The sequence below is a fragment of the Schistocerca serialis genome, chromosome 4, assembly GCF_023864345.2.
Source record: "Schistocerca serialis cubense isolate TAMUIC-IGC-003099 chromosome 4, iqSchSeri2.2, whole genome shotgun sequence".
Classification (NCBI taxonomy): domain Eukaryota; kingdom Metazoa; phylum Arthropoda; class Insecta; order Orthoptera; family Acrididae; genus Schistocerca; species Schistocerca serialis.
This window is the reverse complement of record NC_064641.1, coordinates 541,850,724-541,922,812: the sequence shown is the minus strand read 5'-3', so window position 1 is coordinate 541,922,812 and position 72,089 is coordinate 541,850,724. Positions and strand designations below refer to the sequence as shown.

The window sequence follows — 72,089 nt, the reverse complement described above, 5'->3', positions numbered from 1 at the left end:
CAACGGCCGTTCAGACCCTGGTTGAGAGAGACCTACATTCAGCGACAGCAGCAATTTCTGTCATGTTTGAAACTAACTGTTGTCTCAGATAGTAAGTAAGACTCCTTTCCGGTCACTATATAGGGCTTATTGTGTCCAGAGATTCAGCAACTGTTTAGATAATTAAGATAATTCTCATTTACTGATCCATCACACTCGCACATGTTTACTTAGACGAAATATTTCGATCATTCTGAATCGTCTTCAGATGTAAGTAGTTGGGTCAGCAACCCCTCTTGTCTACTCTGAGCCAAATATCAAAGTACTCTCCTCCGATACCTGCCGCTTACGCCGTTTTACATGACAGCGAGTGGTATACCACTCTTTGAAGTCACGTACACCACTGGCCATTAAAATTGCTACACCAAGAAGAAATGCTGATGATAAACGGGTATTCATTGGACAAATATATTATACTAGAACTGACATGTGATTACATTTTCACGCAGTTTGGGAGCATAGATCCTGAGAAATCAGTACCCAGAACAACCACCTCAGTCCGTAATAACGGCCATCATACGCCTGGGCATTGACTCGAACAGGGCTTGGATGGCGTGTACACGTACAGCTGCCCATGCAGCTTCAACACGATACCACAGTTCATCAAGAGTAGTGACTGGCGTATTGTGACGACCCAGTTGCTCGGCCACCATTGACCAGACGTTTTCATTTGGTGAGAGATCTGGAGAATGTGCTGGCCAGGGCAGCAGTCGAACATTTTCTGTATCCTGAAAGGCCCGTACAGGACCTGCAACATGCGGTCGGGCATTGTCCTGCTGAAATGTAGGGTTTCGCAGGGATCGAATGACGGTAGAGCCACGGGTCGTAACACATCTGAAATGTAACGTCCACTGTTCAAAGTGACGCCAATGCGAACAAGAGTTGACCAACACGTGTAACCAACGGCACCCCTTACCCTCGCGCCGGGTGATACGCCAGTATGGCGATGACGGATACACGCTTTCAATGTGCGTTCATCGCGATATCGCCAAACACGGAAGCGACCATCATGATGCCGTAAACAGAACCTGGATTCATGCGAAGAAATGGAGTTTTGTCATTCGTGCACCCTGGTTCGTCGGTGAGTACACCATCGCAGGCGCTCCTGTCTGTGATGCAGCGTCGAGGGTAGCCGCAACCATAGTCTCCGAGCTGATAACTCATGCTGCTGCAAACGTTGTCGAACTGTTCGTGCAGGTGGTTGTTGTCTTGCAAACGTTCCCATCTGTTGACTCAGCGATCTAGACGTGGCTGCACGAGCCGTTATAGCCATGCGGATAAAATGCCTGTCGTCTTGACTGCTAGTGATACGAGGCCGTTGGGATCCAGCACGGCGATCTGTATTACCCTCCTGAACCCACCGAACCCATATTCTGCTAACAGTCATTGGATCTCGACCAACGCGAGCAGCAATGTCGCGATACGATAAACCGCAATCGCGATAGGCTACAATCCGACCTTTATGAAAGTCGGAAACGTGATGGTACGCATTTCTCCTCCTTACACGAGGAATCACTACAACGTTTCATCAGGCATCGCCGGTCAACCACTGCTTGTGTATTAGAAACCGGTTGGAATATTTCCTCATGTAAACACGTTTTATGTGTCGCCACCGGCGCCAACCTTGTGTGAATGCTCTGAAAAGCTAATCATATCACACGTTCTTCTTCGTGTCGGTTAAATTTCGCATCTGTAGCACATCATCTCCATGTTGTACCAATTTTAATGGCCAGCAGTGTACTACAGTCACCACTCTAACACAGCTTGTATTAGTGGTTGTGGAGTTAGCTATGACTATTTAGTAATGAAAATAATCATAACATTCTCATTCTTACGGTATTCTGCTCCTATAAACATTGGTACAACGAGACAGATTTAAAAAAATCTTGCAGTAATTGTAACCAGAGGTTGTCAGTGTAATCCTTTAGCGACGTCCTGTATGTGCATACTGTTTATATGTGTTATAATGGAGTTCCACATCAGCAGCAGTAGACGAGGAGAGTGACTTGCAAATCTGGGGGTAGCATGCGTAAGATTCTACCATCCTAATACCAATGGAGCTGAGTGCAACGGAGTGATCAAAGAAGTTAGCTCCGTTCTGTCAGAGTGTCACGCCTCCGGGTCAATCCAATTTACTGTAGTGATTCAGTGCTACCGACTGACTCGTACACACAATTTCACTTTAGTTACTTACGTCAGCGGTGGAGAGTCACATTACCGTGTGAACCGCATTAAAGCGACATCTGCTTTTGCAATACTCTGTTACCTCATCATGCAGACTTCTGGTTTAATTGAAAACAGTGCGTAACGTTTATACACTCCTGGAAATGGAAAAAAGAACACATTGACACCGGTGTGTCAGACCCACCATACTTGCTCCCGACACTGCGAGAGGGCTGTACAAGCAATGATCACACGCACGGCACAGCGGACACACCAGGAACCGCGGTGTTGGCCGTCGAATGGCGCTAGCTGCGCAGCATTTGTGCACCGCCGCCGATAGTGTCAGCCAGTTTGCCGTGGCATACGCAGCTCCATCGCAGTCTTTAACCCTGGTAGCATGCCGCGACAGCGTGGACGTGAACCGTATGTGCAGTTGACGGACTTTGAGCGAGGGCGTATAGTGGGCATGCGGGAGGCCGGGTGGACGTACCGCCGAATTGCTCAACACGTGGGGCGTGAGGTCTCCACAGTACATCGATGTTGTCGCCAGTGGTCGGCGGAAGGTGCACGTGCCCGTCGACCTGGGATCGGACCGCAGCGACGCACGGATGCACGCCAAGACCGTAGGATCCTACGCAGTGCCGTAGGGGACCGCACCGCCACTTCCCAGCAAATTAGGGACACTGTTGCTCCTGGGGTATCGGCGAGGACCATTCGCAACCGTCTCCTTGAAGCTGGGCTACGGTCCCGCACACCGTTAGGCCGTCTTCCGCTCACGCCCCAACATCGTGCAGCCCGCCTCCAGTGGTGTCGCGACAGGCGTGAATGGAGGGACGAATGGAGACGTGTCGTCTTCAGCGATGAGAGTCGCTTCTGCCTTGGTGCCAATGATGGTCGTATGCGTGTTTGGCGCCGTGCAGGTGAGCGCCACAATCAGGACTGCGTACGACCGAGGCACACAGGGCCAACACTCGGCATCATGGTGTGGGGAGCGATCTCCTACACTGGCCGTACACCACTGGTGATCGTCGAGGGGACACTGAATAGTGCACGGTACATCCAAACCGTCATCGAACCCATCGTTCTACCATTCCTAGACCGGCAAGGGAACTTGCTGTTCCAACAGGACAATGCACGTCCGCATGTATCCCGTGCCACCCAACGTGCTCTAGAAGGTGTAAGTCAACTACCCTGGCCAGCAAGATCTCCGGATCTGTCCCCCATTGAGCATGTTTGGGACTGGATGAAGCGTCGTCTCACGCGGTCTGCACGTCCAGCACGAACGCTGGTCCAACTGAGGCGCCAGGTGGAAATGGCATGGCAAGCCGTTCCACAGGACTACATCCAGCATCTCTACGATCGTCTCCATGGGAGAATAGCAGCCTGCATTGCTGCGAAAGGTGGATATACACTGTACTAGTGCCGACATTGTGCATGCTCTGTTCCCTGTGTCTATGTGCCTGTGGTTCTGTCGGTGTGATCAGTGTGATCATGTGATGTATCTGACCCCAGGAATGTGTCAATAAAGTTTCCCCTTCCTGGGACAATGAATTCACGGTGTTCTTATTTCAATTTCCAGGAGTGTATTTCTCTTAACAAATTCATTTAAAAATTCCATACTGCAGTGATTTGATGGTTTTCTTTTCCGCTTCCTTGGGAGCGTTAGCTCACGTTCTGTAACGAGAGACGATGACACGGCAGAGCCAGCCGAGGCGTGCTAACTCATCTGTCGAGAAGCCGCCTGTTGCGGAGAAAGTCTCCAGGGCGCCTTTGATGGATGGCCCGGTCTGGCTGTTCTCCCAGAAGGCGTGGCCGCCGCTGCTGCCAGCAGGAACGCGACTGCCAGGTCACCGACCTCGCGCCATGTGCACGCCGATACCTCCAGTTCTCCAAGTTACACGGCGAATAGTTCGAGCTCTTTAGTATTAAGGGGGGGACGTTCATGAAAAGCACACACTATTTAAAACATGCACCAAATCCACAGTTTTGAAGGCACGGCAAGTGAAATTTTGTACCATGCTTTACATGAAGTTAATACATTCACTATAAAGTTCCTTAAATTAAATATATAACTTGTTTTCAGGGAATTTAACAGTTTTATTTAAAAAATATATTTACCTTTTCTTAGTAACAATTCAAGAGAGTCTGCAACATTTCCTTTGTTTAATCTCTTTGCATATGGTAAGCTTCTCTAATGAAGTTTTTTGAATATATTGAATATGATAATTTAAAAAAAAAAATTAGTTATGATTTTGTAATTTCAAATTCATCACTCCAAAATTTGTTCTTGAGAAAACAGGTATTGGGTTTATAGAAATAAGTGCACAAAATTTCATTTAAAAAACCATGATTTTCAGGAAATGCAGTTTAATGTTGTAATCAACGTTTTCTCTTATGGCACCCCTTCAAAAGTGCCCAGATTCGTACTCATGGTCCTCTTTCAGTTCACGACTTCCGGCTTCTTGTTTTCTGCCTTTTTTTCCTTTACCAGTCTTCAACTAACTATTCAGCTGCAGAGAGGCGCTGTAATTTTACTTTCTTCAAGATGTCTTGAGTGAAATTTTCTATCTTAAATTCAAGTGGTTAAAATGGCTCTAAGCACTATTTGACTAAACATTTGAGGTCATCAGTCCCCTACTTAGAACTACTTACACCTAACTAACCCAAGGACATCAAACATATCCATGCCCGAGGCAGGTTTCGAACCTGCGACCGTAGCAGCAGCGCGGTTCCGGACTGAATTATCTTAAATCACGTTGTGTCTAATACCTTCACTCTCCTTACCCTTCGCATAATTAAATACAACGATTGCATCATAAGTTGCAGTTCTGACAACTGCAGCAGATTACACATATATATTCTGGGTTTTACCATGAACATACTTTCTTAGACGTTTAGGATGGATCAGAAAACTATAAGAGGGCTTGACAACAACCAGTATAAAATATCGAAGCCTCTCATTGTGAATGTAGGGCTTGATATCCCTCTGAGCCTGTAGAAACTTACACCAGCCAATGGCACAGATTACGAATGGTATGTTCATTTGTTGACACCACGTGGAAATACGTAGCTAGTACTACACTATTCCTGTCGCACTGTATAGGCTCTGTCTGATAGCCTTGACATAATACACTTGAAGAATGTCTGCCGCCTTCTCTGTGGGTCTGTTGTGTCTACCAGTGGTTCAAATGGTTCAAATGGCTCTGAGCACTATAGGACTTAACATCTGACGTCATCAGTCCCCTAGAACTTACAACTACTTAAACCTAACTAACCTACGGACATCACGCACATCCATGCCCGAAGCAGGATTCGAACCTGAAGCGCCCAGAACCGCTCTTCCACGCCGGCAGGCTGTCTACCAGTGCCTTTTCCATCTTCCAGCTAAGTTACCTCAGTATATAGCCCACTCTGTTCTGGATGTGTCCAATACAGCATTCTAGGCGCGGTCCGTGCACGATTGTTTGAAAGTAATTCATGGAATCGATGTCCACCGAGCTGGTATTCAAGTGTTGCTTCAAAAAATAGACGTGGCAGGAAGATAGCGTCACACATTTAATTATTTTTCAGGCACTTTAGAGGCAATTTCATCATTGAAACTTAGGGAACTTATTGTCCTTGAATTCTACCAACGAATTTAAAAAAAATTAACGTTTTCGGTTAATTTCTTGATCGACCTTCCTAAAAGGTAAGAGATTTTCACAAATGCGAACAGGAACACCGACGGACACAAATGGAAATTGTGCATGTTTGTAAGTTTATACCACTCTCACACATGTACTAGTAAGCCTTCTCGGAAAACGATAAAAAAAAGACTGTATTACGATGTGCTGCAGGTTGCTCGTAAGGAGTACTGATATGTTTGAGTCCTTAAAGTATCGGTATTAGGCCTATATTATTATTTATCACTGGCTTCTGGAATTTTCGAAACCGTTAGCGCCTTTTCATGAGGGAGTATTTTCTTGCTGTATGATGACAACAGCGCTCCAGCTGTAGTAGTCATGCGCCATCTTGCCGTGGGCAGGAAAATCGGTGTTGAGCTTCCGTACGGAGCCGCCTTGCACTGCCGCGTCGCGGATAAGTAATGTGCAGAATTTGGTAAAAGGGGAATTAATTGTTAAAAGTGTTACTTCGGTTTGTAGAAGAAAAGTATTTCAATAATTCAGTTTTTTCGCGGAAGGGCGAGCGGGATTAGTAAAAGATTTATGGTTTATACAGTAATTATAGGAGAGAGACATAGAGAGAGTAGAATATCAAAGAAAAGCTTTTTAAAATATTTTTCATTTATTATTGAGTCTCAGTTGCACGTTTTTAATCGCATGCCATGTTTCGATCGCTCTGGATCATCTTCGGATCGAAGTAGTTGCGTCAACAACCCGTCTTGACCATTCAGAATCTCACATCAAAGTATATGTTGTTCTGAATGGACAAGACGGTAGCTGTGTTGGGAAAGAACCAGAGCTCCAAGGGCTAACAGAAAGCACTGAAGCTGAAATCCTTATAGGTACAAAGCTGGCTAAAGCAGGAAATAAGTTCAGCCGAAATTTGTTACAAAGGATCTAATTGTGTTTAGAAGGAACAGATAAAGAACAGTTGGTGGCGGCATGTTTGTTGTTGTTAGAAGTAGTTCATCTTGTAGTGAAACTGAATTAGTATTGGTGGAGCTTATAATTGATAACAGGAATAAATTAATAACAAAATCCTTTAAACTATCCCCTGACTGAGATGATTCAGTTTCTGAACTGTTCAAGGAAAACTTGATTATCTTCTTAAATAGGCAGCCCACTTATACAATTATAGTTGCTGGTGGCTTCAAGATCCACTCAATATGTTGGCGGAAATAAATGTTCAAAGGCGGTGGTAGGTACAAAATATTGTCGGAAATTGTACTAAATGCTTTCTGCGAAAATTGTTTTGAGCTATTAGTTCAGGAGCCAAACGAAGTGTAAATGGTTGCGTAAACGTAATTGACCTCTTAGGCACAAATAATCCTGAGCAATAGGGACCGCCGTGGTTAATACAGGAATTTGTGACCATAACCTCGTTGTAGGTAGACTGACCATCACAGTATCCAAATCCAACCAAGTAAACACAAAATTTTTATATTTAAAAATACGCTTGATGCTTTCCTAAGAGATTTTCTCCAGTCCTTTTCTACTAACAACGTAAGTGTAGACCAGATGTGCCTTAAATACAAAGAAATATTATCTGCATCAACTGAGACATCTATGAAGAATACATTAATAAGAGATACTACTGCTACCCAATGGTACACAAAAAAGATCACGGCAGTTTCGAGAAGGAAAGTAGAAGCATGCCAAATTTGAAATAAAACTTAGTCTCGAAGAATGGCTACAAAAGGTTCTTGTTACGGGCAGCCGCAATGTACAAGTCCATTTTGAGAAATGAAGAAACCACGGGGTAGTTAAGCTTAATCCACAATTTTTTATTGTGTAAGAATGATGCAACTCTAACTGTTCCGGTTTCGTAACATTTACAGTTGCAGCATCTGGTGTAGACTATAATAACAGAAATATTCCGTTACACGCGAATGAGAGCGTATCCTCAAGTCTGAAATATCAAATAAGTTACTACGGGCCTAAAATTTGTAAATTAAAACAAATTAAAAATGAGAACAGGACGTTACTTAAAAATAAAGCTTAAAGAACATAAGTCATCTTCACTCCAACATTGTCATGGAACCAAATGTTCCGTGTCAAAATGATAAAAGGGACCTCAGACTTCCGAAACAATGGACATCACGACCGAACACCAAAAGTTACCAGAATAATGAAACATGTAAAATGCAACAAAAATGGCGTGGGGGCGTTGAGAAATCGGATATTACGTGGAATTACTTACAAAAATTCCATAGCAACCGTTTCTATGTACTGCGCGACAGAAACAGAAAAAATATGTGATAGTAAATACAAGCAGTGAGTACGGAAGTCGCACATACGAACGGTGTGAAACAGACATGAGAGTGATGAATTGCTTAAATTGGTTCCATGATAGCACAGGAGTGAGGATGTCATTCGTTCTTTAAGTGATTTTATTTGTAAATAACGTCCAGTTCTCTCCTCTAATTTGTTATAATTTACAAATCGTAGTCGCATAGTTCCTTACCTGGTATTTCAGACTCGAGGAATCCCTCCTATTAGTATGTAACGGAATATTTATATTATTACAGTTTACACCAGATTACGGAAGTCTAACCGTTTCGAAACAGTTTGTGTGTACACAATAAAAGATTGTAAATCAAGCAACTGCCCAGCGGTTTCTTCAGTTTTCAAAAAAAGGTTACCATGTTTTACTGAACGTCGAAACTTAGCGCGGACTTCAGTGCGAGGTACTTTTGATAGCTTCTAAAACGAAACTCTCTCGAAGTTGTACACAAAATACAAAAAAATTCAGATTTTATGTAAAGTACACCGTCGGTGAGGCACTATCAATACTTTCACTGCGCGATACCAAATGTAATATTACCCATGACAGAGCTGCTAAAGAGGGGTCATTATATAGACCTATAATTTTCCGAAATTCCTCCACCAAAGAAGACGGTGTAACTATGTTTATGTTAGGTTGAACAACTGCCAACATAAGTAACTTAGAAGCAGATATCCTCGACGTAGCGAAGCAGCCTAAATCACAAGTCTAGTCCAGACAATATTATAGTAATGTTACTTTCAGAGTATGCTGATACAATAGCTCCATACTTAGCAATCATACCCAACCGCTCGCTAGACGAAAGATCTGTATCAAAAGACTGGAAAGTTGCACAGATCACACCAATACACAAGAAAGAAAATAAAAATAATGCGATGAATTACAGACTCATATAACTGACGTCGGCTTGCAATAGGAACTTGGAACATATGGTCTGTTCGAACGTCGTGAATTGCCTCGAAGCCGACTGTCTATTGACACATAGATAGCACGGATTCAGAAAATATTGTTCTTGTTGAGTACAACTAGCCCTTTATTCCCATGAAGTAATGAGTGCTATCAACACAGGCTCTCAAATTGTTTCCATAATTCTAGATTTATAGATGATTTTGACACCTTTCCTCACTACAGACATCTAAGTAAATTGTGTGTCTATGGCGTTTCGCTTCAGTTGTGTGACTGGACTCTTGATCTACTGTCAGAAAGGTGACAGTTGTTGTAATCGACGGGAAATAGAGAATAAAACAGAAGTGATATCCGGCGCTCGCTAAGGAAGTGTTATGGGACCTGTGCGGTTCCTAAACTATATAAATGATTTAAGAGATAATCTGAGCAGCGCTCATAGATTGTTTTCGGATGATGCTGCCATTTACCTTTCAGTTAAGTTACCAGAAGATAAAAACAGTTGCAAAATCATTTACACAGATTATCTATATGGTACGAAAAGTGGCAATTGGCTCTGAATAAGGAAAAGTGTGAGGTCATCCAATGAGAACGAAAAGATATTTCGATTACATGATAACAATATTTAAACGTTGTCAGCTGAACTAAACATCTAGGAATTACAATAACGAACCACTGAAATTGGAACAATCGGACAGATAATATGGAGACGACTACGTTTAATCGGCAAAACACTTAGAAGGCTGCTACTAAAGATACGGCCTACATCACCCTTATTCGTCCTCTGTCAGAGTGTTGCTGTGCGAAATGGGATCGTTACCAGATAGGATTGACGGAGGACATCGAATAAGTCCAAATAAGGGCAGGTCGCTTCGTATGTTCTCTAAACAGGGGAGAGATTGTCACGGATATGATAAGCGTCTGTCGGTGCGGCGAGAATTTTGACTAAATTTCGATCACCAACTTTCTGCACTGAATGTGAAAATATCTTATTGCCAGCACCCTACGTAACAATAAATGGTCATCGTAATAAAACAGAAAACGTTAGAGCTCGTACAGAAAGGACAAAGCGTTCATTTTTCTCACGCACTGTTAGAGACGTGAACGGTAGCAAAAATTGTATGAAGGTGGTGCGAAGAATCATCTGTCAGGCACTTACGTGTGAATTGCAGAGTATTCCTGTGTATACAGATGGAATAACGCTAGATCAGCTCTGGTCTGACCCCCTTATGCTGCCCCTAGCATTAGCCGAGGCAGGTGTCTTAATTTTTACTCAGCTACACGCAGTTAAATATTTGGGGCATAAAATAGGCTGACAGAAAAAAAATTTATTAATGTAGAGTCATGAAACATTGGAAATATTGTTGTCTACATAAAATATATATGTGATTAACATTTGCAAGACCACAAGTTAATGTAAGCGTGAGATAACTACTACTACTGCTACGTGATCACGCCCAGTGGACCGCACCCATCTACAAGTTTCCTCCTCCACTGTATTCTGTCCATTACTGCTATCCGCCATTCGTCCACATCTATTGACACTTGGTTTAAATCTTCATGGAGTCCATCCCTCCAACGCTTCTTGGGTCTCACTGGCAGTCTCTTTCCTGTAGGTGTGTAATCCAGGAGCTTCCGAGGCCATCTGTGATCCTCCATCCGGGCCACATGGCCGGCCCACTGCGTTCGATTGGCTTGGACAGTTCCTGCTATGTTGGGCTGCTGGTATAGTTCCTCAAGCTCTTGGTTGTATCTGAACCTGCATTCCCCTGTATCTGCATCCAGAACCGGACCGAAGATCTTCCGAAGCACTTTTCTCTCAAAAACAAGGAGCTTATGGAAGTCCTGTTTCCGGATACTCCATGTCTCACAGCCATATAGAACAACAGGCTGGATCAGGGTTTTGTACAGTCGAATCTTGAACTGTCTCGAGAGAGATTAGGACCGAAGCAGGCTGTGGTAAGATCGGTTTCCTGCTTGTATTCTGATATTGATCTCTGCTTCACATGACGAGTTCTCAGTGAAAAGTGCCCCTAGGTATTTGAATTCTTGCACTCTCTTGTAGGAATGGTCCCCAACCTGCAGTGATTGTAGATGCTCAGCAGTCTGACAATGACCACGCGTCATAACGAGGTACTCTGTCTTGGCTTCGTTTATGTTTAGCCCAAATTTGCTGGCAGCCTCCTTTAGTGCTTTGGTCATTTGCTCCAACTCCTCTTCCGACCTAGAGAGTAAACAGATGTCATCTGCATAGGCTAAGTATGCCAGTCTCTTTCCTACGATTTCATCCCTTCGTTCTCTTGGAAGGCCTCGCGCACGATCTTCTCAAAGGCAAAGTTGAACAGGATAGGGGACAACCCATCTCCTTGCCTGCGTCTGTCACAACTCCTCAGTTACGCGATTTCCCATCTTCACCTTTGCACGTGTTTCATTCAGACAGATCTTTATCAGATTGATGAGTTTCTCTGCCATGCCAAACTCCCTTAAACAGTTGAGCAGGCTCTTGCGATGTATACAATCATAGGGCTTCTTAAAATCGACGAATAAAATATGCAAATCTTTACCATATTCACCCAGTTTCTCAGTGAGCTGCCGGAGACTGAAGATGTGATCTACTGTTAACTGTCCTGGCCGGAAACCTCCCTGGTACTCCCCAATCACCGATTCTGCCACTGGCTGAATTCTATGTATGAGGCAATTCGACAGGATCTTACAGCAGACGTTAAGCAGGGCGATTCCTCGATAGTTGTCACATTTCAGTTTGTCGCCCTTCTTATGTATTGGACAAATCAGAGCTGTTTTCCATTCTCCTGGTAGTTCTTCTTTGGTCCATATTGCCTGTATCAGTGGGTGTATTTTTTCTGAAGGTTTCTCTCCTCCTGCCAGGATCATTTCAGCCTGTATTCCATCTTCACCTGGACTCTTATTCTGTTTAAGGTGTCTGATTCTGGTTTTTATCTCATCTAGGGTAGGTGGGGGATAGTCTGCATCGGCTGTATCTGGGCACTGGAAATAAAACTGCAGTTCGGGGTTCATCACAATTTAGCAGCTGTCGAAAGTACTCTTTCCATCTCTCAGCTATGTCCCTATCGTCCGTCAGGATCTTATCACGGGAATCTTTGACAAATTTCTGCTTGGCCTGGTGACCTTTGCAGAGGTACTTCACCCTCAGAAATATTTCCCCAGTCTTTTGTCCTCTGAAGTCTGTTTCTGCTTCAGTGATGATATTCCTTGTGTATTTCCTCTTTGCTCTTCTCAGAATTGCTTGTGTAGTCTTTCGGACCTCCTCAAATTGTGCTTTGGCCTGTGCCAGATTTGTCCCCTTCAGCCATTTGTTCCTGGCTTCCTTTCTCCTTTCCAGGGCATCTGCACATTCCTTTCCGAACCAGATCTTCTTGCCCACTGGGTTTCCCATGAGTGTTTTCTTTGCTGTATCCCTAACTGAGCTCTGGATGTTTCCCCACATTAGTTCGAGGTCCTGATTCGCGTCCATTTCACTGAGTGCTTCAAAGCGGTTACTAAGTTGCAACTGGTATCTGGTCTTCGTTGCCTCATCTTTCAATTTCTCCACATGGTACCTTTCTACTCTTTTTAACTTAGGCCCAGTTCTTCCTTTACACTGTATTTTTGAACGGCCTCTGACCAGGAAATGATCACTCCCACCCCTGGCACCCCGCGCTGTCTTAACGTCTAACACCCATCCCTTGGCTCTGAGATCAATGGCAACATGGTCTATTTGATTTACAGTTCTCCCATCTGGTGATACCCAGGTTCCTTTATGTGTGTTTTTCCGCCGGAAGTTTGTGCTGGAGATGAACAGCCCTAATGATGTAGTGAAGCTGATGAACCTAACTCCATCGTCATTGCTTAGGTTGTGTAGACTGTGCCTACCTGTTGTGTCTTGGAATATTTGTTCTTTCCCAGCCTTGGCATTCATATCACAAAGGAGGATCCTCAGGTGTCCATTTGGTATAGCGTCCATCACTGCCTCTAGCTGTGCATAGAACTCGTCTTTCACTTCACATTCGCTCTCCTCCGTGGGAGCATGACAGTTCACGACAGTCGCCTTAATATGCTTTACGTCCAATGTAAGAACAGATGTTCTTGGGTTGACTGAAACGAATTCTGAAACATTAGTGGCCAACATTTTACTAACGCAGAAACCAGTGCCTAACAGATGACCTCGTTCACAGGCTCCATACAGAATTGTACAGTTTTCAACATCAATGATCCCAGCATCGTCCCACCGGATTTCTTGCAGTGCAACTAGGTCTAGTTCGTACCTCTGAATTTCCTTGACCGCACTGATTGCAGCTTGTACAGGCTTGTACAGGCTCCTTACATTCCACGTTCCAAATCGTATACCGTTTCTTTGCCATTGACGTCGTCTATTTTTGTCAGTAATGTTCCGAGGCTTACTTGTGGTCTTGAAAGCATGTTTAATTTTTTACGAAGAGAGGGTGCTGGCCTCCCGTCCAACCTGCGGTGTTATCCTCACAGCTTACAGGAGTGCTGGCTTTTCTTAAGCGGTGGGCTCCCCTCAGGGGTTGGGTTATAAGTAGGAATAAGAAAATTGGAAAGACGCCCTCGGGCCTCGAAACGTAATACCGTTGGGGTCGAAAAAGCAAGAGTTGGCCAAGGGAGGCTGACAGAGAAGGAGAAAGAAGAGTCTGACACAAGCAAGTGGAAGCAATGTCAGACTCAGCTCGGGTCCCCGCGGTCGCCACCCGCGTACTTCTAGCTGAAGTCCCCTGGGGACTCCAGAGCCAAGCGTGATATAAGCCATTGCAAATGTGGGTTAATGGTCCTTTAATAACGGTATACGCCCCAGAATGTTAAATGGAAGCGTGCAGCTGTGCATGCATTTTGTTGTACAGGTGCCGGATTTCAACTTGTGAGATGGAGTTACAAACCTTTTGCACTTAGTGGGTCAATACAGAGACCGTTAATGCTCGTTGACGCTGGATTTGTCGTCCGATGACGTCCCGTATGTCCTCGACTGGAGACAGGTTTGGTGATCGAATAGGCCTAGATAACATGTCGACACTCCGTAGAGCATGTTGGGTTACAAGAGTTGTATGTGGGAGAACCTTATCCTGTTCGTGAACAGGCCCCGGAATGCTGTTCATTAATGGCAGCACAACAGGTCTAATGAGCAGATTAACGTACAGACATGCAGTCGGGGTGCGTAGGATAACCACAAGTGTGCTCCGGATGTCATACGAAATCGCACCCCAGACCGTAACTCCAGATGCAGGCCTGGTGTGTCTAGCACAGACCCTCAGCTGGCCTCTTTCTAACCAACACACGACCATCACTGGCTCAGGTGCTGCACGAGCTTTCATCAGAAAACACAACATGCCTATACCATGCCCTCCAATGAGCTCTTGCTCAACACCACTGAAGTCGCAAACAGCGGTGGTTCGGAGGCAGTAAGTATGCACGCTACAGGGCGTTTGGTTAGGAGCTGTCCTTGAACTAACCCATTTGTAATAGTTCGTTGTGTCACTGTGGTGCCAACAGCTGCTTAGATTGCTGTTGAAAATGCAGTACGATGCTCCAGAGCCATATACCCAACACGATGGTCTGTCCTTTGGGTAGCGCTACGTCGCCGTCAGGAGTCCAGTCTTCTTGTGACCGTACATTCTCGTGACCACCTCTGCCGACTATCAGGTCCAGTGGCTACATTCCAGCAAGTCAATCTGTAGTATCACAGAATGAACTTCCAACTTCTCGTAACCCTATTACACGATCTCATTGAAACTCAGTGAGATGCTAATAAAGGCGTCTTTTTCACATCAACTAACCTTGTCCAAACTCAAAGGTAACTATGGCTGCCACGTCCGCTACAGCGTTTATTCAAAGCAAACGTGATATTCACCCTACTAGTTGTATTACTAGCGCCATTATCATGCAACTGGCACGAAACTGAATAGACATCATCCTTCAGATACAAAAATCTATCATTTATGTCGAACAACTGCTTCCAGGGGTTGCAAATTTTTCCATCATTGTATATGACAATTATATGAAAAGAGGCCCTCTTTCAATCGGAAGGACTGACTCGACATATTGAAAAGTCAAAACAACCTCCGCTGAATTTAAAAGCAAGGGCGTCAAGACTTCAACAGGAATTCCACTGTTTAAGTTTAAGTGCATACGTGGAAAGACTACATTGAAGGCCTCTGCTAGTGGGAATACTTGTCTGATGTCTTTAGAGGACATGAAATTCGAGTCGGAATTGAAGACATAGTTGATCCAGGACTAGAGTCAGAGTTAACGAGAGGTTCTGGAAGCTTGCGATCAAATAAGAAAGAATGGATACGTAACACTCTTTAGAATTTCTAAATTCATTGTGACCAATCGGTAAGTTGGTGTGTAGAATTTATGATAAACATACCTTCAGACTTTCGGAAAAATATGCACAATCCTGAAATATTAAGGGCAGATAAGTGCGAAATAGGTCGCAAAATGAACTTAACACGTCATGCATCCAAGTAGCTAACAGTAATTTACTGAAGAATGGAAAAGAAAGTGAATTGAGTATCTGTTCGATGACAATGCATTTGTTGTCGGGAAGATAAAGGCACCAGAGAATCAGCTCCGATGTTACATTTAAGTACAGAAGCAATCGTTGAGAAATGTTAATGCACATACGATTTTTCAATCTACAAAAGGCGTTCCACAATGTCAGTAGGTGCTAAACCTTCGACAATGGGAGAGAAATATCAGGAAGCAATAGGGAAGGAACAAATATCAAGAGGGAAGACCAAGAACGAAGTGCTCGTACTTAAAAGGGGGATCAGACTGAGACTGTTGTTCTGAATTGCACCAGTGACTCTTGGACCACGGGAAAATTGAAAAGAAGAGAATCGTAACATTTGAGATGTGCTATAGAAGGATGTGGAGAATTAGGTGGACTGATAAGGAATGAAGAGGTTTCGCGCAGAAACGGTAAAGAGAGGAACATGGGGAGAATGCTGACAAGAAGAAGATACAGGATGATGTCACAACAAGTGTTAATACAGTAGATAACAGCTTCCTTGGCGCTGGAGGTAGTTCAGTCAAAAAAGGTTCAAATGGCTCTGAGCACTATGCGACTTAACTTCGGAGGTCATCAGTCGCCTAGAACGTAGAACTAATTAAATGCAACTAACCTAAGGATATCACACACATCCATGCCCGAGGCAGGATTCGAACCTGCGACCAGAGCGGTCGCTCGGCTCCAGACTGTAGCGCCTAGAACCGCAAGGCCACTTCGGCCGGCGAGTAGTTCAGTCGTTTAGTATGCTTCTTGTAAAGCAGTTCTCGCCATAATGTCTCGTAATCTACACGAAACATGCCAGGCGGAGTTTATGTGCGACATGAAATGTTCACACGTGAATATCTCCTAAAATAAACTACTCACAAAGCTCAAACTGTCAAAAAATATTCAGTACTTCAGTCACTTTTCACCGACGACACGACGACCAGTCAAAAGCGCAAATTTCTTCATTTTGGTACAAATATGATCAGCACTATTTAACATAGGTGTTTACTAGAAAACGGCTCCCGAGCAGTTATACGACTCATAGATCTGAGGCACAAAGCCCCAATCAAACGCGCATTAAATCTGGAATTCCTATTGCCTAGTATGTTAAGCAGCCAATCAGATCACCTCGAACACTTGTATACTCGCGGTATTTCTAATGTCAGCCAATCAATTACCATAAGTAAGTTAGACTAGAAATCTCATAATTCCGAAACCAAATAAAATTAGATGAAAATAAAATACGATTTCTTTCCACAAAATAAATTACAAATAAATTTAATACTGAACGTCCCTCCTGGCTGTCTTTTAGAAACTCAAGCTCACACAGACATGGGTCACAAATTCCCCTATTGCACAACAACTTCTTGAGGCGTATATTTACACATTTTTAATAAAATATCACACTCTCACTTTACGTATGTCCTCCATTCACTCTCAGTCTCTTCAAAACACTCAGACAACCAAAACACGACGGAATAATGTTGCAAAGTTGTTTTAATTACGTCAGAAATCTATGGTAATGAAACGTAACAAAATTCCAGAAAACTAGATTATATGAACTATCCTCTTGGATGGAGTTTCAGTTGATACTGTAGAGGAACAGATTACAGTCTATAACTCAGTTTCACAATGCCATCACAATTCCTATGCGTTTAGGCAAAAATTTATATTTCAGAAACCATTGAAGTTATTGATTTGAAATTTTACGATATGGTTGTATTATCCATATAATTTGGTCTACTAATTATGAAAAAGATCGATGAATATTTAGCAGTACTTCTTCAGATCCATGGAGAGCATGTGTAACACATTGCACGCAACGTTAGACAAGTAGATTGCTCAGCCCAGTAGCCAGCATCAGCTGTGCCAGCTTGAGAACCAAAATCTCCTCTTCTCCCGGCTCCACAGCAACTACTCTTTCTACGTTAGAAGTTGTCAGTCCTAAAAGACGAGCAACACTTCATGAAACAACGGCAGGAATAATTGTGGTATGTACGACGAGCGTATTCATTAGGGCAGTGCGGCGAAATTTGGCATTTATGGTCTATGGCAGGAGGCAACAGATGATAGTGCATTTTCTAATAGCATTACATCACCTGCAGCTCCTCTCCTGGTATGGTGACTATGTAGGTTGGACTTTAGAAGACTGGAAAACCGTGGCTGGTCAGATGAGTCCCGACTTCAATTGGTAAGAGCTGGTGACGGGCTTCGAGTGTGTCGCAGACCCCACGAAGCCATGAGCCGAAGTTGTCACCAAGGCACTCTGCAAGCTGGTGCTGGCCTGTAATGGTGTCCTTGTTTACATGGAATGAACGGGATCATCGGTCCCAATTCAATCCCTTATAGACCGTTTACAGCGATTCATGGACTTCATGTTCCAAACAACGATGGAATTTTCATGGATGTGAATGCATCATGTCACTGGGCCACAGTTGTTCGCGACTGGTTTGAAGACCATTCTGGAAATTTACGGTAGATGATTTGGCCACCCATATCGCCCGACATGCATCCCATGTAACATAATCAAGACTTCAGTTCGTGCAAAAAATCCTACACCCATAGAGAAAGTATGGCTCAGAATTTCCGCGCAAAATGAGATCCAATACGATATTACGAGACATCCCATGACAGTTGTCACTTCAGTGTCGTTCGTTGTTTCATTATTACTTCACTTTTCTCACAGGACTGTTATTCATATTTCTGCTGTTACTTATCATTAGAACCCATTCTAACATACTCTGTTTTTTTTTTTTTTACTTTTATATCGTTTTCATACGGAATAATATTCTGGGACAACTCAACACTTAGGCAAAAGGTATTCACTGCTGAAAAGAAAGTACTAAGAATAATGTGTGAGGTTCATAGTCACACATCTTGTAGGCATCTGTTTAAAAGGTTAGGAATTCTTACAACTGCTTCACAGTGCATTTACTCAGTAATGAAATTTTTTCTCAATATCATGGACCAGTTTAAAATCAACAGCGACATTCATGATTACAATACCAGAAAAAAGAAAGACCTACATTATACTTTACATACCTTTGGCACAGAAAGGGGTAAAATATGATACTATAAAACTTTTTGAAAAATTATCAGATGAAGTAAAATGTCTGACAGACAGCAGTAATTGTTTCAAAAAGAAATTGAAATCATACCTCCTTGACAACTATACCATGGATGAATTCTTGAATAAGAGTAAACAAATCTGGAGGTATGTTGTTGTTGTTGTGGTCTTCAGTCCTGAGACTGGTTTGATGCAGCTCTCCATGCTACTCTATCCTGTGCAAGCTTCTTCATCTCCCAGTACCTACTGCAGCCTACGTCCTTCTCAATCTGCTTAGTGTATTCATGTCTTGGTCTCCCTCTACGATTTTTACCCTCCACACTGCCCTCCAATACTAAATTGGTGATCCCTCGATGTCTCAGAACGTGTCCAACCAACCGATCCTTCTTCTAGTCAAGTTGTGCCACAAGCTCCTCTGCTCCCCAATTCTATTCAATACCTCCTCATTAGTTATGTGATCTACCCACCTAATCTTCAGAAATCTTCTGTAGCACCACAATTCGACAGCTTCTATTCTCTTCTTGTCCAAACTATTTGTCGTCCATGTTTCACTTCCATACACAGCTACATTCCATACAAATACATTCAGAAACCACTTCCTGACACTTAAATCTATACTCGATGTTAACAAATTTCTCTTCTTCAGAAACGCTTTCCTTGCCATTGCCAGTCTGCATTTTATATCCTCTCTACTTCGACCATCATCAGTTATTTTGCTCCCCAAATAGCAAAACTCCTTTACTACTTTAAGTGTCTCATTTCCTAATCTAATTCCCTCAGCATCACCCGACTTAATTTGACTACATTCCATTATCCTCGTTTTGCTTTTGTTGATGTTCATCTTATATCCTCCTTACAAAACACTGTCCATTCCGTTCAACTGCTCTTCCGGGTCCTGTGCTGTCTCTGACAGAATTACAATGTCATCGGCGAACCTCAAAGTTTTTATTTCTTGTCCATGGATTTTAATACCTACTCCTAACTTTTCTTTTGTTTCCTTTATTGTTTGCTCAATATACAGATTGAATAATATCGGGGATAGGCTACAACCCTGTCTCACTCCGTTCCCAACCACTGCTTCCCTTTCATGCCCCTCGACTCTTATAACTGCCATCTGGTTTCTGTACAAATTGTAAATAGCCTTTCGCTCCCTATATTTTACCCGTGCCGCCTTCAGAATTTGAAAGAGAGTATTCCAGTCAACATTGTCAAAAGCTTTCTCTAAGTCTACAAATACTAGAAACGTAGGTTTGCCTTTCCTTAATTTTTCTTCTAAGATAAGTCGTAGGGTCAGTATTGCCTCACGTGTTCCAACATTTCTACGGAATCCTAACTGATCTTCCCCGAGGTCGGCTTCTACCAGTTTTTCCATTCGTCTGAAAGAATTCGCGTTAGTATTTTGCAGCAGTGGCATATTAAACTGAACGTTCGGCAATTTTCACATCTTTCAACACCTGCTTTCTTTGGGATTGGAATTATTATATTCTTCTTGAAGTCTGAGGGTATTTCATCTGTCTTATACATCTTGCTCACCAGATGATAGAGTTTTGTCAGGACTGGCTCTCCCAAGGATGCCAGTAGTTCTAATGGAATGTTGTCTACTCCCGGGGCCTTGTTTCGACTCAGGTCTTTCAGTGCTCTGTCAAGCCCTTCACGCAGTATCATATCTCCCATTTCATCTTCATCTACATTCTCTTCTATTTCCATAATATTGTCCTCAAGTACATCGCCCTTGTATAGACCCTCTATATACTCCTTCCACCTTTCTGCTTTCCCTTCTTTGCTTAGAACTGGGTTTCCATCAAAGCTCTTGATATTCATGCAGGTGGTTCTCCTTTCTCCAAAGGTCTCTTTAATTATTCTGTAGGCAGTATCTATCTTACCCCTAGTGAGCCAAGCCTCTACATCCTTGCATTTGTCCTTTAGCCATCCCTGCTTAGCCATTTTGCAGTTCCTGCCTGGAGATATAATATATGCATTTTGTGCCATTTAAGGGAATGGGATAGATAATAGAAATATTTAGGTATAACACTACAATGTAAAAAAAAAAAAACCTTGTTTGCAGTGCACATTTCTTGTGCATTTGACACGTTCCACATCATAACGGTTTTCCGTGCTATTGATCAATCGAACACGTAACTAGCTAACTAAACTTGCGCAAAGATTATTCAAGCGTTTTTCAGCAAATTTCTTATCCTGTCTGCAGTCGGCTGTTCAAAGTCCGCTGCCGCGCGGGATTAGCCGAGTGGTCTCAGGCACTGCAATCATGGACTGTGCGGCTGGTCCCGGCGGAGGTTCGAGTCCTCCCTCGGCTATGGGTGTGTGTGTTTGTCCTTAGGATAATTTAGGTTAAGTAGTGTGTAAGCTTAGGGACTGATGACCTTATCAGTTATGTCTCATAAGATTTCACACACATTTGAACATTTTTGAGTGTCCGCTGCAAAGCTGCTGGCTCAGGGCCACAGTACCTCCATACCATCTTAAGATACCTGCCGCTTTCACTTCCGGGAACTCACGCTCCACTGCCTCAGAGCGCTGAGATTTACTTCTCCACCCTCGCTGTCCCAGAGTCACTAATGTCCATCAGCAGCATCCTCGCGAGCCTTGAATCCGAATGCACTAATCTCCATATTGAACACGCCGATGGCCAGTTTCTGGCAGCTCTTCTCGATGAATTCCATCACATGTTTCAGGACATCGACATCCATGTAATACTTTTGTCGGAGAAGTGGTTCAAATTAAGTACTCCCTCAGGTGTGGTAAACCTAGACTCCTAGATCTATCTAAGACACGAAAGATGCAACGGACATGGGGGGGGGGGGGGGGGCGAACTAGGGACATACATACGCTCTGATTTATCACCTACTGATCTACACACAACCAGAAATAAGGAAGTAAACTAGTGGAATATATGTTCATAGATATAAAATGACAGAAACGTCTGATATGTGTCCTCTACTAAGCTCCTAAGATTAATCTGCTCTTTCAAGTCCCGAATTAAAAAAAAAAAAAAAAAACTAGCATATCATTATAGTCAGTGACACTAACATAAATTTTCTATACAGTAGTCCTTCCAGCGTGAAATTTAAGTGTCTGCTTTCATCTTCAAACGTGTCGTTACTTCCGCTTGCTACTACGCATCATACGAACGCTAGTCACACTCTCCTAAATACAGTTTCAACAAAATCCCCAGTCAGAGTAATTCGTACCTTTAAATATCTACACCTGGCTTGCCCACCCACGACATTTTTTTCATTATGTAGTTGCTAGAATTTCTCAGAAAGGAACCGCAACTGACTACATTCCAGGACTGAAAACGCATAAATGTATATAAATTTTCAAGGAATAGTTTGGGGGAAGTCTTTTATTCGGTTCTCGTGCATTAACAAAAAACGTTATGGCTCAACTAAGAAACTTATTCAATTATATGACAAATATGCTACAGTAAAGGCCGGAATCGAAAGAAGAAAGTCTTCATCTCGGTTAACTGAAGAACTAAAACAATTCATGAATCCCAGAGACACCGCAAGTCGGGCAAACAAACTACGCCCCACATCTTAAAATTATATTGCTTACAAGCAGAATCGGAAGAAAGTCAGTCAAGCTGTGAGAAATGAAAAAACTCTGATACGCCCATACATTAACCAATAACAGAAACAGGCCAGCTATACTACGGAAAAGCCCCATGGTCTTTGTATAGGTAAAGTAAATGCTGAAGCATATCACATTGTCCCAGCTGAAGAACTGAACTGGTTCTCCACATTACCTATAACAACAATTGAACCACGAAAGAAACGGAGACTCACTGATTACTTCAAGATCATAAATTCTGTATACAGCATGTTACTTGGAACACCGTCAAAACAGCCGTCACGCATATCAGAAAACATCTACTGGACACGATAGCATCACAGTCCAAATGATGCTTATTACTGAGCAAGTACTACACATTATAATATATGTCTTCAACTACTTCTTAAACACCAGTGTTTTCCCTAAGGCCTGGAATCAGGGGCTAGTTAAGCCATTACCTAAAAAAGGACGTTGCCAAAGCGCCCTCTGCTTACCGAGCTATTTGCATTCCTTCTGCACTGCCCACGGCCATATAATATACAATAAACTAGTAGTTAACAAACTAGTTAACCACAAACAAACTACTAGATGAACACCAATCCGGATTCCTCGAACACTGCAGCACAACATCTGACATAAAAAAAGTACAGATGACCTGAAGATAGACGTGGATGCACGGGAGGCAACTATCATGTATTTCACAGACTTCAGTAAAACCTTTGACATTGTCGACTTCGACATTTTCCTTGCCAAACTGTTTAGTGAAGTGCAATGGATTCGTAAGTACCTGACGTCTAGCCAGCAGTGTGTCATGTTCATCACCATAAAGTCACAGTAGAGGCAGGTAGTAACAGAAGTTCCTTAGTGTTCGGTTTAGGTTCTATAGTCTTTTCATTGTACGTAAATGATGTGTTATCAGTTTTTCCTACTGCAAGTACCACAAGTACGTTGTGACCTCCAGTCGTATCTAAGTTAAAACACCAATAAACCTGAAGACAGCGATCGACAGTCTCGACCTGCGAGCACCATCAGAATGGGTGCTGAATATAGTGTTAAAGGTTGACACATCCAAAAGCCAAGCAGTACTGGTTGGAAATTGTACGACCATTAGCCAAAAATATCGGCACCGATTACCATCTGCAGCCCTGAATGGGATAAATATCAACGTCTCTCCTTCAGAAAAGAATCTGGGAGTAATAACAAACGAAAATCTAAATTGGACTTCTCACATAGCTGCATCTCTGCGTCCCCTACAGAAATATAGTAAGATCTTCTCTTTTACCTGGAAAAGAAAACTGTACAAACACTCATACTTCCGATTATTGACTACAACAATGTTATCATGCAAGGCCTGTCTCAGGAATGCTCACGGTAATTGGAACTGTTTATGATTGGCTGTGTTCGTTCTATCTGTGAAGTTCGACTCTATGATCATATTTCACCATCAGATGTACAGCTATTGTGGCTGTTAACGAGCACTGTCCCTTATATCTCTCATCGACCGCAACGCTCTAGTCTGAACAGCATGGCACAAAAACATCTGTTCCGTCAAAGGAACATCCTTTCTCCATCACTCCGTCGTTGTGCCACATTCTCGAAATCCTTCTCAGTAGCAGGAACACATCTCCAGCTTCAGAAGGTAATGAGATATCTACTGAAGCAACAATAAGACTACCACTGTCGCTGTATGTGCTCGTTACTTTTGTACATCCTTCGTACCAACGAGACCTTCCTCATTTTCCAGCATTCTTAGGCGATGCAGTCTCCTTAAGCTTCCTTTCCTCAGGATGCACTATACCAGAATACATCTATTTTGTACACCTATAAGTTCTTTTTATACCTACCATTACCATTATTGTTATTATTGTCATTATTATTATTATTATTATCACTATTCGTGGCAGTAGCTGCAGTAGTACAAATACTGCCAGTATTAAGTATATAAGTTCACAGTCAGTATTATTTACTCACACTGCTACTTCAGACACTCAAATAATTATAATACTATTTGTTATATGAAAATTGTTATATTATTACTTCTTAGGTAACTGTGGTGTAAAAAAGGTACTGTATGTGTGAAACCCTGGTCCGATGTAATAGTGGGCTTGATCAGGTTAAATAAATTAATTAATTAAATAAAGATTCAAAGTAAACCATCGCAAAGGCAGACAATGATACGGTTTCAAAGAAGCGATCCTTCAATTGTGCTCCACAGAGTAGTTCTAATACACCCCGTCATCGTTGTCAGCGAGATTGACAGAGGAAGCTTTGTTTCTTAACTTTTAGCAAAAAAAAAAAATCTGATTTTCAGTCGTCTGATGTAAGGCAAATCATTTGTATTACTCTTGTTACGTCACTTAATGTAGAGCATACTTTTTTATAATATCTATGTTCAAACAACTTCTTTTGGCATGTAAATGTACTTTCTTAGTGTCTTTTGGTTTGATAGTTTGTATGAATCATTAATGGCGACATGAGCCCCCGTCAGGACAAGTGGCCACCCAACTAGTATCGTATCGTGACCAAGATGGCCATATTTCCAATCTGTTTATCCAGACAAGAGTTAGTTACTTCCTGATATCAAACCAATTACTACAGATTTACTTCTATCCTTTTACATACGGCACTATCATGCGTCATTCTACCCCTCTGCGATGATTTTCAATCAATTAATCAATGCTATTTAAAAGCATCTCTGCTCTATTTGACCTAACACAAAATCCAATTGCAAACAGCCCGCAGCAGCCCACTTACTGTTCTTTGAGATACTAAATCATCAGGATGCCTAGAAACTATTATATGTGCAGAAATCAGAACAACAAACATGGGACCCTGTTGCAATGGAAAATGCGAAATACGTACATTGAATCAAAGTCATTTTTCATTTTGTGTCTACGGTGATATTTTGCTACTTGAACGTTTGTGGACGTACAAAATTAACTCTTTTTCGTCTTGTTAACAGTTGCATACAATTTCTGATTTGTATAATTTCTTCGTTTATTTGTCGTTACATGTGATTTGTTGTCGTTTAGGGGTTGTATTGTTGTGTATGTACATTTTAGTAATGTTATTAATGATATTTACTTACCTCTATGATGCACTATCTGTATGAAAGCGCGCATGCTGTGGAGTCCACTATTGAGAGTTTCGCCTGTGGCCAGCCAGAACCACCGGAGGGTATTTTTCATTGGTGGAAAGTTCAGGCGGCGTGAGTAGTTTAAAAGTCGCGCATGGAAACTACTGCTCGCGTTCTATAAATTGTCACGTTGCAGCTTCTGTGAATGAATTTACTTGCTCTTTCATGTGGCCTTATACAGCGAAAGTGTTGATATTCTTTACGTAATTTACACTTTTCTGATATGTCTTCTTAATAGTGAAGGTCATTTTCTACAATAATTGTGACACAGAGGCAAGTTTCTTTCATCTCTCAAATGATTCATGTTACTATAATACGAAGTGGCTCATTTCTATAAACGTAGCCTGAGTTCAGTAAATCAGTTGTATAAAGTCTTATAAAGACTCTTTCATTGCTATTGGTAAGGGCTTTGTGGAAATCGATTTGGTAGAATAATTTCATTGTATCAAGTATCGGTACCATACTTTCAGAACTTTTAGATAGTTAGGATAATATAATATTCACTAGCGACTTATGGTGTTATCGTTCTTAAGAGATAGCCGACACGGCACTTTCAGATTACCTGTACAACAGGAGACGAAATAATATTTTAGTATCTGAATGTGTAATCAGTATAATGAACACAACGACTCGGTCAGCTTGCACAGTTAGCCCTCAGCTGTACTCGGTCTGTATGCTACAGTAGCAGCCCCGTCTTCAATAGGTTGCTGCGGTACGTTGCTGCTCTGACGTCAGTAGTTTTCCTTTAAAAGAGCTGCAGTGCGGTGCTGACGCGGTGTCATGTGAATCATCCAACGACTGAACAACCTAGGACATCGTCTCTTCCGAGTGTCTGGCACTTACATTTCCATCGAGATCAAATTCACCTATTTCTGAAATCTTGTCGTCTGGTCTCTACACTTTCTTTCTTGACTGACGCTGTTTTAGACGGATTGAAAACGAGTTTCCTCACGAGCGAAATATAGTACAAACTGTCCTACGAAATTACTGTAGGCCATACGCTGGCCGACACTGTGCAACATGCGTCTGAGCACAAAGCCTGTGAGCAACTCAGCAGGAGCAGCGGAGCTCTGTAACTCTCGGCAACGTGACTTGCCTCGCGATAAATTGCCCAGCGGGTGTCACAAAGCTGCGTTCGATGAAGAAACGCAGCTGCGATATTGCGCTGCGCTCTTTTGACCCACCGGCCCTCTTTTCACCACCTTGTTTCATTCTCGCTGCTACTCCTATTACAACACTCTTCTTCTTCTTCTTCTTCCCCTTATTCCTTGCCCTTTCCCGCTTCTCCACACTGTTGGCATTGTTATACGAGTTATGGTAATGTCAATGACATCAGGTTTCTTGGTGCCCTCCCTGACTCACTCCAGCCGGGGGAGAATCTGTGTACCCCCATCTGTCGGTGTCTACTGAATATGTCAAGTTCTAGTGTGAGATTGTTTCCTGTTTCCTAAAAAAATGCATTACGTGCATCTGACGCGTGACATGGGTGTCATCCCGATATTTACCTAGTTCGATAAGGGAAAACGTCTAAAACAACACCCACAACGGCCGGCTCATCAACCCCCGTTGTTAATCCGGGAAGTGACACTCTCGTTACGAGCCTCTCCCTTTCTAAAATTATCAGTGATCCATCACTTAATATTTTACATGTCGTTGTGACAGGTTAGGAAACGACGGCGAAAGTCATTAGTTATCATAGTGCATGGCAGCAGCTGCGGAAAGCAGCTTCCCCTGCCATCCATACTGCTACGGATACTTCACTCACGAACAAAATTTCACGAATTGATGCTGAACACTCAAAAATTTTATCATCAGTTCTTCTCTACAAGCCAGCTAAAATGTGCAAGTAACGTTGTATCAAATTACGAGCAACTCATATTGGCACATGCATATCCATATTTAACCTGAATCGGCCGAACAGGGATGAAATGAAATATAAACATGTAGCGAAGTGGATATTTGAGAAATTAAAAACAGTGATATGAGACCAGAACAAAAAAAAGGAAGTAATAAAGGCTGGGGAAACTACGTGTTTTGACATTGGGGAAACCATAAATGTGACGTATACTAAATGGAGCTTCTGAATGAAACGAGGGAAATGATAAAGGCTCTTTAATGAAACGAAATTAGATGTAAAATTTAAATACGATGGAAATGAAAAAAAATGAGCATAAATGTGCAAGATAGATACTTCAAAAAATTCAACATGCGGGAAGAAAGAACAAATTATTTTTTTGAAGGGTAGAGACATAGTTGTGACGTGGGATGAACACATGGAGTGAAATAATATATAGAGTGTAACAAGAAGGTATGGACAAAATTTTAAGAAACATTAGTCACACATAGAAGTAGAAAACAGATTATATGGACATGTGTCCTGGGACGGTTTATTTCTATGTTAGAGCTCATTCCCCATTTCACTTCATAATCACATTAGTTGTGGGAAACACAGAAACAGAACGTACTAGCATTAAAAGAAACGTTTTTAGTACGTTAGATGAAAATGTTCAAAATACCCTCTTGCCCTCTTGTTGACGTTGGAAAAGGGGTAACAGCAAGTTGTATGCCTTAGGTTCTCGTCTAGAAATTGTTGCTCCAACCGAACGAGGGCTTTTTTGGGATGCAACCAACCCACTTCATTGTTTGTGTTGACATGCGACTAACTTCATTGATCTACTAGTATAAATGATTCCATGACAGGTGGGTAGGTAAAGGTGCACCTATTTCTTGCCTTCCGCGCTCTGGTCCTAGACAAACTAGACTTTTCTTCTGGAGGCACTTGAAAGCTCTATCGTATGGTACCCCGGTATAAGACGAACGGCCTTCGTGACAAATTGTGGAAACTGTGAAACTGCACGCAATTCACCAAGGATGTAACCCGCCATCGGGGATTCACTGCAATGGCAAGTAGCACCATTTTTTCTTCCTATTGGAGGGCAATTCGAATACTTCCTTTAGTAAAACATTGCATACTGTGGTGATATGTTCCTTTCCTATGCCTTTCCCATGATTAACGCTATTATAAAGACACGTAGAGAATGAGCTCTAACGTGGAAATAAAGCATTTCCGATCCCTGTCTGTATGACCTACAGTGTGTACAGAAAGTCCGGGAACACTTTCAATTATTTACTGCGCAAGAACCAAACATTGTACAGACATTACACATATGTCATTTTTAAGAGACAGCCTGAAAGATTTTTTTTTCATGTATAATGCCACAGCTTAGTTCGGTAATTTTCCGATAGTCAGCGCTAGTTGCAAACATGGCGAGTTCAGTTGCGGAGCGAGCTTTCTGTGTGTTGGAGTTCGACAAAAACAAGTGTGCTACAGATTTTCAACGGATATTTAGAACCAAATGCGCTAATAATCCACCAACAAGGAAGGCCATTTACTACTAGCACCTCAAATTCGTTACGACGGGTTCTTTTTGCCATGTCACATCGGAAACTGTACGGGCCATTCTTCTTCGCCGAGAGCACTGGCACTTGATATTCCTAATTGGACATGTGCAGCAGTGGCCGATGCCTCAAAGGCAATCAGATTCTCCGTTCATCTTTCAGCAGGATGGGGCTCCACCCCGGTTACCTGAAGACGGAGCTGCCGCATCGATGCGTCGGCCGTGCTACAGAAGGGGACAGCTGTTTCATGAAATGGCCTCCCCGATCACCAGATCTCACTTCGTGTGACTTTTTTCTGTGGGGAGACATTAAAGATCTGGTGTATGTACTATGCCATGCTGGGACGGTTATGGCATGACGTCTACCGAGTCACTCATGTTTTGCATATCGAATGTTAGTAAAAAAAAAACCTTTAAGAGTTTCTCCTTAAAAAGCAAAACAAATGACAATTGTCCAATGTTTAGTTTTTTTGCTATAAGTAATTGAAAGTTTTCCCGGACTTTATGTATTATTTTCTTCCTCTATGTGTGAGGAATTTCGGCCGTCCCTATTGCATACATCCTAATTGGACATGTGCAGCAGTGGCCGATGCCTCAAAGGCAATCAGATTCTCCGTTCATCTTTCAGCAGGATGGGGCTCCACCCCGGTTACCTGAAGACGGAGCTGCCGCATCGATGCGTGGGCCGTGCATCTTGGAAATAGCGTCCATCAAATGTGTTGCCAACTTTTCACTTATCGGCAGAAGTCTTTTTGAAACCAGATGGAAATTTTGCGGTAGAACGATTCTAATGACACAGGTTCACTTCTCATTGTGTAGAAGATGCTTCTCTTTAGGCCACTCCTCCTTCCAGTGAATAGTGAAAGGTCAGGGGGGGGGGGGGGGGCCCTGATCTGGTGTATGGGGCTGTGCGAACTATTTTTTGTTTTTTGTCTCAATTTACTTGGCACTCGACCCTGTGTGACTGGGGGCATCGTCTTGGTGACAAGCCAGTTCCAAAACATATCCCAGGAGGAATAATCAGTACTCAGGGATCCCACAGGAAAGATCATTCGAAGCAAATAAGTTTAGCGAACACGCGCTTTAAAATGTACACCTTAATAGCTATGAGCACTTCGTCATATTCGATACCGTGAAGCATACCTTTTCTACTGAAAACTCTATGCCTTCCATATTTTGGGAGGTGGTAAAATGAATCAAAACATTCCTCATCTGACAAAAGCATAATAGACGAACAATACTGCAAACATAAAACGTAAGTTGTAGTCATGTTTTTGTCAGTAAATAAAAAATGTTTTATTAAATCTTATTTTGACCAAATCCTCTGTCTATACAACCGAAGCTAAGCCAAACGGTAATTACAAAATAGTATAGAGCTGCAGGGAGGCTATGCACAGAAGGGTGAGTCCCACAAGCATCATGTATTATGACGTAGACGACCACCATCTGTTGTTCATGGTGACCAAGCCCACAATCAATTGTGGTCCAGTTTAAAACCTACGGCAGTGAATGCGGAACGGCCAACAATATCAACCACAAATGACACCTCATAAAGCGGCTAACGTAACAGTGGAGCTGTGGAGATATGCAGTTAATGTTATGGATACCTGCCAGGCTACACACGCTAGTGTGTCCTTAAAGAGTTCCGTAATACTTTTAATATGCAGAACTGTCACTGCTGTGTCTTGCAGTGTAGAATATAGAAAACCTGTCAAATAACTCTGCTCACAATGTTATAAGGCTGAGCTGCCTTCGGTAAGCCATTAACTGTCAGTCCACACAGCCCGATAGTTCATGAAGCATGGTCCTGGGTATAGCAGTCATAGCAGTAAATCCTCTACAATCGCGTTGTAGCGTAGTTCGTAAGGTATGGCGAGATGTAGTTCCTTTTTGTTTGCTTGGCATCATTTTGACGTGGTGAGCTTGTGCTGCGTCGTTACTTAGGCAGAAAGCGGGTAGCTAATGGACCATGTGTCTCTCGCTCAAACGGCCTAGCGGTGAATACAACGCAAATAGAGAGCTTTGGTAACATTCTCATCGGCACTCATTGTTTTGCTACGAATGTACTAGAAAACTACAGATGAACCAACTGTTTATTTGGAATTAGTCCTACGACCTCCCAACATAAAAAGGACCGTAGGTTATTAATGTTTGTATGATTATAATTTTGTTATCTAGTAACGTACCTAACTGCCACTTTAATTTGTGATACACGCCATCTCAATATAAATGACTCCACAGCTGTGGGTCGTTGTCTAAGCTCTTGTGCGTTAGTGTGAAAACTTGTATCTCTGCTCGTTACCACTTCTCATGCCGGCCGGGGTGGCCGGGCGGTTCTACGCGGTACAGTCTGGAACCGCGCTACCGCTACGGTCGCAGATTCGAATCCTGCCTCGGGCATGGATGTGTGTGATGTCCTTAGGTTAGTTAGGTTTAAGTAGTTCTAAGTTCTAGGGGACTGATGACCTCAGAAGTTAAGTCCCATAGTGCTCAGAGCCATTTGAACCATTTGAACGTCTCATGCAAACTGTCATGAACTACCACAATTTTCTTCAGTATTATTTTTTCCTGGCCCATCGTATCTCGTCGTACTACGTAATCCTTAGTTTCAGCTGGGTTTTGACACCTTTTTCTCTTTTTTAACTATCCTCGAGGCTATATATATACATATGAATGTATATAAAAAAAATTTGCTGTAAATAATTCGAACGACAAAAATGACTGAGTTGAATAATGCACCCAACACTTCATTCTTTCACAGAGTAGCATATTGCTCTAAACGGGGACACAGAGAGATATCTTAAGGAATATTTATTACTTTTCTTAAAAAAGATGTACTAGAAGACAGCAGGCCTTCGCACACCTCAGAATTCTCAGGTCACCAGGAGTGATGCTAAATTTCCGTGTTTCGTGATTCCCTTTCTCGTTTCTTGGTGAAAGTTAAGCGCAAAGTCTAAGACAGATTCAGGAGAAATAGGAGAAAACTGTATTTAGCAGCAATGGAATTGACATCCTTAATTGACGTAAGGCTAAAGTGAAGGTCATTCCCTCTCAATCATCGCCGACTGCCTCCATCAGCCTCTTTCAAAAGAACTTGGGCTCCGTTTCTAAAAACATCACTGTCCTTGAGATAAAAAAGGAGTAGAAGGAGAGCTAGCTTAGTTTGGCGAAGGAAATCAACCCAGTCGTTTTCAAGGGAAGAGTGGCGGCACTGACCTCATCCAATTTAGATTAGGCGCAGTGAAAATACACTGAATAGCCAAAGAAACTGGCACACCTGCGTAATATCATGTAGGGCCCCCTCTAGCACGCATAAGTTCCGCAACACGACGTGGCGTGGACTAATGTCTGAAGTAGAGCTGGAGGAAACTGACACCATGAATCCCGCGGTAAGCGAACGAGGGAGTTGAGATCTCTCATGAGTAACACAAGGCATTCCAGATATGCTTAATAATGTTCATGTCTGGGGAGTTTAGTGGACAGCAGAAGTCACATGAGTGTTCCTGGTGCCACCCTGTAGCAATACTGGACCTGAGGGGTGTCGCATTGTCCTGCTGGAAGTGCCCAAATACGTCTGAATGCACGATGGACATGAATGGATGCAGGTGATGAGAGAGGATGCTTATGTACGTGTCACCTATAAGAGTCGTACCTAGACGTATCAGAGGTCTCATATCACTCCAACTGCACACGCCCCATACCATTACAGAGCCTCCACCAGCTTGAACAGTCCCATGTTGACATGCAGAGTCCATGGATTCGTTAGGTTGTCTCCATAACCGTACACGCCCATCCTCTCGAAACAATCTGAAACAAGACTTGTCCGACAGGGCAACATGTTTCCTGTCATCAACAGTCCAATGTCGGTATTGACGGGCCCAGACGAGGCGTAAAGCTGTGTGTCGTGCAGCGCTGAGGGGTACACTAGTTTGCCTTCGCCTCGGAAAACCCATAAGGATGATGTGTCGTTGAACGGTTCGCACCCTGACACTTGTTGATGGCCCAGCACTAAAGTCTGCAGCAATTTGCGGAAGGGTTGCACTTCCGTCACGTTGAACGATTCTCTTCAGTCGTCGTTGGTCTAGTTCTTGCAGGACCTTTGTGCTGCCGAACGCTGTCGGAGATTTGATGTTTTACATGATTCCTAATATTCACGGTACACTCGTGAGATAGTCGTAAGGGAAAATCTCCACTTCATCGCTACCTCGGAGATGCTGCGTCCTATCGCTCGGGCGCCGACTACAACACCACATTCAAACTCAGTTAAATATTGATAACCTGCCACTGTAGCCGTAGTAACCCATCTAATAACTGTTGTGTTATATAGGCGTTGCCGATCGCAGCGCCGTATTCTGCCTATTTGCATACCTCTGTATTTGAATATGCATGCCTATTCCAGTTTCTTTGGATCTTCAGTGCAAATCTGAACTGGTGGATGGATATTTGAGCAGTGTATCCTCTCGAATAAGAGTACTCTGCCATACCAGTGTGCTGCTTAGCTCGGGAGCCTCTCCTTTTACGATGACATTAAGTGGCAAGTTAACATTGCAACTGTAGAACACATGTTTCCTTGACACATCTTGAAATATCATGAGAGACAGAGACAACCATGATAAGAACTTTCCACGAACTGACTCATTACAGCCATTCTCTGAAAACGGTATCAGTTTGGAAGATGTACTTATTCGCTTTACTCTGGGAAACAACCCACTCAAAAAATTTTAGCATATAACATCTATGCAGGAGACACACCATCCACGACTGCCTAATATAAAAAATCTGTAAACATAATGGCATCTAAGGATCCAAACTGTGCCGCGCAGAGTGGTCGCGCAGTTAGAAGCGCCATGTCACTGACTGCGCGGCCGCTCCCGCTGGAGGTTCGAGACCTCATAGTGTGTAAGTCTAGGGACCGATGACTTCTGCGGTTTGGTCCCTTAAGAACTCACACACATTCGAACATTTTTTCGATCCCAACTGTAAAATACCTGTCAAACCATTATCATCACGAAAAAAATTCGCAGCTATGTGTGCTGAATGCACAAAACTACTTTCACAGTTGTACCTGCTGATTCACTTTAGACCAGTTGTAGCGCCACCACTGATTTTTGTCGTCGTACTGTCACAACTATTGCAAACGGGCCTACGACGCCAGTAGAGGAAGAGAGGGCCAGAAATCCATTACATCAGATGGAGAAATACCAATGGCGCGTTCCCACTTTGTGTGCCAGGGGCCACCGCTCACAGCGCAGACGACGGAGCAGAGAGGTGGGCCGACCACAACAATTATAGGCCAGTGGCCACAGCCTCGGGCTGCCGCCTCGTTATGTTGTACATGGTTACAAGCGGTGACTCGACACAATAACTAAATACGGAGCATATATACACTACTGGCCATTCAAATTGCTACACCAAGAAGAAATGCAGCTGATTCACTGGACAAATATATTATACTGGAACTGACATGTGGTTACATTTTCACGCAATTTGGGTTCATAGATCCTGAGAAATCAGTACCCAGTACAACCACCTCTGGCCGTAATAACGGCCTTGATACGCCTGGGCATTGAGTCAAACAGAGCTTGGACGGCGTGTACAGGTACAGCTGCCCATGCAGCTTCAACACGATACCACAGTTCATCAAGAGTACTGACTGGCATATTGTGACGAGCCAGTTTCATGGCCACCATTGACTAGACATTTCCAGTTGGTGAGAGCTCTGGAGAATGTGCTGGCGAGGGCAGCAGCCGAACATTTTCTGTATCCAGAAAGGCCCGTACAGGACCTGCAACATGGGGTCGTGCATTATCCTGCTGAAATGTAGGGTTTCGCATTGATCGAATGAAGGGTGGAGCCACGGGTCGTAACACATCTGAAATGTAACGTCCACTGTTCAAAGTGACATCAGTGCGAACAAGAGGTGACCGAGACGTGCAACCAATGGCACCCCATACCATCACGCCGGGTGATACGCCAGTATGACGATGACGAATACAAGCTTCCAATGTGCGTTCACCACGATGTCGCCAAACACGGATGCGACCATCATGCTGCTGTAAACAGAACCTGGATTCATGCGAAAAAAAATGGCGTTTTGCCATTAGTGCATCCAGGTTCGTCGTTGAGTACACCATCGCAGGCGCTCGTGTCTTGGATGCAGCGTCAAGGGTAACCGCAGCCATGGTCTCCAAGATGATAGTCCATGCTGCTGCAAATGTCGTCGATCGTGCAGATGGTTGTTGTCTTGCAAACGTCTTGCAAACGTCCCCATCTGTTGACTCAGGGATCGAGACGTGGCTGCACGATGCGATACGATAAATCGCAATCGCGATAGGCTGCAATCGGACCTTCATCGAAGTCGGAAACGTGATGCTACGCATTTCTCCCCCTTACACGAGGCATCACAACAACATTTCACCAGGCAACGCCAGTCAACTGCTGTTTGTGTATGAAAAATCGGTTGGAAACTTTCCTCATGTCAGCACGTTGTAGGTGTCGCCACCGGCGCCAATCTTGTGTGAAAGCTCTGAAAAGCTAATCGTTTGCATATCACAGTATCTTCTTCCTGTCGGTTGAATTTCGCGTCTGTATCAGGTCATTTTCGTGGTGTAGCAACTTTAATGGGCAGTAGTGTAAATGTTCACCATTTTCAAATAGAGTCATCACAGTCTAGCAGTACCGACAATGACACGTGCTCTACATCAGGAGACGAAGCGACATGTTTTCTCAAGCATCCAGCTCAAGATTTAGGCTACACCACAGATGGAGAAATACCAATGGCGCGTTCCCACTACTTCGGGTTCTGAGTCCACTCCTAGGGACTTGAAGCTTCCCAGCTGATTGACCACCTTCAGACTCAATGTGAATGGAGTGATGCAGCCGCCTGTCTGCCTATATTCCCGCAGGCAAACTGACACTGTATGCCTGCGTTCACGAGGGTGGACAGTGCACCACTGGGGACCGTCTTTCTCTGCAAGAATCAATACGGGCTTATCTGCAGATGGTGCATGTGCTTCTGCGACCATCCCAGAGCCCAGTCAGTCACTGCCGCCCGTTCTCCTAGAACCACGAGTTTCGCACAGTCTGTACACGCTGAGGGGGCGTAGCTACTATGGAATCACAGATAAGACTGCTGCAGCCTGTTTTCTAATAAAATGTGTGATTGTTAATGATGTTCTCTTGAGATACAACCGGTCAACTTTTTGACTTAAAATCACTGTCTCAGCTAAACTCTGCCGCAGTTAGTGGTCACCCAGCCCAGGCCCTTACATTTTGTTGCATATCTGAGACGGACATTGGCACCCGGACCCAGCATCACAAGGCAGCTGGAGTGGTTGGCATCGAGAGTTAAATTGTGGTGAGGGGACGGACTGCTTTGTTTTCTTCTGCTAATTCATCTACAAAGGATGCGTTCTAGGTAGGACTGTCGAATTAACTTGAGAGTAGTACTTCCGAAGGTAGAGCAAACGGTGGATTTGGCACAATATTGTGACAATTTTTGGGAGAAATATCTGCAACCAGTGCAACATGTTGGGCAGAGTGAACATTGTGCTGAGACCGTATCAGTGGTGTGTTTTATATGCCACCATTTACAGCCATACTGCTACCGATTAGAAGTTCCTCATGTTTAGAAGTAAGATGTAAGCTAGAATTCTACATCTGTAAGTGGGTATGGCCTTGTGTTGTTGCTTTATTATACGTGGATATGTATTGGGGATAAAAATTCCACAGAGTCTAGGACAGAGGGTGTTTCCGGGTAGGGAGGCGATTCAGGTGATAATAAACCGCGTATAGCAACTATCGGCAGCTAAGGTAGAGATGCCCAGGCAGGCAGATGCTATGACAAATGGTGGGACTACTCCATTGCTGGAACCAGCGGCTGCTATCCTGATTACACTCTTTTCTAGAGAGCCAACTGCGGGGGCAGTAGCAAAGAGTGCATTTCGATCAGATGATCTGCTATTACTGATCACTAATTTATAATTGATGGGAAAGGCAAGAGCATTTTTAGGTTTTATCAGAAGTTGAAGAAAGCTCTGACGGCTGAGCCGTTTCGACAAGTGCTCAAGTAACTCCATAGCAAATAGCACGAAGTTTTTCCGAAGGCAGTTGAGTGAAATGTCGGAGAAGCACAATCAGCAATAAGTGTCAGTGGGTGGATAAGGAAAGTCAACAGATATACTTACGAATAAATGAGAAGTGATGAAGCGAATAAGTTAATCCTTTCTAAGAAGCGCTGGAAAGGCCTCTAGCTGCTGTACTGAGAGGCCTACCACGTGATACCCATAATAGAGTTCGGATAGGAACCCCCAAAAGACTTCAATGCTTCGATTAGAATAGTTACGGAGCAGGAGGCGAAGTACATAGGAATATTGAGTGCACAATAGGCGATTTGTTTTATCTACAGACATAAGGTGATATAAGTTTGGAAAAACAGGACACTACCAGAAGCAGTGTCATCAGTCAAGATGTGAGAAGTGTGGTGAGTTTGGGTCCCAGAAATGGAATAGTAAATGCAAGGGGCAGAATGGACAAGAAGTGAATTTTCAGACGTTAAACGCAAACGGGGAGTCATTTCAGTACTGCAAAAACGTATAGTGAGATGAAGTGTGGCGTAGAAGGAGTCTTAACTGGTAAGAAGCATAAAGTCGTTGGTCAGTGGTAAATCTGGACCCCGAAGGCAGGGGACGGTTAAACCGACCATACTACAGTATGCTTGTGGTTATAAATAGTCATATGAAGGCACTGGAATCAGCAATACTAGACTTCAAGTTGGTGTGGAACGATTTCTGAGTGTGCAAGGAAGTGGTGCCTCATATAAGAGAAGGTTACTGCACAATACTGAGGTTACACCTGTTTAAGCACAATGCCGAAATTACCTACACCGACGAGCGGCGGCCAGTGTTCCAACTAGGGGAACCTGTTTCCTGTGAAACGCTGTCGCAGAGTTCGGCTAAGTTAAGGGAAAAACCAGTCAAACTGTGAACAAAGTCACTAAGACTTAATTCTCACGATACAGTGACAGATGGAACCAGGAACCTAAGTGTAGTACGAGAACTACTTGTTAACTTGATGTGTACGATGGAGCCTCTAGAGGAGAGTGGTGTATTGGAAGAATCATGAAGTGTCATATGAAGAAGTATTTTATGCATGTATGAAATGGACAGTGAAAGAGTAGTAAAAGTAAGTTTAGATAAATTCGGCGTCAATGAAATTGTAGTTGAAAGCGAGTCTAGACTTTAGGATGGAATTGATTTTGGCACGTCACATGTGGTCCATAACCGTACTTACGATAAAACAAGAGCTAAGATTAGTTTGGAGTATTGTAACTTAACAAAGATGTTCCTCTGGAGGAAAAAGGGTGAACAACACGTAACTGTTGCATAGTCTAATTTATCATACCTCCTGTTTCGCTTGTTAACAGCATTTGAACCCTTCTACTGTAACAAAAGCTTCAGTTTCACTACAGTACCAATCGCGAGTAGGGCCATTTCTATTACGTTAACTATCTTATTAGGCAATTGTGATAGTGTGATAGTCTCTATGTTTTTATAGTCTTTCTCTGCGTAACGTTATTGAACGCTTATTAACAAATTTTTTTAACGTTGAAGGCGTACATTACATTCTGATACTTTCTCAACATTACAGACAGTTCATCTACTACACTCCATATTTTCTAATACACAGGAGTAGCCTACGGTTATTTTTATTTGTGTGAAACACCATCCTGTTTACCGTTAATCCAGTGAACTTTTAGTCTAATACATTCAGTATGGTACTGTACTATGTAGTTAGTCTTTTTGCGCTCTATGGCATCCGCACTTCCTCCTACGAATCATTTCTTAGTTTATGTATGTCATCTCTTATTTCAAAGTGACTTCAGTCTTTTACTGAATCAAGGAGAGCAATAGTATCTAATGTGTGAAGTAGCTGTTCAATAATATTCAGTGACCCTCATATGTTTGTGTTCTCGGGCACATAAAGTTAGTAAACAAGGTTGTATCGAAAATAGCGAGGTCATTAAATACAGTGGAAAGTCATTGAAGAATCGCCAGTAAGCTCTAGAGGCATCCCAACATTGACCTACACTTATTGAGGTCGCTCTTGGAAATTCTAGTTTGGGACAGAAGCCAAGTATCTTATACGCTTTGTCTTCTCTATTGAGCTACCTTTCGTAGCATTTCTTTCCAATGAAATTTTATTATCATTATACGGCCGTAAAAGCATTCTTATCTCCTATCTAAATCGACGTTCTACAACACGCAATCACTGGCCGTGAATGAGTATTGGTTACTTGAAGAGTCAGTGAATCTCTTTAGATAAAGCGTTATCTGTACCAAATTTTGGAGGTCTGACGTACACGATGTCGGATATAAAAGATGTGGCACCTTGGACAGTAAAGCAGTGTGCCACCGAGGCGTTGACGGCAATGGCAACTCTAGATACAATGACAGGTGAGTCAATAACACCATCGCTTTGTGAGATTTTGCTGCACGATATCTTCTCACTGTTTCTTTCTTAATTTCAGATACTTGAGTTTCATGAGTAAAATTGTGACATTATTGCTCCGACCCCTTAGCTCCATAGACTACTACACTGAAGTCCAATGTCTCTTTCAAATATATTTAGCATTAATCTTTCTGAGTCGAACAGGTGTAATTGGCTACACACTTCTGTTAGAGATACATCATACTTTATCATTTTCATAATTTTTGTGACAGCTGCTCCTTTCAGAAACCTTTCCGTCTATGAGAGATGATAAAACGAGCTTTATTATATAAGGGTACTTGAAAATGCCATAAATTGTAAGGTTTTTTTTATTTTAGTTCTTTGTCGTTGGCCATCACGGTGCTACGGATCACTGGAACGTATTGTTTTAGTTTATGAACGCCGTAGGTAGTTTAACTTAGTAACATTTCAGCAAATCAAACAGAAGAGAGCTTTAAGTCCTAGCACTGATTCGTATGGCAAACCTGCCTTTTATTCTGGATACGGTTTTCCATATACTTTTCCAGCTCACTTTCCAATACATTCCATATTTCAACTTCATCTCTCCAAATGACTTTCAGTATATTAATATATTTAATATACCAACAAATGACAATTTTTCCACATTTTTCTCGCCCGGTATCTGCACAAATTTTCTTTCACATTCATTCACGCCATTGTTATCATAGTGACCACTTCTGGGTGCTAGTACCAGATTAACCTGCCATGTGTGCACTTGAACTGCGGCTGAATAGGATTTTGTTCAGTCTGTGGCTTTAGAGTTCGCCACTTTTTATTAAGTACGTTATTAGTTTACTCACAACCTCAGGTCTGGGTTTGAAATTGAAGGCAAGTGTTGCCCTTGCGGGAAGAGTTCCTTACCTACTGGACCATCTGATGAGGCCTAGTGAATTGCCTGAAAATCTTAACCAGCTCAGGCTCTTTCTCATGAGTTGCAATCACCCCACGGTGTCTCCGATGAGTGTGTCGAATTATGCACCGCACAAACAACTGTTACCTCACAATATTGTATAGTTTCTATATATGAAACCAAAACATTCATTGTCCTACTTACTTGGAGTTTTATGACTCTCGATTTCGTACCATGTTCCGTTCCCACGGTTATACCATTGGTTTGAAAATCTCTCACCTCTAGGAGTGGTGGGTGCGAGAAAGTGTCTGTACATCATGCAACGATTTTTTCGAACCGAATACCTCTGTGATGCGACACGATATTGTAGTGCCTGTTTTACTCCGAATTACGATGTAAAGTTCCTTCGGACGTGTATAGGCACTCCAATATCGTGTTATTATTCGCCGATAACGGGAAAGCGACTTTCAAGTAAAATGTCTCCCCTGTTGGGGAATATATATAATGGATGTACGAGTGCAGGTTGTGGGCACATTGTTGACGTCATATGGAAGTTTCGGTCTCGTGCTGGTATAGCTAAATGGTAAGGTGACTGTAAGCTATGAGTGGGAAATGTGGATTCGAGCCGGAGTTAAACACAGATTGTCATTGTCGTCATTCCATTATACAGCTGGTGGTTGTTCATATTTGCAACGGCGAATACGTTTCATGTTCCTTTCTGATGTTTTAGCCTGGTGTCCGCCGAAAATTGTTCCCGACGTTCTGGCGCCATAGCTGTCGATCTCTGCCCCAAGCACGTCCCGCAGTCTGGTTAATTAACATCATGTTTACAAATAAAGCAATCAGCTAGCTTGGTCATGTATCTCTCATAAGGCAGATAGAACACCTAAGGGCGTGGCCATGTATCTTTCCTTTTGAAAGAACGCAACCTCTAAATAATATAACCAGTTGCTTGCGTACCTGTAGTACTGCTTACGCACAGCCCTTGTGAAATTTGCTTGGAAATTGACGATTTCTTGATAATTTCTATGCATTAACAAAATTTTGCAGCTCATAAATTAAGCAGCACCGTTTCCACAGATATAAAAGTGGTTATAAAAAACTGCGTTAACTATATGTCTTGGAACGTTTTAGAGCTATGAATGGTCAGAATAAAAATGCTTCCTCTTGAAGAAATTCTTATTCATTGTTATTAAACACACTATGAGATTTACTACTTGTGACAGTGTTTCAAATCCTGTGAGTAGCATCTTACTTCATAGTCTGGACTATAGGTACATTAAATCTTATGACCAGGTTTAGTATCTTTAGGTGCGCACCAAAGTCCATAACCCACTTTCTTACCTTTTTTTCCTTTATTGTAGCTTCTCGCTAATCCTTGTGAACGCCTTTTGTTGTTTATAAGAGAAATGACTTGGTAGTTTCATTTCCATTTGTATATGTTTTTGAATCAGTATAAAATATTTAATTTCATTCACGTCTCCTGAATTTGCAGCGAACACGCGAACAGCAAGCCAATGTCTTTCAGTAAATGCAGGACTGAAAAAACACCTGCAACAAAGGAAAATAATTGTGTGTAAGACAAATCCCCTTTCTATAAATTTACCGCTATAAATAGCCTGCGACAATACAAATGACAAGAGCGCATTTCATTCTGTCCTTTTAATTTCACGAGAATGAACAGCGTACTGTTCTTGAATATAAGTTCGTCAGTAAACAATTGTACTATATTACTAGATTTCCACCACACCGAAAGAGTTCAATGCCTGACTTTTCGTTCTGGCTCAGAAATCACCTACTAGAAACAGACAAATTTTTTAAAATATAGGCAAGTTTAATGTTCTGAAGGGCAACGGTTCCACGGCTGATAAGTGACATCTTGTTGTACATATTTCTTATTCAGTAAACTAGAATAGGAGAAAGAGAACTAGTTGTATTGAGGAAAACAGCATTATTTGTCTTTTTCTACCTTATTTTAGCACATTCTCACGTCCTTTTTCAACCTGAAGTTTGCATCTAAAAATGCTAATCTCACTTATGTCACAGATTACAGACGATCACCGCTAATATGAAGGCGCAGGACACTAGTATGACAATACAAAGTTGAGGAATAAACGTGTCGTCAACACTAGCCAGATTAAGAAAGGTTAAAATTTCAAGGTTTGCCTCCAGGCGACACTTAACGTTTATCGGAAACAAACTTCATCATCGGATAGGAGAGGTGTGGCGAAGAAGAGCAGCTATGACCATTGAAAAGGAGTTGTCGTGAGATTCGCTTAAAACAGACGAAAAATTACCTTAGTGGCAGGGGATACACTCGAATCCCGCTTCTATAAAACGCAAGGCCAGTGTCTCAACCATTACGCCACCTCGCTCATTTGCTTTAGCAGCAAGTGTGGTATACCTGCCAAACAGTGTTTGCTTTTTAGCCTGTGAACCAGTCTCACATAAAAACATGGTTAAGCGAAGACCTTTTTCTCCAAAGTTAATCTACACTAACGCTTAAAATCTAACGCAAGCATAACCAAATTATACAAAATTTAAGAAACACCCAGTACATACGACTTTCATCTGATAGGACATTACAGTATGAAAATATGTTAAGCAGTTAATAAATCATTAATTTTTGATTGCCTATCATAGTCGGACTGAGAGGCATATCCGGAAAGTAAGCAATTCCCGGTCGCGAAATATAAAAAACACTGTGAAAATGAAAACTATTTTGATTGAAACTTCTCTACGTAGTCACCCCTCCGTCATAGATATCTGCGACTGCGTTGTGCCAACTTTCCAATACGCTCGCCGTAGAAGACCGCCTCCTCTGCTTTCCGACAGTATTCTACGCTGTGCTACAGCTGGTTGTCCGTCCCAAAATGTTGTCTTTAGCCAGTGGTTCATTTGCGCAAGGCTGAAAATCAGAGCAGGAAAGTACGAGCTGTATGGTGACTGATCAACACTTCCCGTCAAAAACACTGCAAGAGCGTCCTCATTATCCCTGCAGTTTACGGCCGAGAACTATCATGATCAAGGAAATGCATGACAGTTAGTCTATGTGGTGTTGCATGCAATGAGGAGAAATCTCACGGCAAGCACCCATACTAGGCGGTAGACACTAATTTCTAGAAATTTTTAAGCACTCACTGAGCGTCGGGACTAGGAAAAGGGTATGCTAGAGACACTGCCCAGCACATATGGTGGGAACATAGCAAGATTTTCTCTGTGGTTATCATTTCGTGATCCATCGTTCCTCACTTTCAGAGTAGCTCTCTATAAAAAGTAAAACATGTGGTAAAAGGGAATAAAAGAACTGATCACAAACTGTTTCCTTACAATTTAAAGTTATAGATTTTTATGTATTCACAGCGGAGTATTACTAGGGAACAGTTTGGAGAAATAAGCCGCACAGTTCTAAGAAAATTAAATGATACTGCGTAACACTCCAAGCCGAAATGAGTGAACTAAGAAATCATGGTGAAATACATCAATAAAAAGAGCAAAGTAGATTTAGATCAGATACATTACAGCAAGACGAGGCCGATGTCAGTTATATATTACAGAAATCAAATGCATTTGTTACTTCACAATCTGTAATTTGCACACTTGTATTAAAGCGAATAATTCTCCCTTTTTGCAGGCCTAGCGGTGCTTCTTGTTCTGGTGACAGCGGCTCTGGGTGCCCACCAGCAGTCACTGGCTGACCCGCCAGTATGTCCAGAGCGGATCCCGGGCGTGACACTCAACATTACCTTCTACCCAAATGAAGACGACTGCACCAAGTACTGGGAGTGTGACAACGGAAACCTTTATAACGGATCGTGTACTGATGGCTTGATTTGGAATCCCAATGTGGACTCTTGTGACTGGCCGTATAATTACGATTGTCCTTATGATAGGAAACTACCTATTGACGTCATAGACTGTCCTCAGCCATCCCCAGGTGAGATTTTCAACGTTACGTTCTACCCCAATGAGGAAGACTGCACCAAGTATTGGGAATGTGATAATGGAGTTTTGAGAAATGGATCTTGTCCTAATGGTCTCATATGGAACAACGACTTACAGGCCTGTGATTGGCCTTACAACTACGACTGTCCCTATGACAAGAAGGGACTTATTGCCTTTTCAGATGCCACACCAGACTGTCCACAACCATCCCCAGGTGAGATATTTAACGTTACTTTCTACCCCAATGAGGAAGATTGCACCTTGTATTGGGAATGTGACAATGGACTTCTGAGAAATGGATCTTGTCCTAATGGTCTCATATGGAACAACGACTTACAGGCCTGTGATTGGCCTTACAACTATGACTGTCCCTATGACAAGAAGGGACTTATCGTCCTTTCAGATGCTACTCCAGACTGTCCGCAGCCATCCCCAGGTGAGATTTTCAACGTTACGTTCTACCCCAATGAGGAAGACTGCACCTTGTATTGGGAATGTGACAATGGACTTCTGAGAAATGGATCTTGTCCTAATGGTCTCATATGGAACAACGACTTACAGGCCTGTGATTGGCCTTACAACTATGAGTGTCCCTATGACAAGATGGGACTTATTGTCCTTTCAGATGCTACTCCAGACTGTCCGCAGCCATCCCCAGGTGAGATTTTCAACGTTACGTTCTACCCCAATGAGGAAGACTGCACCTTGTATTGGGAATGTGACAATGGACTTCTGAGAAATGGATCTTGTCCTAATGGTCTCATATGGAACAACGACTTACAGGCCTGTGATTGGCCTTACAACTATGACTGTCCCTATGACAAGATGGGACTTATTGTCCTTTCAGATGCTACTCCAGACTGTCCGCAGCCATCCCCAGGTGAGATTTTCAACGTTACGTTCTACCCCAATGAGGAAGACTGCACCTTGTATTGGGAATGTGACAATGGACTTCTGAGAAATGGATCTTGTCCTAATGGTCTCATATGGAACAACGACTTACAGGCCTGTGATTGGCCTTACAACTATGACTGTCCCTATGACAAGATGGGACTTATTGTCCTTTCAGATGCTACTCCAGACTGTCCGCAGCCATCCCCAGGTGAGATTTTCAACGTTACGTTCTACCCCAATGAGGAAGACTGCACCTTGTATTGGGAATGTGACAATGGACTTCTGAGAAATGGATCTTGTCCTAATGGTCTCATATGGAACAACGACTTACAGGCCTGTGATTGGCCTTACAACTATGACTGTCCTTATGACAAAAAGGGCCTTATTGTCCTTTCAGATGCCACTCCAGACTGTCCGCGGCCATCTCCAAGTGAGGTTTTCAACGTTACTTTCTACCCCAATGAGGAAGATTGCACGAAGTATTTTGAATGTGACAATGGACTTTTGAGAAACGCGTCTTGCCCTAATGGTCTCATATGGAACAATGACTTACAGGTCTGTGATTGGCCTTACAACTATGACTGTCCCTATGACAAGAAGGAACGTAGTTCCCTGCGAGGTGAGGTGTTTGTTTGTCCTCCAGTTCGCCCGCATTTGTTAGGCGTTGTTATGTTTTTCCCCAATGACGCCAACTGCCACAAATACTGGGAATGTCTTAATGGTAGAGTGAAGGATGGCAATTGTGAAGGAGCTCTTGTGTGGAATCCTAATCTCAAGAAATGCGACTTGGAAACTAACTATCCTTGCAACACAGATAACTGATTGTGTAATAATTGATGATAGCAACCCCCATACATTATTTACAGTTACCGGAGTAATGGAGTAACTTCTTGACTCAAATGTAATGAAATCTAAATGTTACGAGCGGAGTGACCTAATGTAGTCTCTGTATATTTATTTTTGTATTGTGACTATAAATTAAAGTTTGGATCTATTTTGGAAAATGTTTGTTTAATCTCTTATGCATACCACTACAACAATCATGGATTGCGTTAAACATTCGAAACAAGATTGTGTCAGTCATTTCTCATCTCTGTTCTCCTCAGGTTTTATATGATCTTCGTTGTCTATACTACGGTCCAGTGAACGTCGGTCAACAGTGTTTTGCATTCATTCCTGCGCTGCTGTTAAATGAAACCTAATTGAATGTCGTGCACATGCAGTATTTGTCTGAGCTGTAGACACATATATCACATTTGGCAACCGTCTTATGTATGGCATAGGGTGTTATCCGTAATATTTGAAAATGTAAGTTTGTTTATAAGAGTATGTGAGAAGACAGAACTACGTAAGTTAATAAATATCAGCAATGCACAACACTGGACTTAAATACGCAAAGTCCCTACATAAGTCTCTAATGCACAGAATAAAATAAGAACAAATATAGCCTCCTTTTGAACGAAGCCTATAGTACTGAAACACTCCATTACTTACTACTAATATCAGAGTTTTTTGTCATGACTTTCATGTCTCAATGAACTATGAGTCATTTAGCAGTTTCAAAAACCAGTATTCTATAAGGGGCGACAAAAGTTTTCTGTTCGAAGGCAGCACTTTCCAGAATCAGGCAAAACCGCCGTTAGCGTTTAGGTAATCATCCCATATATACACCAGATTGAAGATATCCCTTCCTGCTGCACGAACAAAACTTCTGCGTTACGACATTTGCGATATGGGGATGTGGATATCGTGAAGCAGCAGCACGGAACTTTGCGCAACAGTCCACAAAAGGGATTTTAGACATACGTGTTGTCCCAGACACATTCCTCAGTCTCCAATGGTTTTCTACCGATGTTTGCCTTTCGGCAGCCAATAGATGATAAAAGAATTTTCGTCTCGTTTCGACGTATTTGATAACAACGTCGCAATAGATCACATGTCCACATTTGCTGCACGTAAGTCGGAAACACACGAATGTCACAGTAATCCCTAGCCTATGTGTTGCATACACGCTGCAGCAACGCTCTCAAATGGAAACTTTATTATCGTGTTTTATAGAATAAAGTATGGTCTTCATGGCAGTGAGGAGACTCTTGTGCGTCAGTGCCCAAAACCATTTTATGGTTATGTACCTGCTATTTCAGACACTTTGTCCGCTTGTGATATTAAACAGGTTTAGAAACTTACGAATTATTCTCTACACTTTTCGCCAGTCCCCATCATTGTTAGTATTTTATTAAAGTTGTCGAGGGTATTTACGAGACTCTAAATTGACTGACGTGCTATACTGTATAAAAACTTTCCATCCTATCAGTGGGTATAACATCAACTCCTATACAATGCGTCCAACCCCAGGCATCTTCAAGGGATCCATTCTACCGTCAATCCCTCGTGTCCAACACATAGTACAATTTCCAAACCCAGTGCCAGAGGAACTAGTCTTAAGAGTCCTACTGGATACCACGACCCTTCATTCGATATCTGTCCCACTTTTCACTCATTCCAACGTTCCTTTCAAATTTACTTCAATAACTTCACATGTTAGTGCAATCAGTGCTCCAATGTCATCGACATTGCAGAAATGGAGAAAGTGCAATGTGATAAACGATCGTAGCTCTAGTTTCTGTGTTCTATAAACAACTGTCCACGATGTTACAATCTTCCTGACACTAGATCTACGAAACACTAATCAGCCGAAATAATGCATGCAACAGTCTAAGAATTTTAAGCTGCGTATGTAACTGTTAAGTTCCTGCGGGAATTCCACATTGGCAAAGGACTATCTGAATGAATAGTGCGTGTGTTTTCCTATCGTGTCGAGGGAAAAATAATACATATGAGACAGAGTATCTTTGTCTCGAACTTTCTGATGCGAACTGACAGATATTTAATTGTAAGGATATTCAGCTCCAAACAGTTGTTGCGGAATGTAAACATACTAAGTATTGTAATTACTACCTATTCGTTTGTCTCTGACTAATATGAGTTATTTTCAAAAGGTATTCATGTTGTGGACTGGCAAGACAGCCAATCCACAGTGACGGGTAACCGAAAGGCAAGCGCTTATACTCACGCAGGCTGGCGTGAGGTCTGAAACAGGATACGCAATGAATGCTATAAAGAAAAGTACGTAGCTGCTGGAATACTTAACTTTAATCCACAATTGGGGAACATTGGTCTTGTTGATACAGTATTATCATTTCAATATAACTTGGTGATGGTGCCTTGCTAGGTCGTAGCAATTGACCTAGCTGAAGGCTATGCTAACTATCTTCTCGGCAAATGAGAGAGTCTTCGTCAGTGTCTGTTGCTAGCTACGTCGGCTGTACAACTGGGGCGAGTGCTAGTAAGTCTCTCTAGACCTGCAGTGTGGCGGCGCTCGGTCTGCAATCACTGATAGTGGCGACACGTGGGTCCGACGTATACTAACGGACCGCGGCCGATTTAAAAGCTACAACCTAGCAAGTGTGGTGTCTGGCGGTGACACCACAATTCACGAGAATATATTTTAAGAGCACGGCAGAACTGTTGACGAGTATTAATGAAGATGGTTGCATCCTTGACACAGCACGATCAGATTACGTTATGCAAAGTGCTCCTAGCCACGTTTTCAGTCAGCTGCATAAAGCACTAGTGAGGGTCATTAAGAATCGCTTTTATCTTTGAGTCTATTGCGTTCGTTATCTAAAAAATGGTTCAAATGGCTCTGAGCACTATGGGACTTAACGTCTGAAGCCATCAGTCCCCTAGAACTTAGAACTACTTAAACCTAACTAACCTAAGGGCATTACACACATCCGTGCCCGAGGCAGGATTCGAACCTGCGACCGTAGCGGTCGTTATCTATTCGCAATTGGAGTGTAAAATGCTATTTACATTATTTATCTAACACCACGATGCCACACAACATAATGGCGTCTGTAAGATTATTTGTGATACTGCAACAAATCCTGTGACCAAAGGACACTCCACATACTTCTCATTTCTGAAAGCTGCTAAATATCACATGCGATAACGGTTGCTTTCTGATATGGAGTCTTCTGTAAAGGCAGCTGAAAACGGCTGCTGTTAAATAGAGTGTACATGGACTTCCAGTACTCCAGCGATCAAACTAAGGGACGATGGCTCTACAGATGAATATCTTGAGTAAAAATATCTTTTTTATGTTGTCTTTTATAATTTATGTGCACAAATAAAGCTTGCCGAAAATGACATGTTTAACGTAACGTAGCTAAGTGATAGTTATTTGGCATTTTTCTCATAAGCCTTCAGTGTGTCCAACTAGTAGAACCTGCTTACAAGCGAGGTTTTTGATCCATCGTAGACTCCATGCGTTATGTGTTACCATGAGATGAGGGTGGATGAAAGAGACTTTCATCATACACATGCTTGTCTAACTGGAAAAATGCAATGGTTCAAATGGCTCTGAGCACTATGGGACTTAACATCTGTGGTCATCAGTCCCCTAGAACTTAGAACTAATTAAACCTAACTAACCTAAGGACAGCACACAACACCCAGCCATCACGAGGCAGAGAAAATCCCTGACCCCGCCGGGAGGAAAAATGCAATCCATAGCACATTTCTGAACATCATAAACACTTTCGACAAAATCATAATATTTAGCGTGTTAACGGGAGAATGCGTAATACTAGAGGCTCAAAACCGAAGCAAGGTAGGTTAGAAGATGTAATATTCCACGGTTGGCGAAGTCTTTAGTTACGGAGGATAAACCTCAGATTGAGGAAGGAAGAGAAAGGAAATCTAAACATATCCATCACTTGTGTCTATGAATTTTGTGAAACTTTTGAAAATAAGAATCCCGTTGCTGGACGAGGGTTTGAATCTGCTCTTTCTGGATGTAATTCCACTACCTTCATCACTAAGTCCTCTGTCTCATCTCTAGATCAGAAATTAGAACGCCATTATTAGAAACTTTAATGATGTAACTTCAGTTCCTATTGTGATATGGTTCCTGCTATGGGAAATAAAATAAAATATCTCGATTTAAGCCACAGACCGCTGCTGGGTTTAAGTTACGGACCACACCACTAATACGAGCCGCGCAGCTCTCCTTCAGTCGCTCCATACTGTGTAGATTTAACTTTAGCTCCCCACTGTAATTTATTTGGAAATACACTTGACCAGGCCTCTGTGCTATACATATTAAAACGTGTTTAATTTTCTCAGTATCAGTAACCGCAAACTTTGCTTTAATGCTATGTAATGGCCTCCGATTATCACATTCATTCCGTAAAAGAAATCTGGCTTAACATTAAGTTAGTTACACTCATAGCACTTGTATCTACATCTGCGAGTTCTACTCCGAACTATGGACAATTTGCCGATATATCTTTAATGCAAGGCAATGACAGAGTAAATGAGAGGCTTTGGCTACATTCCATGCTTTTAAGGTAGTGCTGACATCTTCCTTTGAACAAACATTAATTCCTGCCAAGGCTGCCCAGGAGGGGAAGGAAGCCAGTGTGCTCTCCGTGTGCACACCGGGGGGAGTCATTCCGGACGCGGAAAGGTTGCTTCCGGATGCCATGAAGAGTACAAGGTGCAGCCAACTGCTGATGGTAGAGCATGTCGGTACCAATGACGTTGTCGCTTTGGATCGGAGGAGATTCTTTGTGGTTTCGGGCGGCTAGCAGAAATGGTGAAGACTGGCAGTCTTCCTTGCGAGATTAAGGCGGAGCTCACCATCTGCAGCATCGTTGACAGAACCGTTTGTGGTCCTTCAGTGCAGAGCCGAGCTGAGGGTCTGAATCAGAGGCTCAGGCGGTTCTGTGACCGTGTAGCCTGCAGATTCCTTGACTTGCGCCATTTGGTGGAGGGTTTACGCGTTCCGCTCAAAAGGTCAGGAGTCCACTACACACACAAAGCGGCTACACGGATAACGGAGGCTGTGTGGTTTTTTAGGTTAGAGTGTCTCAGGAAACCACAGAAAGGGTTTCCGTCAAAAAGGGGGCAGGTAAAACACAGTAAGGTTCTTGTAGAAACGATCGGTGTTGTAGTTGCAAATTGTCGTAGCTGTGTTGGGAAAGAACCAGAGCTCCAAGCCCTGATAGAAAGCACTGAAGGTCAAATAGTTATAGAAAGCTGGCTAAGTCCGGAAACAAGTTGAGCTAATTTTTTTTCAAACGATCTAACAGTGTTCAGAAAGAATAGATTAAATACAGTTGGCGGTGGAGTATTTATTGCTGTCAGAAGTAGTTTGCCTTGTAATGAAATTGAAGTAGATAGGTAGTTCCTGCGAAATAGAATGGGTAGAGGCTATACTTGACAATCGGACTAAACTTTTAATCGGATCATTTACCGACCCCCCGACTCCGAAGATATACTTGCTGAACAATTCGAATAAAACTTGAGTCTTATTTCAAACAGGTAGCCTACTCATACAATTATAGTCGGTGGCGACTTCAATTTACCTCGGTATGCTGGAAAAATTTTACGTTAAAACCAGCGGCACGCATAAAGCGTCATCCAAAATTGTACTGAATGCTTTCTCAGAAAATTATTTTGAACAGTTAGTCCATGAGCCCATTCGAAGCGTAAATGGTTGCAAAACCATACTTGACCTTTTAGCAACAAATAAGCCAGGACAAATATGGATTATCATGACGAATACAGGTATTAGCAACCACAAGACAGTTGCTGCTAGGCTGAATTCCGTAACACCCACAACGATGAAAAAGAAACCAAAGTACATCTACTTAAAAAAGCTGATAAAAATGCTCTTAACGCCTTTTTAAGAGACAGTCTCCACTCCTTCCGATCTGATCACGTAAGCCTAGAAAAGATGTGGAATGACTTCAAAGAGATGGTATCGACGGAAATTGAGAGATATATACCACATAAATTAATAAATGATGGTACTGATCCCCCATGGTACACAAAACGGGTCAGGTCGCTGTTGCAGAAGCAACGAAAAATGCATGCCAGATTTAAAAGAACACAAAATCCCGAAGATTGCTAAAGTTTTTCAGATGTTAGCGTACTTCAGTGCGAGATGCTTTCACTAATTTCCACAACGAAACTCTGTCTCAGAATCTGGCAGAAAACCCAAAGACATTCTGGTCATATACAAAGCACACCAGTGGCAAGGCGCAATCAATACCTCCACTGCGCCGTAACAGCGGTGAAGTTACTGATGGCAATGCCACCAAAGGAGAGTTATTAAACACGTTACTCCGAAACTCCTTCACCTAAGAAGACGAATTCCAATCAAGAACAACTGCGAAAATGAGAAACATAGACGTATACAGGGTGAGTCACCTAACGTTACCGCTGGTTATATTTCGTAAACCACATCAAATACTGACGAATCAATTCCACAGACCGAACGTGAGGAGAGGGGCTAGTGTAATTGGTTAATACAAACCATAAAAAATGTATGGAAGTATGTTTCTTAACACAAACCGACGTTTTTTTTAAATGGAACCTCGTTAGTTTTGTTAGCACATCTGAACATATAAACAAATACGTAATCAGTGCCGTTTGTTGCATTGTAAAATGTTAATTACATCCGGAGATATTGTAACCTAAAGTTGACGCTTGAGTACCACTCCTCCGCTGTTCGATCATGTGTATGGGAGAGCACCGAATTACGTAGGGATCCAAAGGGAACGGTGATGGACCTTAGGTACAGAAGAGACTGGAACATCACATTACGTCCACATGCTAACACCCTTCTATTGATCTTTTTCACTGACGCACATGTATATTACCATGAGGGGTAAGGTACACGTACACACGTGGTTTCCGTTTTCAATTACGAAGTGGAACAGAGAATGTCCCGACATGTCAGGCCAATAGATGTTCAATGTGGTGGCCATCATTTGCTGCACACAATTGCAATCTCTGGAGTAATGAATGTCGTACACGCCGCAGTACATGTGGTGTAATGTCGCCGCAGGCTGCCACAATACGTTGTTTCATATCCTCTGGGGTTGTAGGCTCATCACGGTACACATTCTCCTTTAACGTACCCCACAGAAAGAAGTCCAGAGGTGTAAGGTCGACGTCCTATGAAACGCCCGTCGAACGTGTACCTCACCCCTCATGGTAATGTACATGTGCGTCAGTGAAAAAGACCAATAAAAAGGTGTTGGCATGTGGACGTAATGTGCTGTTCTAGTCTCTTCTGTACCTAAGGTCCATCACCGTTCCCTTTGCATCCCTACGTGATTCGGTGCTCTCCAATACACACGATCGAACAGCGGAGGAGTGGTACTCAAGCGTCAACTTTAGGTTACAATATCTCCGGATGTAATTAACATTTTACAATGCAACAAACGGCACTGATTACGTATTTGTTTATATGTTCAGATGTGCTAACAAAACTAACAGGTTTCCATTTAGAAAAAAGTATGTTTGTGTTAAAAACATACTTCCGTGCATTTTTTAATGGTTTGTATTAACCAATTACACTAGCCCCTCTCCTCACGTTCGGTCTGTGGAATCGATTCGTCAGTATTTGATGTGGTTTACGAAATATACCCAGCGGTAATGTTAGGTGACTCACCCTGTGTATCCTCGGTGTAGCAAAGCAGCTTAAATCACTTAATAAAGGCAAGGCTTCCGATCCAGATGGTATACCAGTCAGGTTCCTTTCATAGTATGCAGATGCAATAGCTCCATATTTAGCAATTATATACAACCGCTCGCTCACAGGAAATTCCGTACCTAAGAACTGGAAACTTGTTCAAGTCACACCAATACCCAAAAAGGGAAACAGGAGTAATCCGCTGAATTACAGGCCCATATCACTAAAGTAGATTTGCAGTAGGGGTTTGGAACATATACTGTATTCTAGCATTATGAAGTACCTCGGAGAAAACGATTTACTGACACATAGCACGGATTCAGAAAATATCATTCCTGCGGAAGACAACTGGCTCTTTACACTCATGAAGTAATGAGTGCTGACGACACAGGATGTCAAATTGACTCCATGTTTTTAGAATTTCTGAAGGCTTCCGACACCGTTCCTCACAAGCGTCTTCTAACCAAACTGAGTGACTATGGAGTCTCGCCTCAATTTTGCGGCCAGGTTCCTGATTTCCTGTCAGAATGATCACAGTTCGTAGTAATAGACGGAAAGTCACAGAGTAAAACAGAAGTAATATCCGGCAATCCCCAAGGAAGTATTATAGGCCATCTATTGTTCCTGATCTGTATTAACGACATAGGAGACAATCTGAGTAGCCCTCTTAGACTTTTTGCAAATGATGCTGTCATTAACCGTCTTGCAAAGTCATCAGATGACCAAAACAAATTGCAAAATGATTTAGATAAGAAATCTGTGTGGTGGGAAAAGTGGCAGTGGGCTCAGAATAAAGAAAAGTTTGAAGTTATTCACATGATTGCTAAAATAAACCCGGTAATTTCGATTACGCCATAAGTCACACAAATCTGAAGGCTGTAAATTCAACTAAATACTTAGGGATTACAATTACAGATACCCTAAATTGGAACGATCACATAGATAATTTTGTGGGTAGAGCCAACCAGAAACTGCGATTCATTGGCAGAACACTTACAAGGTGCAACAGATATACTAAAGAGACTGCTTACACTACACTTTTCCGCCCTATTCTGGAGTACTGTTGTGCGGTGGGGGATCTGTATCAGGTGGGACTGACGGATGATATTGAAAAAGTTCAAAGAAGGGCAGCTCGTTTTGTATTATCCCGAAATAGTGGAGATAGTGCCACAGACGTGGTACATGAATTGGACTGACAATAATTAAAACAAAGGCGTTTTTCGTTGCGACGGGATCCTCTCATGAAATTTTAATCAGCAGTTTTCTCCTCCGATTGCGAAAACATTCTACTGGCACCCACCTACACAGGGATAAACGATCATCACTATACAATAAGAGAAATCAGGGCTCGCACAGAAAAATTTAAGTGCTCGTTTTTCCAGCGAGCCGTCCGAGTGTGGAACGGTAGAGAGACAGCTTGGAGGTGGTTCATTGAACCCTCTGCCAGGCACTTAATTGTGAATACCAGAGTAATCACGTGGATGTAGATGTAGACGTAGATGTAATGCGTAATATCTAAGTCACAATAGCCTCTGGCACCCAAATATTCGAATATGTGTCTGCCCCGCAAATATTTTTTCATATCTGTGTTGATTAGAGCTCTACATATAGGAAATTAGCATTTACCATCATACAGATCACGAAATCGTTGGTGATGTGTAGTATCAACTATGTGATCAAAAGTATCCGGACACCTAGACGAAAATGACACGCAAGTTCGTGGCGCCCTCCATCGGTAATGCTGAAATTCAATATAGTGTTGGCCTGCCCTTTGCCTTGATAACAGCTTCCACTCTAGCAGGCATATGTTCAAGCAGGTGCTGGAAGTTTTCTTGGAGAATGGCAGCCCATTCTTCACGGAGTGCTGTATAGAGGAGAGGTATCGATGTCGGTGGGTGACGCCTGGCACTAAGTCAGCCTCCCAAAACATCCCAGAGATGTTCTATAGGGTTCAGGTCAGGACTCTGCGCAGGCCAGTTCATCACAGGGATGTTATTGTCGCGTAATCACTGCGGATCGTGTTTAAAGATGCAGTCGCCATCCCCGAATTGCTCTTCAACAGTGGGAAGCAAGGAGCTGCTTAAAACATCAATGTAGGACTGTGGTGTGATAGTGCCACGCAAAACAACAAGGGGTGCAAGCCCGCTCCATGAGAAACACGACCACACCATTACACCACCGCTTCCGAATTTCACTGTTGGCACTACACACGCTGGCAGATGACGTTCACCGGGCATTTGCTATACCCACACCCTACCATCGGATCGCCACATTGTGTACCGTGATTCGTCACTCCACACAACGTCTTTCCACTGTTCAATTGTCCAATGTTTACGCTCCTTAAACCAGGTGAAGCGTCGTTTAGCATTTACCGGCGTGATATGTGACTTATGAGCAGCCACTCTACCATGAATTCCAAGTTTTCCCCCCTCCCACCTAACTGTCATAGTCCTTGCAACTCCTGTGTCATGGTCTGGATAGATGTCTGCCTGTTACACATTACGACCCTCTTCAACTGTCGGCGGTCTCTGTCAGACAACAGACGAGGTCGGCCTGTGCCCTTTTGTGCTGTACGTGTTCCTTCACGTTTCCACTTCACTGTCACAGTGGACCTAGGGATGTGTGGAAATCTCGTGTACAGGCGTATCACACAAGTGTGAAACACCCCCGTTTAAATTCTTTTATTGGGTTTTGTGTAATTTACCGAAGCCGCCAAACAGTTAATTATTATGATTATATGACCGTGTGCTTAATGGATGAAAGGCTATCGGTTTTTCCGCTGTCGTTTCGGGGGTATTTCAACCGAGTGCGGCTATTTTGCAACTGAATAGTGGAATGATTGAAAGTTTGTCTATTATTAAGGACCACAAAGGTTGCGATGTACAAACTGTATTGTATTTTCTGCGAACACACAAATTCTGAGGCAGTTGCTACCTTCGCCTTACACGTCTAATTACGGTTATATCTTTTTATTGATTGCTGATTTTCAGTACTTCGTCACACGCAATTCTGATGGTTAACATTCACAACAATCCTCACTGAAATCCATGGTTGTTGCTGGCCGACGCAGTTGACGCGAAACACGTAATTCGGCACTTATCACTTTCAGTTGCATATCACTCGCGAATCGGTATTAGTGAGGGTCAACCCCACGACGAGCAGGGGGACGTGCTCACTCGTCATACTCCGGTGAATTTTATCGTTTACAACTCACTCGACCACCATTCTTGCCCATCTCTCCAGTACCACTTCTCACTCAACACTCTCCCATACTACTGCTCACTCGACACTAGTCTCACTGCCTCCTGCAGCGCTTGACAATCGACTACTATCGACCTGGGCGTCGGATACTAGCATCTATGTTCGTGGGATCACGGATCCCTTACATCCCCGCCCTGAAAACCTTCTTTGTAGCCACAGGCGAAAAAGAATAACAGGAAAAAATTATCACATAGCATATAAATGAAAATGAGGAACGTACGTTGTTGTTCACATACTGAAAATTACATTGTATCGCAAATAATACCCTATTGACTCCGGTAGCAAACTGCCCCTACAGAAACATTATACGACATCACTGTATCTTAATTAATGTAGCATGGTGAATATTTTTATAAAACTTTGTCTTACATTCAATTACCAAAAATATTCACTTTCAAAGGTTTGTACGAGCCATTAACTACATATTTGTTATAACTTGCTACAGCTAAGACAAAAAAAATTTGTTGAATGCCAGCTACCCCTTTGGTATGCTGTCCTTTCAGTAGGGTTCCTGCCGTCCATACTACTATCAGTCTAACTCATAACTCACTTTCCCAACACATATAAAGTTAAGGAAGAAAATGCACAACTTATTTGAGTCTTTAACACAAGCAAAATTGAAAATGAGACAAAATATAACATTTATACCTTGGCTTATGCACTTATTTTACAGTTCCTCATAACTCTAAAGATCGATTCCATAATATTAAATGCTCCATTATACCACTAAATATGTCTTATATAACTATTTGCATCGCCATAACTAATGTGGTCACCCAATGAAAATTTTAAATTGCTGATCATTTCATTTTGCCAAACATTTACTGCCATCGCTAATGCTCAGACGAAAAATATATTATTTCCTATTATACTGTCTTGAATCCAAATCTGCTATATGGATATTTATTGTTCATTACACACTGCCAGAATTCTGCTTCTAAAGCTTGATGCAAGTACAACCATACTTAACATTGATAGCTCCTTGGATACATGAGTTACACCTTCTGTTTCATCAGCATACTTTAGATGAACATGTATACATATAAATAACATCACACAGATGTTGCTCATGTGCTAAATGACTTACTTCAAACATATCACACTCCATGCATTTCATTACTCATAACTGCCTCAACTCAACAGCAACTTCAACTGCAAATAAATATATATCTTCAACGTACGTCAATCCTCCATATACTTCAATACTTCAGACATCTCATACTCAATACACTTCATTACACATAACTCCCTCAACTTAACAGCAACTTCAACTGCAAATAAATATACATCTTCAAACTACATCAACCCTCCATATTCGCTGCAATAAGTACATAAAAATACTACTCCAGACTCCTTGGCCTCTCCGTACACAATATGTAGATGTATAGAAACCTGGTGTTTATGTGCGCTGAAAGCAATGGTCAAATCACAGTGCTGTCATATAGGAAAGAAACGAGGGTATTCACACACCTACTATCTAACTTTCAAAGTCATTCAACTACTCACGTTTTAGCTATGATTTTTTTAAAAAATGTAAGGAACTTTTGCTCACATCAATGCTTTCAGCACTGCTGATACCTGTATCTAAGGTTTAACCATGATGTTCTGTTCACTGTAATTATATAAATATACTCTTTGGATCAAGACAACCCCACAGCAAAACTCTGAAAAAAACACCTACTAACACACAAGTTCTCTACATTTGTTGATATTGATAAATACCAGAATAATATAACAACATCAATTACAATTAAATAATAATAATAATGGAATAATAGTAATTTGAAATTTTTATAAAATTCTTATAACAGTAATAACTAGAAAAGTAATAGTAAGTGTTATATACAGAACTTTATTTAAGAAAATTACTTATTTTAATATTCACATAGAGATAATTTTTAATGATGGACAATTTTCAAAAGGTATCCCTCTTAGAATGCCTTATATTATTAATCTTTTTATACTTCTTTCGTTATTGCGCAGACTGCAGTTTAGACACAAGTACTCATATAAATACCGAAAAACATCTTAAATATGAAATCAAAGTTTTCAATGCAACCATTTATTTCTGGAAGCATTGCTATTTATTGACTAACTTCATTCTTATTCATTGCAGTTTGGACACAAGTAGGTAACGTGAGCTTTTAAAAAAATGTCTGTTACATTTTCTACGCAATATTTTTGTTTTAATGACATTGCTTTCTGGACACCGCTTACAGCTTGCTCGTTTAGTGGGTTTTCTTTTTGTCACAGACTCTGATACACTTTCCACACCCTCAGAGTTACGGATGTGCCAGACCATTCTCTGAGAATCTTCTGCTCTTAGAAAATGTTTCCTTGATTCAATGTGTTCTGTTATCGTGGTTCTGCAAGAACATTCTGTCTCTTAGCTTCTGACATATCTGTTACGTCATTTTGAGTCAGTGTACAAAGTACTTCTTCATATGAACTTCCTAGGTTACATATTCTGATGATTGTGTACCTAGTAACTTCTCATGTACTCCTGATGACATTCGAAGCCGATAGGTGGCCATGTTATGCTGGTGGGCGCAACTGTCATTCTGTATTCCATTTTTAGAACGAACAGGCTGTACACTATTTGCCGCTGGGGCACGATTCATACTAAACAGAAACAAGAAGGATTCAAATAACTGAAGAATGCTAAACAGTTTCTTGGATAAAGCAAGAGACAAGCACATCGTAGTAAATGCAGAGGTTTTGTTGATTGTACAGAGTAAGTTGGAAGGACAAAAAACATTATTACCATATACTACAGAAGAAAATTAAAAAAAATTGACATGAGAGCAGTAATATTTGTGTTGCATCACTATCAATCCAACACAACAAACGTAAATCTTGAGGTTTATGACCAGACTTCTTGAAATATTTTTACACGTCTATTGCTTATGACTATTGAAAGTTGCAAACTCCATCTTATCTTGGTTGTTGTTGTTGTGGTCTTAAGTCCTGAGACTGGTTTGATGCAGCTCTCCATGCTACTCTATCCAGTGAGAGCTTCTTCATCTCCCAGTACTTACTCCAGCCTACATCCGTCTGAATCTGGTTGGTGTATTCATCTCTTGGTCTCCCTCTTCGATTTTTACCCTCCACGATGCCTTCCAACGCTAAATTTGTGATCCCTTGATGCCTCAGAACATGTTCTGCCAACCGGTCCCTTCTTGTTGTCAAGTTGTGCCACAAATTCCTCTTCTCCCCAATTCTGTTCAATTCCTCCTCATTATGTGATCTACCCACCTAATCTTCAGCATTCTTCTGTAGCACCACATTTCGAAAACTTCTATTCTGTTCTTGTCCAAACTATTTGTCGTCCACGTTTCACTTCCATACATGGCTACACTCCACACAAATACTTTCAGAAACGGCTTCCTGACACTTAAATGTATACTCAATGTTAACAAATTTTTCTTCTCCAGAAACGATTTCCTTGTCATTGCCAGTCAACATTTTATATCCTCTCTAATTCGACCATCATCAGTTATTTTGCTCCCCAAATAGCAAAACTCCTTTACTACTTTAAGTGTCTCATTTCCTAATCTAATTCCCTCAGCATCACCCGAATTAATTCGACTACATTCCATTATCCTCGTTTTACTTTTGTTGATATTCATCTTATATCCTCCTTTCAAGACACTGTCCATTCCGTTCAACAACTCTTCCAAGTCCTTTGCTGTCTCTGACAGAATTACAATGTCATCGGCGAACCTCAAAGTTTCTGTTTCTTCTCCATGGATTTTAATACCTACTCCGAATTTTTCCTTTGTTTCCTTTATTGCTTGCTCAGTATACAGATTGAATAACATCGGGGAGAGGCTATAACCCTGTCTCACTCCCTTCCAAACCACTGTTTCCATTTCATGCCCCTCGACTCTCATAACTGCCATCTGGTTTCTGTACAAATTGTAAGTAGCCTTTCGCTCCCTGTATTTTACCCCTGCCACCTTTAGAATTTGAAAGAGAGAATTCCAGTCAACATTGTCAAAAGCTTTCTCTAAGTCTACAAATGCTAGAAACGTAGATTTGCCTTTCCTTAATCTTTCTTCTAAGATAAGTCGTGAGGTCAGTATTGCCTCACGTTTTCCAATATTTCTACGGAATCCAAACTGATCTTCCTCGAGGTTGGCTTCTACCAGTTTTTCCATTCGTCTGTAAAGAATTCGCGTTAGTATTTTGCAGCTGTGACTTATTATCTTGGTCTTTATATAAAAAATGAAATTTTTAATCTTTTTGGGTCATATAAACCAGAACAGAAGAGCAGGGTTAAACAGCAGCCACCACTGCTGGGATAAGATTGTAGTCATTGCTACATCTTCATTTTAACAAGCAGCGCAACTGCGCAGTGGTCCGGCGCAAGTGGAAGAGTGCCGCACACGACAGCACCCCCTCCCATCACTGCACTGCACTCCAATGCTGTTAGGATGGTTGAATCTTACGCATGTTCTAGCTAGAGACTTGCAGGCAACTCGTCTCGTCTCCTGATGTTGCTCTGAAAGCCCATTATTACACATGTAAAACACTATTTACACGCATGACGTCGCTAAAGAATTACACAGACCGCCTCTAGTTACAATTACTACAGGCGTTTTTCTTTTTCTTTTATTCCATCTCGCTGTACCAACGGTCATAGCAGTGGGATATCATATGAATGAATCAGTTATGATTTTTTTATTACTTAACAGCCATAGCTACCTCCACTGCCACTATTCTAAGGTGTGTTAGAATGGAGACTGCAGTAATTCTGAACAGAGAGCTTGCCGTAGTCTTCTCCTGAAGTTCACACTACAAGGTGTGACACACCGCTATCACGAAATGTCGTACCAAGCCAGATAAGGCTGGCCATGAAAAACCTCTTCACCTCCGAACGCTAACTGAAACCTGCATCCATTTGAACACGTTTATTGTATTTATGGCTCATACGAGAAGCGTCTTGTAATCTTTTAAACGTATTTCTGGGAAAGGCTGGATCAGCCCACGGAACAAAAACGACCTAGAAAACAGGAATACCTCCACCTAAAACGACCGTAGACCCCGCCGTATCTGGGAGCACGGTATTCCTCCGCTACGGCAAGAGCCGCTCGCAAGACGCAGCACAAGCTCGCCGTGATCGCTGGCCACTGGAGGAGACGGTCCTCCCCAACACAAAAGCATGTATAGTCAATTAAAGAAAGGAGTTAAATGGAGGGTTGTCCCAAGCGGAACTTGTTCGTCTAAAATATAGCAACACAGTCCCGCCCCACGTGCCGCCCCTTGGTCAGGATGCAGCTGCACCCTCATATAAAGACTAGGAATGTACCCACCGCCCCCAATAGGCCTGTCATTTTGCGATGGACAACAATTGTATTTAACGTCAACGCATTTCTTATAATCGAGGATCTAATATAAAGGAAAACACAATCGTCACGATAATAAATGTCCGCTTTCAACGACAATAGGCGCAGTCTTTTCGTTTATGAGCAAAGTCAGTAGAGTTTTCACGTTAGACTGCGAGATATAATTCAAAGCTTATTATTTTGGGGATATCCAACGAAGTGAACCACTGGCGACTACATTCAGAGTTCAAGCTATACATTCCCTATACACGTACACTATTTTGCTGTGAAAATTACCGATCACCGCAGAATTTCCTCGTCATACAGAAGAAGCGAGAATTTAAAATATGAAGAAACTAAGACATCTACTTTAAGCAATTTCTTTCAGCTTTATGGACAAATTATGTGAGCTCAGAGCGTCTCTCGCTTTCAAATCAGTGTCTGTAAGTAAAATGTCACGCACGTGTGTATTACAAACATTTCTGACATTGCAAATAACACTAGAGAATAGTCTTTGACGCCATTAGCTAACATGCCAGGAAAAAAACCACCGTCAGTTTTACCTTAGACGACAACTTGTTATAATTCCAGGGTACGTTGCTGTTTTGTACACTATGGCAAGGCCCATTTAACCATTGCGACGCTGTATCACACTTGTGTCTATGAAACAAATCGTGAGAGCCGGACGTGTAATAGAACCTCCAACAAGATTTTCCCGCATCTCTTGCTCTCTTCCGTTAAACTGAAACCAATTACTGTCTACGTGTTTACATTTGACATTTTTGCTCCAAAACTTCCCTCTGCCAACAGTAGATTCTTGTGTTCTAGTTTTGTAAGGAAATTGATCATCACAGCCTGTTTCACGCAATCCACACGTATGACAGGAAAAAATACGTTATCATTTCTGGGTTGTACAACATGCTACTAATCAAGTGGTGTCTACTTTATAATTAGAGGTTATGAAGTATGAAACAACACAGCACTAACGCTAACACTCATTTATTAAACATGCAGTCATGCTGATGATAATGAAAACAATTATGATTCCATGAGATACATGTTGGGGGCATTGCAGCATATGGAAACAGGACGAGTCCGCAGCATTGAGGAACGCTTCCAAACAACTGTCTGACACTGACGACCTTTACATTTAATTTCATGCTGCAAACTGATTAGCACGAGATATTCAGTGTTCCGCCAAGGCTCCCTCCATCTCAGCCAAGTGGTGTCGGTCAATCATTATTCAGTAATCAACAGCGTACCAGTGGACGGATGGGATAGAGAAGACACTCTTGATATGGGGCGCTGTACTGTAACACACATAGAAGTTGATAGTGCGTTCAATTCTAGCAATTTTACCAGCTGTTCCGTAATTTCCACGCCAGACAATGATATAGCAGAACGGTTCCCAATTTCAGAATCGTCGATAAATCATCCTTCCACTAATTAGCAACTACCACTACTAGATTGCAAATACAGATAGTTTAATGTACAATACATCGATTTGACCTTATACACCAATGTATACCAGACAGCGTCCTATACCGATGCAATTAGGTTATCCGTGTATTTGGAGCTCTTCGATCATACTGAAAGAATTTACGATTACAACTGGCCATCTTTCCTGTGCGGATGGGCATCACAGAGTATTCTTACATTCGTATGACAAAGTCGGAGATTGGCAGGTCCCTCTCACCTTGACCTTGACCAATCCTCAATGCAGCATCAACCTTACCAACGGCATCCATCCAAAAGCACAAGATTTCTCCAGACGCGTGCTTATCGGTGTATAGTAGACATGGCAGTGTTGCGGTGATATAACAGACGGTTAAGAAGAACAGTGTGGTTCATACATGATGGAGCTCCAGACAGTCATATTTTGAAACGTTTCACGTAAATCAATCGTGCTATCAATTCTGAAGCATTATTACACTGTCTGGAGTCAGTACCAGGAAGGTACCGGCATGAGAGAAATGATTTTAGAGCATAAACACACATACCTATGGTTACATGGTTTTGCACCTAAAATTGCTATCTTGTCAATACCATACGGTTTCTGAAGAATTAGTCGTGCAGAGTGTAATGTTCGTAATACCCTAATCCAATATATATATTTGTCCAACATCATACATACAACCACCCCACAAGTTTCCTACCCCAAACGCTTTGGTGACAAATTTTAAAATGATAAATATATTTCCTTCTACGCTACTCTGGTGTCCTAGGATGGCATCTTCAGTGTATATCCACCGCTCGAGCTGCATATAAACCAACTAGAATGAAGGGTGGAGACTGCTGTTCTGTCTCTTAGGAAATTAATGGATTTTATACTTTTTAAGTTGGAAACGTACGTACCTTCAACCATATTTCCCACAACAATTAGTAGTAGTGTCGGTTTTGACGGATGCCACTATGTTTCACTCGAAAACCGAGGGAGCAATAACCAAAATGAATATTTTCACAGCTGATACACTGAAGTGTCGCACCCTTCTGCACGAAAATGCAAATTATCCTAAGGACGAACACACACACCCATGCCCGAGGGAGGACTCGAACCTCCGCCGAGACCAGCCGCAAATTCCATGACTGCAGCGCCAGAGACCGCTCAGTAGTGTCGGTTTTGACGATGCCACTATGTTTCACTAGAAAACCGAGGGAGCAATAACCAAAATGAATATTTTCACAGCTGATACACTGAAGTGTCGCACCCTTCTGCACGAAAATGCAAATTATCCTAAGGACGAACACACACACCCATGCCCGAGGGAGGACTCGAACCTCCGCCGAGACCAGCCGCACATTCCATGACTGCAGCGCCAGAGACCGCTCGGCTAATCCCGCGCGGATCTCGGGTATACAGTTCCCAAAATGTTTAAAGGTGATAAACGTGACAACAGCCCGCTCTGCTACAGAACACTGCAGGGAATGACTTAAGTCTGATAAACGCATCCTTCTGCTTAGTACTTAAGGAATGACATTGTTTGTGAGAACTGGCCGTAATTCGCTAATGTCTATATTCGATTGCATGTATGAGAATACAATTATGGAGTGGGAAACACATGTTTTTCATACTTCAATATAGCACCACTGTGTAATGCTTATGTCGCCTTTGTTGCAATATGTGTTACGACAGCTCAAGGACGGGGGGGGGGGGGGGGGGGGGGTGTTAAAACAGAATGCAGCCCTTCCCCTGGTCAGTGTCATCCACATACATATCCTTTCCTCTCCGATGATCCGTAGAACCTCCTCATTCCTTACTTTACCAGTCCATCTAATTTTCAACATTTGCCTGTAGCACCACATCTCAAATCCTTCGACTTTCTTCTGTTCAGGTTTTCCAATAGTCCATGTTTCACAACCATACAATGCTGGGCACCAGACGTACATTCTCATAAATTTCTTCTGCAAATTTAGGCCTATGTTTGATTCTAGTAGACTTCTGTTGGCCAGGAATGCCATTCCTGCCAGTCCTAGTCTACTTTTAACGTCGTCCTTGTTCGGTCCGTCATTGCTTAGTTTGCCGCCTACGTATCGGAATTCTTTCACCTCATCTACTTCGTGACCGTCATTGATTATTTTTCTACCTAGAAAGTAAAATTAATTAACTTTATGTGCTGCATGACCGTCAATCCTGATGTTAAGTATCTCCCTGTTCTCATTTCTGCTGCTTCTAATTACTTTAGTCTTTCTGTGATTTACTCTCAGTCCATATTCTATACTCATTAGATTGTTCATTCCATTCACCATATCATATAATTCTTATTCACTTTCATGTAGGACAGCAATGTCATCACCGAATCGTATCACTGATATTAGTTCACCTTGAATTTTTATTCCACTCCTGAACCTTTCTTTTACTTCCATCAGTGCATCTTTGATGTACAGCTTGAACAGTAGGAAGGAAAGATTTTACCCCTGTCTTACACCCTTTTTAATTCGAGCGCTTCGTTCTTGGTCGTCCACTCTTATTATTCCCTCTTGGCTCTTGTACATGTTGTATATTACCTGACTTTCCCTATAGCTTACCTATATTTTTTTACAAATTTCGAACATCTTGCATCGTTTTACACTGTCGAACTCTTTCTCCAACTCCAAAAACCCTATAAACGGGTGTTGATTTTTTTTTAGCCTTGCTTCCATTATCTGCTGCAACTTTAGAATTGCCTCTCTGGTGCCTTTAGCTTTCTTGAAGCCAAACTGATTGTCATCCAACTCATCCTCAATTTGCTTTTACATTCTTCTGTATATCAGCTTTATCAGCAACTTGGACCCATGAATTGTTAAGCTGACTGTGCAATATCTCTCGCTCATGTCAGCTCTTGCACCCTTTGGAATTGTGTGGTTGATATTTACCTGAAAGTCAGATAGTATGGCGCCAGAGTCATACATCCTACATACCAACGTGAATTGCCGTTATGTTGCCACTTTCCCCAGTGAGTTTAAAAATTCTAATTGAATGTTATCTATCCCTTTGGTCTTATTTGATCTAAATCCTCCAAAGCTCTCTTAAGTTCTAATTCTATACGGGATCCCCTAACTCATCTAAATCGATTTTTGTTTCTTCTTCTATCTTATCAGACAAATCTTCCACCTCAAACGTGCCTTCAATGTACTCTTTCTGACTTATGCGCTGTTTCCTAAGCATTTAAAAGGAAAATTCCCGTTGATTCTTAATGTTACCACCCTTGCTTTTAATATCGCCGAAGGTTGTTTTACTTTCCTGTATGTTGAATCAGTCCTTCCGACAGTCATATCCTTTTCGATTTCTTCACAACTTACATACAGCGATTTCATCTTAGCTTCCCCGCTCTTCCTCTTTATTTCATTCCTCAGCTATTTGTATTCTGTATTCCCGAATTTCCCTAAACATTTTTGTACTTTCTTCAGTCATCGGACATCTGAAGTATTTCTTTTGCTACCCACGGTTTCTTCACAGTTATTTTCTTTGTATCTCTGTTGTTCTTTCCAATTTTTGTGATTGCCCTTTTTAGAGACGTCCATTCCTCTTCAACTGCATTGCCTACTGAGCTATTCCTTATTGCTGTATCTATAGCCTTCCATAACTTCAAGTGCGTCTCGTCATCCCTTAGCACTTCTGCATCCTACTTCATTCAGTACTGGTTCTCCCTTACTAATCTCTTAAACTTCAGCCTGCTATTCATCACTACTACATTGTGATCTGAGTCTATATCTGCTTCTGGGTACGCCTTACAATCCAGTATCTGATTTCCGAATCTCTGCCTGACTATGATGTAATCTCACTGAATCTTTCCACATCACTTGGCCTTTTACACGTATACCTCCTCCACTTGTATTTCCAAGTCTACCTCCTCCACTTGTGATTCTTGAAGAAATTATTCACTATTACTAGCTGAAATTTATTGTAGAATTCAATTAGACTTCCTCCTCTCTCATTCCTTGTTCAAAGCCCATATTCTCCTGTAACCTCTTCTTCTATTCCTTCCCCTACGACATTACAGTCCCCCACGACTATTAGATTTTCATCTGGCTTTACACACTGTTTTACCTTTCAGTACCCTCATATACTTTCTCTATCCCTTCATCTTCAGCTTGCGACGTCGAAATGTATGTCTGAACTACCGTCACCGGTGTTGGTTTGCTGTAAATTCTATCCATAACCAATCCTACTTCCATTATACCGTTTTCTGCTGCTGTTGATATTACACTGTACTCATCTAATCAGAAATCCTTGTCTTCTTTCAATTTCACTTCACTGACCCCTACTGTACCTGCACTGAGCCTCGCAAGTCCATTTTACATATTCGAACTTCCCTACCGCACTCAAACCTGTGACATTCCACGCCCTGAATGGTAGAACGTTATCCTTTCGTTTATTATTGAATATTTTTCTCATGGTCACCTCCACCTCGGCAGTCCCCTACCGGATATCCGAATGGAGGACTATTCAGGAATCTTTTGCCAATGGAGAAATTATTATGACAATTTCTTCAATTACAGGCCACATGTCCTGTGGATACATGTTATGGTTCTTTAATACAGTGGCTCCCACTGCCTTCGGCATCCTCATGCCATTGATCGCTGCTGATTCTTCTGCCTTTAGGGGCAGTTTCTCACCCCATGGACCAGAGAGTGTCCTGAACCTCTGTCTGCTTCAACGCCCTCTTGGACTAGGCCGTTGGCAGAATGAGGGTGACACCTTACGCCGGAAGTCTTAATCAGAATTTAAGCTGAGGCGGGTTTCCAACCCGGACCTGGGAGGTTTTGATAACTAATCAGGGATGCTACCTGCAGAGAATGGGCTCTACAATGCCACACGCTCTTCCACCGTCCTTATGTTGCGATGTCTTTCACATTTTTGTTAGTGAGAAACATTGCCTACCTGTTTTCTTTCTACCGACCTTTCGAGTTGCGGGATCTGCATCGTTTACATCATGCGATGTTCAGCGAGGGAGGATCCTTACCTCAAATCTGTCAGTGACCACGGTGAGCTCGTGCTGCACCTTTTAGGTTGCCTTACCACGGCTGAGGAATACTGTGTGCCAGATACTGCGAGGTTTGTAGTCGCTTTAGGTGGGGGGTTTCCTGTTTTCTATGTCTTTGTTGTTCCGTGAGGGTTTCAGTTTGTCAAAGGAATAAATTTATCATTTGCAAGAAACGTACTGCTGCTGTCTTTTGTCAATCTGTGACTTATTTCCGCAGGCTGTAGACGTTGTATCAACGCCACCAGAAGGATTTCTTTTGGACCACCAGTGGCAAGGCGTCTATCCCTAACGATGGTAAGAAGAGGGAGGGAGGGATGAGGGGTGGAAGGGGAAGTAAGACTACCTCCAAGTAGTTTAGTTCCTGAGCGCCCGTCGAGGAGGACACAGTTGCAACCTTCAGGGGTCGGTTTTTGTGGTAGTTGTATTGTTACGATGACTTTTCCCAATTGCCAGTACATATGTTACATTATGACCTGTTCATTGTATGTGACAGTAATTAGAACAGTGACGAATTTGTACGTAATTTTTGGTAGCGTGTACTGGCTTTGATTACTGGGCTGCAGGGTAATCGTCGAGCAAGCGTTTCTCGTTGACATCAAACAACGATAGATAAAGTCCTCAGCTGTATGCTTACGGGTAGTACGGTTATTAAGCTCCTTTCTGTCTGACACTAGCATCTCGTTAGTTGAAGATATTTCCCACCAAGTACCTCACACCCCAGCCTTTATCGCGCTAGTTTGAAGATGAAGGGTAGAGTATTGTGAAATTTTTTCTCAGCGGGATAGCACCAATTGTACGGCATCGTCTATTATTGAGCTTATTGTGATTTTAGGCAGTCTTTGCGTAGCGATATGCATATGTTTGTGTAATTAAGAATGATCTTTATGATTAATTACGTAATTAGAACCGACCTTTACTTCAGTTTCCCAATCAAAACAAATGAAGTACGCTAAACCGATGTTTACTTCAGTTTCCAAACCAAAATAAATAAAATACACTAAGCTAACCTTGCTCTCCTGCGTCTGGACAGTTTTAATGTACTGGGGCATGCAGTTAGACTTCCTGTCCAGAAGGACCAGGTTTCATGTCCCAGAAATGGCACCGCAATTTTTACTTTCCCACCAATTCCAAGTGCCTCTGGTGGTATATTTGTGTTAGCGGGCTACACGTAGTGCTTCCCATCCAGGACATCCAGATTCCGAGTCTGAGAAAGGGCATTGCCATTTTTAATTTTGCGACAGTTGCCACGTGTGGGGTGGGCTGGTACGTCAGTACAGCTCTGGAACAAAGAAATTCCCACGAAAATTCTAAATTCCCACCAAAATTCGAAATTCCCGCCAAAATTCTAAATTCCCGCTACAATTCTAAACTCACGTCAAACTGCAAAATTCCCTTCATAATTCTAAATTACCACCAAATGCGAAATTCCCACCAATAGGGTACGTGGGGAGGGAGAAGGGAGAAGAGGGCTGTATCCCACCTGCTAGCAGCGAAGAATACATGACGTCACTCGGTGTTGGGCCGTGGTGTTAAAGGTAATTAATTGATCAATTTAATTATTTTTCATATCAATTTGATTTCAAAAGTGGTTTCATATCACCAGTAACCTACTACTTTTGGATATAAAAACATGTACGTAAAATTATTCAAACAATTTACTCAATGAATAAACTGCTTTGAAACACATTCCCTACTTAGAAAAGTATATTGAAATTTTCGACGATAGGAAAGCATAAACGTACGAAACACACAAAAAATGAAGCATATAATATCTATGCAGCAAATACACCATCGATGACTGCGAAAGATAAAGTATCTGTAAACCGTCAAATAATTGTCACACCATTATTACCACAAAAAAGCTTCAGAACTACGTAAGCTGAATATACGAAACTACTTTCACAATTGTATGAGGACGACGACAAATTAATGTACCTGTTGACCCACTTTACAGCAGTTGTAGTGCCGCCACTACTTTTCGGCACCACACTGCCGCAGTTGACGCAGACGGACCGAGGAAACCAATAAATGAAGAGCGATCCAGAAACCCGTTACATCAGAATGAGCAATACCACTAGCCTTTTATCACTTTGCAGGTCACAGACCATTGCTCACAGCTGACGACACGGCAAGAAAGTGGGCCAACCACAGGAATGGGAAGTTAGTGGCCATACCCTTGGGTTGCTGCCTCATTTGTTGTACTTGGTTTTGTGTCGTATCGTTGTTACTGTGGGCTTGTACTATGGGAAGCAAGGAGAGCATGTTGTTTGGTGACTAGTATCCTCTTTCTGTAACACAACACCGTGCATGTATTAACAGGGTTCTTTATTCGTAAGATAAGAAGTTACTTAACTCAAGACAGTCCATGTGTTGTGTACAAGCTCTCCAAAATATTCCACATTAGCCTCACTGCTGGTGAAGTACAAAGTCCCGCTATGTACACTACTCCGGTCGCTATGTGCTCCCTGAATCTTAGCTAGAGGCTGAGCCAACTTGTGCTGCAACCGCCACTTGGATGCGACTGATGACTCGACACATTGTCTCACTAAATGATTGATTGGAACTGACTGGGACCTCAAGTCCGCGGCGACGATCTAAATACTGTCGGCCGAGAGGGCGTTGGCGGCCCGTTCCTTGCGAGTCTGCCTTTGGCCTCTATCGATCTTCTCGCAACCTCTTTGCTGCATGGTGTGCTGGCGAGAGCTTACGCCAGCACGTCCCTCCCCTAAACGGCTGCACCATTGTCGTGTAGAGAGGCTGCGAGCGACGAATGGGAGGGAAGGAGGGAACTGGAGATGAGCCAGGAGCTGCAGCTGTGGAGGACAGTGTACTCCCGACCGTACATCGCCATCTGGCTTGCGAGGCAACAGGAACATCCTGCTGCAAGGGCACACGTTCAGGCCTGAGGGCGTGTCTGGAGGCGATGACGGCGACTGCTATGGCGATGGCGGGTCCAGGTCAATATGATCGAGCAGGAACGGAGGAGCGTGGGCGCACCGTCCATGCGCTCCTCCTGAGGTGCCCTTGTGGCACCAGCAGGCGGCTGCGATGGCCGCGCTGCCCCGTGAGTCTGTGAATCTGGGAGAAGAAAAGCAGCAGAATCACTGCAAATGACGCGGATTTGGTTCTGGTGGCGGCGCTGCAAATCATCGGCACCTGCAATTAAATACATAGAAGAGCTAGTGCGTTCCTGGATTATGTCTTTTTCCCAGTGCCCAAGAGTGTCATAAACCCTGAATAGAAAAAGATCACGCAGTGAAAAGCGATATTTGCGAACCATTAGCGGCGCCAGATGCTGCGTTGTGTGTAGGAAGTGTAGCAGCGTCCGATGGCGGCGGCCTTGCAGATGCCTCGCCGGTGATGGTCCATCTCGTGGGTGGGAGCGACAGGAGGCGAGAAAGAGTTACAACGCTAGTTCCCGTGTGTGGATGGTGCGAAGCTTGGCCGTCTGTTGCCTAAAAGTGCATAAGAAGCATTCTGCTTCTCCGTTGCACTGCGCGTGAATCGGAGCACTTGTTAGATGATGAATGCCAC

At 42.4% G+C, this 72,089-nt stretch overlaps 1 protein-coding gene across 1 annotated transcript; it reads left to right on the top strand.

Moving 5' to 3' along the window:
* Nucleotides 1-44,883: 44,883 nt before the first annotated feature.
* LOC126474596 (probable chitinase 10) lies at nt 44,884-45,774 on the top strand. Its single transcript, XM_050102071.1, has one exon. It carries the CDS (start codon nt 44,884-44,886, stop codon nt 45,772-45,774), a length of 891 nt encoding a protein of 296 aa, XP_049958028.1.
* The last annotated feature ends 26,315 nt before the right edge of the window (nt 45,775-72,089 follow it).

Bases quoted from the DNA above. Each gene is read 5' to 3' on its own strand.
- LOC126474596 (XM_050102071.1), top strand. From the start codon at position 44,884: ATGGGACTTATTGTCCTTTCAGATGCTACTCCAGACTGTCCGCAGCCA.